Source organism: Tursiops truncatus, chromosome 1 (assembly GCF_011762595.2).
Source record: "Tursiops truncatus isolate mTurTru1 chromosome 1, mTurTru1.mat.Y, whole genome shotgun sequence".
Taxonomy (NCBI): Eukaryota; Metazoa; Chordata; class Mammalia; order Artiodactyla; family Delphinidae; genus Tursiops; species Tursiops truncatus.
In genome coordinates, this window is record NC_047034.1 from 40,738,342 (window position 1) to 40,810,430 (window position 72,089).

At 38.6% G+C, this 72,089-nt stretch overlaps 2 protein-coding genes across 7 annotated transcripts; one reads left to right on the top strand and one right to left on the bottom strand.

Annotated features, from left to right (window-relative positions):
• Window positions 1–2,559: 2,559 nt before the first annotated feature.
• Window positions 2,560–40,635, bottom strand: NSL1 (NSL1 component of MIS12 kinetochore complex). 2 transcript variants are annotated; one of them, XM_019918305.3, is made up of 6 exons: window positions 40,333–40,635; window positions 38,397–38,475; window positions 32,800–32,930; window positions 31,025–31,079; window positions 6,230–6,297; window positions 2,560–4,099 (listed from the first exon to the last, which is right to left on the bottom strand). In XM_019918305.3, exons 1-6 carry the CDS (start codon window positions 40,633–40,635, stop codon window positions 3,821–3,823), a joined length of 915 nt encoding a protein of 304 aa, XP_019773864.2. In that variant the 3' UTR covers window positions 2,560–3,820. The 2 variants fall into 2 exon arrangements, with proteins under 2 accessions (XP_019773864.2, XP_073659265.1); XM_073803164.1 differs by lacking the exon at window positions 2,560–4,099 and adding an exon at window positions 4,591–4,831.
• An 11-nt stretch (window positions 40,636–40,646) lies between these two features.
• Window positions 40,647–56,625, top strand: TATDN3 (TatD DNase domain containing 3). Of its 5 annotated transcripts, none has more exons than XM_004325118.4 (10): window positions 40,647–40,785; window positions 42,674–42,706; window positions 43,629–43,702; window positions 43,919–44,003; window positions 48,490–48,552; window positions 49,471–49,580; window positions 49,746–49,801; window positions 51,166–51,278; window positions 52,843–52,923; window positions 55,876–56,625. In XM_004325118.4, exons 1-10 carry the CDS (start codon window positions 40,720–40,722, stop codon window positions 56,017–56,019), a joined length of 825 nt encoding a protein of 274 aa, XP_004325166.1. In that variant the 5' UTR covers window positions 40,647–40,719; the 3' UTR covers window positions 56,020–56,625. The 5 variants fall into 5 exon arrangements, with proteins under 5 accessions (XP_004325166.1, XP_019773866.1, XP_004325168.1 ...); XM_019918307.3 differs by having other exon boundaries at window positions 52,846–52,923; XM_073803175.1 differs by lacking the exon at window positions 40,647–40,785 and adding an exon at window positions 40,799–41,330.
• Window positions 56,626–72,089: the final 15,464 nt, after the last annotated feature.

The window sequence follows — 72,089 nt, forward strand, 5'->3', positions numbered from 1 at the left end:
CCAGTACACAACGCTCCGTCACAACCACCTGCTTTGTTAAATTCTCTCAGGCTGCCAGGAATCTTCCTCCCTGATTATTCGCCTAAAATATTCAAGACTGTTCAAATGTCACCTCCTCCACAAAGACTTCCATGACTTCTCACCAAAGTTCCCTCCACACACATTTATATAGCAGTTGCTGCACTGCACGATCATTGTTCACATGCTTGTTCTCCTCACTAGAATATGAGATTCTTGAAGACAAGTTTTATCCTATGGGTGTTTTCACTTCCTTTGTCAAACCAAGTAATAATAATGCTTATGGAATGCTTACTATGTATACTACGCACCAAGTACTAGTCTAAGGACTTTATATTATGAACTCATTTCCTTCCCATAATAACACTATAAGGTGGGTTTTATCATCACACCCATGTTACATATGAGAACACTGCAGTGCAGAGAGGTTAAGCAACTTGTCCAATTCTATCTAATAACAGGAGAGCAGAAATCTGAATGCAGATGATCTGGCTGAGAGACTATGCTCTGAACCTCTCTGACTTTTGAACTGAGTAGTGACTAACAGGAATCTGCTGAATGGATTAATGAATGAATGAAGGTGTGTAGGGAAAAACCAAGGCTTTCAATAGAAGTCAAACAAGCTCATTCTTAGAGATAGCTACATTCTGAAGCAAATTAAAAGTCTGATGTCATTGGCTTTGTTCTCTATGCAGCCCAAGCCATAAAGACCCAGAGAAAGAGGTCTAGGAAAAGATTTCTCTTATCTAGTGTTATGGACTAAATGTTTGCCTCCCCTCAAAATCCATAGGTTGAAGCCCTAACCCTGCCCCCACCCTGCCCCCAGTGTGGCTGTATTTGGAGTTGGGGCCTCTAAGGAAGTAATTAAGGTCAAATGAGGTTATATGGGTGCAACCATGATCTAATAAGATTAACGTCCTTATAAGAAAAGACACCAACATCCCCCAACCCCCAATGCATGCACGATGGAAGAGAAACCTCACCAGAAACCGAATTTGCCTTGATCATGGACTTCAAGCCTCCAGAACTGTGAGACATTAAATTTCTGTTGTTTAGGCCACCCAGTCTGTGGTATTTTGTTATAGCAACTCAAACCAACTAATACAGTTTCTAATGTCTGAAGTTTGGAAAACACAGATATTCCTTCAGTGTTTTCAGAAACCAGCTGCTTTAACAGTGTTCTCTCTCCAGTGGAACTGGATTTAAACTTCCCGTGTTGTGTTTTTTTGTTTGTTTGGCTTTGGTTTTTGTTGAAAGGAAATTTTAAGACTCCATCCAATCCAGCCTTCTTTTTACCATAGGTAGGTCAATATTTGATTTTCTGTTCCTTCCTTGACTTTCTATTCCTTCCTTATATTCCCTGCAACTATAAACTTTCTGGACTTTTATCACCTTAGCTTAGCTTAGTTCTTGGTCTATGCAGAAACTCAATTTCTCTTCTTAAAAATGTATATTATCAATATTATTACTGATATCAGCCATCTTTATCTTAGTTAATAATGCTAATATATTTTCTTTCCTAATGGTATTTCATTTGTAACTCTGCTATAACTGTGGAGTGAAAGTTGGGGCTCTCTGAAAGATTTCAAGTTTCAGGGACTTCCCTGGCAGTCCAGTGGTTAAGACTTTGTGCTTCTAATGCAGGGGGTGTGGGTTCGATTCCCACCCCTCCCAAAAAAAAGTTTCAGCTGCCTGTCTGAGCACTTTAAAAACAACAATACTTTTTTTTAATTACAAAAATTTCCAGACCCAGGAGTAGAAAGATTAGAGCCTCACACAGATCCAACATTATCAAGATTTTTGTCACACTTGCTTAATCTATTCCTTTTCCTTTTTTTTCTTTGCTGACATATTTCAGAACAAATCTAAGACATCAAGTCATTAAACTCTATGTATCTCAATATGAATCTCTTAAAAAAGGGAGACATTTTCTTATGTAAACACATTGTAATTATCTAATCTAGGAGAATTAACAATAATTCTTTTGTCTGCATGCTTCTGAAGTGAAACTACTCATACAGAATTCTGTACTATGAAAAAGTTAGCACTGCATTTGTATAGCAATATTCTGTAGACTAAAAACAGTTTTAAAGTGAAATTTAGTATGTTCTGAAATGCAAGGTGCTGATCTACCATCTAACTAAAGCTGAGCTCAAGAAGGCCTGAGACAACTCTTAAAAACACACAGGGGCTTCCCTGGTGGCTCAGAATCTGCCTGCCAATGCAGGGGACACGGGTTTGAGCCCTGGTCGGGGAAGATCCCACATACCGTGGAGCAACTAAGCCTGTGCGGCACAACTACTGAGCCTGCGCTCTACAGCCTGCGACCCACAACTACTGAAGCCCGCGAGCCACAACTACTGAAGCCCACATGCCTAGAGCCTGTGCTCCACAAGAGAAGCCACCACAATGAGAAGCCCGCGCACCACAACGAAGAGTAGCCCTCACTCGCCGCAACTAGAGAAAGTCTGCACGCAGCAACGAAGACCCAATGCAGCCAAAAATAAATAAGTTAATTAAAAAAAAATACACAGTATAAGGTTGAAGTCTTTGTACATTATTTTAATAAAAAACACACTGCTGTGTACGAACATACAGATCTCAAGTTGTAACATTCAAATACAGAATGCGATGAAGTAGCTTTGTAAGTTTTCTTCACTGAGACAGATTTTCTGTCACATTTAGACTTTTATGATTATTAAGACATAATGAACAAGAGAAGTACGGATTTTCCAGCCTCATGATTAGTAAATTCCTCTGCAAAGGAATGAAGGTATTCAGTCATTAATAGGGAAACAGCTGGCAAATTAGATGACACTGCCTACAATGTATTAATGTAAGAGACACAATAAGAGATAAGAAACTGCAGTTAATGTTAGAAGTATAGGCAATATAGCTTTCTCAGACTTCTACCAATGATTATATACTTGATATATAAACATTCTTAAATGTAAAATAGTTCAGTATGATTGCATCTATATTTGTTCCACAATGACAATTTGTTTAATGTATTAATCTGATATATATTTTTGACCTGGAGTCATTTACAAAGAAATAATGAGAAATCCTGAAAAGAAACTTATTAGTTCCAAGTCAAATTATGTTTAAAAGTTAAGAGATCTATGGAAAACAAAAGTGTGGGTAAGAAACATTGGCTACATGCCAATTTTTATTTCTAACAGAAATTTTTACACATAATAATCATCTTCACAAAATAATCATCTTCTTTACCTTACAAAACAAAACCAAAAAATCCTAAAATTAATCCCACAAATCCAAATTAGCGGAACTTAGAGTAACAAAGTCAGAGCCAGTCTTGTCACCTGCACGCTAATTTGATAAATCAAACTGCTTTGCAGGGGTGGGGGAGGACTGCATCTGCTCCTGTGCAGAACTGATGATGACTTTCAGTCCTTAAATAATGACAACTGTCACACAGCTCTTTTTTAAAAAGAAATATGTATATCCAGGAAACCCAATGGAATATGTTACTTCTGAAATTCCATAAAAGCTATAAGGCAGCCAAGCGTTGATGGTATTCAAGGACAGTAAAAGTTTGCACTCTTAATGACCATTGACAGGCTTTGTGCCAATATTCAAACAATACGCTTTTCACTGACTATCAATGCAAAGGTGAGGAAAGAAATACAATATTACATCATACCCCAGCACAGAGCTACTATATTTGTGTAAAAGAATCACTACTTATCTGTTGTTTTAAATGAAGTCCCGTCCAGGCATTAAGCTGGAATCTAAATGTTGATAGTGCCTAATCTCAACTCCCAAGATAAACAACAAGAGTTTAGGTGTCAAGACTGATCCTCTTTGGCCGCAGTGGATACCATTTTCTCTGGGGGCAGTCTTTAGTTCGCTTTCTTCTCAGTACCAAGTCAGTGTCTTTCCTAGCAGAACTCTCTGCTGGTGTGGTTTCTATTTGTGCTATAAAGCTCTCAGGTTTAACATCTGGTTTTCTACAACAACCGGAAAACACTTCTTGGTGGACTCTCTGCAGCTGGATAACAGGCTGCATCTTTAAAACTTGGGAAAATCCATCTCCTTGTTCAATTAATGCAGGCAAGGACTTAAAAAACAAACAACAGTAATACTTAACATTAATCTCAGGTTGAAACGCAAACACACAGAGATAGACACAACACTTGAGTATTTTAACTCTTCAGATCAAGGCTTTTTCTAAAACCTAATTTTTTAGGTCATAGATATTCAACTTTACCTTAAAATACCAGTTTTAGCTGAGGAATTTTAACAAAAAGCTAAAACTAAAAAGATATGTTCTGTTCCTATAATGCCTGGTAGTAAAATAAAACTCTGGCAAAACAGGAGGTAACAGAATTTCAGAGTTTAAAATTTAGTGTCTGAAATTCCATATTTTACGATAGTAAGTATTTTAGAAATCTTAATTATCAAGAGCAGGGATCAGCACATTTTTTCTGTAAAGGGCCATACAGTAAACATTTTAGGCTCTGAGGGCCTTTACATCTCTGTCGCAATTATTCAACTTTCCTGTTGTAATGTAAAGAAGCCATAGACAATAAGTAAACGAATGTACATGGCTGTCTTCCAAAATAGTTTTATTTACAAAAACAGGTGGCAGGCTGGATTTTACCCTGTCCCACCACAGTTTGTCAACTCCTGATTAAGAACATGTTATGAGGGCTTTCCTGGTGGCGCAGTGGTTGAGAGTCCGCCTGCCGATGCAGGGGACACGGGTTCGTGCCCTGGGCCGAGAAGATCCCACATGCCACGGAGCGGCTGGGCCCGTGAGCCATGGCCGCTGGGCCTGCGCGTCCGGAGCCTGTGCTCCGCAACGGGAGAGGCCACAACAGTGAGAGGCCCGCATACCGCAAAAAAAAAAAAAAAAAAAAAAACATGTTATGAGAGAAGTGAGAAGTGTGAGTACCAGAAAATCATGGCATCAGTACAAACCACAAAAGAGTGTTACAGAAGATGATCAAAACAGAGGAGATTCTGAAGGAGTTTTAAAATAATTTTCCTGTACTAGAAATCTAAATATTTTCTGTTTGGGCAAAATAAATGTCAATAATATAAACAATTTATGATAATAATATTAAACTCCAAGTTGGATATACAGTTGATGGAAGAAATTTTCACATATTGAGGTATGGGGAAATCACTCTGGCTTATACATGATTTAGGCTGAACTTTATGCTAACTGAAACAGCCTGTCTTGTGGCCTGTCAAACATACATTGTACATCTGCTTTCATCGTTAAAGAAAAGAATTTGTTCATCATCCACTTACATAAAGGGTTAAGCTGCAACCCACTGCAGCCACCCAAGACAGTGAGCCCTCAGGGGAATTCAGGCATTCTGTGCTTTGGATGTATAGGCTTCTAGATAGTTAAGATGCATATTTAAGGATGAATTTCAACGACCCCAGATTCTTGCATCTTCCCATACACAGAAAAAATCCTAAATTCATTAACTTGAGATGTCTGTTCTTTGTGGTTAGCAGTAATCTTTTACCAAGCTGTAACCTTGACCACATTTTTTCCAGCCAAAAAAATTCATATATCTTCTCTCCTCCCCTACCCCTTCGGAGCAGTCCCAGCAGAGCTACTGAGAAGCTGTTTCCTGGGCTATAGTCCTCAGTTTGGCTCTAATAAAACTCTTCTTCTATTCTTATTGTATATTGTTTATTGATTATTTGCATCAACACAGAATAATATAGTGGCTGAGAGTACAGGCTCTGGAGCTAAACATCTAGGGTTTAAATCCTGGCACAATTACTTATTTGGGCAATCTACTTAGCCCCTCTGTGCCTTGGTTTCCTTATCTGTAAAACAGTAGCAGTACCTATCTCAGAGGGTTAGTGTAAGGATTAAATGAGGAAATATAATACATGTAAAGCAGTTAGATGGTGCCTAATCCAGACTAAATGCTGGCTAAATGTTAACTGGTATTATCATCCAAAATTGTGTGATGGATTGCTAACTCTCAGAACTCAAAAATATAACCAACCTTTAAAGAAGCCAGGTATAATACTGGCACATAGTAGGTGTCTAATAAATGGTAATTATTCTGAATGTTACCGTCAATTAATAATTCATTAAAGATCTATTTAAAAGACTACTGAGAATTCCTGTTACAACAGACTAAAACACCTAAGAATGCTAAAAGCAAACACCTAGCCACACATGTTATTCACTTATAATTTAGTATGTAGCTTTTACCTTCATGGCTTCACTGATCTCTTTAGCTATTTTTTCTCCTCTGCATTTCAAATTTTCCATACGAGGGGCTGCAAAGAAACCGTCAAACAGTATTTTAGGCTTTTTATCTAATACGAAGTCATAAAAGACATGCAGATGCTATCTGGACGACAGTCTGTTAGAATTATTCACCTTGGCTCAATCTTTCTTAGAATACTTTGTAATCTATTTAAAACAAGTGTCCTATTAAGTTTATCCAGATAAATAAAAAGACCGTGAAAATATTAGAATAGCAGAGAAAAACTTATGGTTATAAGTATAAAATGATAGACAGGGATGTGCCTGGTGGCACAGTGGTTAAGAATGTGCCTGGCACGGGTTTGAACCCTGGTCTGGGAAGATCCCACATGCCGTGGAGCAACTGAGCCCGTGCGCTACAACTACTGAGGCTGCGCTCTAGAGCCCACGAGCCACAACTACTGAACTCGGGCTCGAACCCATGTCCCCTGCATTGGCAGGCAGATTCTTAACCACTGCGCCACCAGGGAAGCCCCACTCAATGCTTTTCTGATTCCTAATACATTTTCTTTTCTTCCAATCTGTGTTACAAATGTTCATGCCTACTTCATAACAGAACTGCATATTTAATGATACCTCTGTATAAAAATCCTAATAAAACTCCAAGTGAAACTGGAGATAAGAAAAATCATTCCATTATGAAATCATCTACAAATTAGTTTTTTCTGGTTTTTTTTGTTTGTTTTTTTGTGGTACGCGGGCCTCTCACTGTTGTGGCCTCTCCCGTTGCGGAGCACAGGCTCCGGACGTGCAGGCCCAGCGGCCATGGCCCACGGGCCCAGCCGCTCCGCGGCATGTGGGATCTTCACGGACCAGGGCATGAACCCGTGTCCCCTGCATCGGCAGGCGGACTCTCAACCACTGCGCCACCAGGGAAGCCCCTACAAATTAGTTTTTAGAAGAGTAGTTCTCACTAGAAATTTCTTAAAGTCTAAGCAAGTATATAACTATGTTAGGAAGGCCACAGTTTTACTGACTTCAACAGATTGGCAAATAAGCCAAGCAAAGAATTTCTTTCATAGCTGCTCTTTTTCTTTTCTGACTTTTCTTGGCTCAAAAAAGTGAGAACACATTTAGAATAAAGAAAATGAATAGCAAAGGCAACTGAGAGATGCCGGAGAGGGTGTGGAGAAAAGGGAACCCTCTTGCACTGTTGGTGGGAATGTAAATTGATTACAGCCACTATGGAGAACAGTATGGAGGTTCCTTAAAAAAATAGAACTACCATATGACCCAGTAATCCCACTCCTAGGCATAAACCCTGAGAAAACCATAATTCAAAAAGACACATGCACCCCAATGTTCATAGCAGCACTACTGATAATAGCCAGGTCACGGAAGCAACCTAAATGTCCATCGAAAGATGAATGGATAAAGAAGACGCAGTACACATATACAATGGAATGTTACTCAGCCTTAAAAAGGAACGAAATTGGGTCATTTGTAGAGACGTGGATGGACCTAGAGGCTGTCATACAGAGTGAAGTAAGTCAGAAAGAGAAAAACAAATATCTTTTATTAACGCATATATGTGGAATCTGGTATAGATGATCTTATTTGCAAAGCAGAAACAGAGACACAGATGTAGAGAACAAACATGGATATCAAGGGGGAAGGGGCAGGGTGGGATGAACTGGGAGATTGGGACTGACATACACTATTGATACTATGTATAAAATAGATAACTAATGAGAACCTACTGTATAGCACAGGGAACTCTACTCAATGCTCTGTGGTGACCTAAATGGGAAGGAAATCCAAAAAAGAGGGAATACATGTATATGTATAGCTGATTCACTTTGCTGTACAGTAAAAACACAACATTGTAAAGGAACTATACTCCAATAAAAATTAATTAAAAAAAAAAAAGGAACTGAGAGAATGGGGCCTTAAAGGAGAAAGGCAAAGGCAAAGGCAACATCATAGCCTTAGAAAAAGGGTTCTTGACCTTTTTTAGTTCCCAGAGGTTTCTTTGGCAATTTGGAGAAGGCTATGGACCCCTTCTCAGAATATTTTTTAATGTATTTATTTTTTAAATTGAGGTATAATGTACATACAGTTAAATGCAGAACTTAAGTTTAGCATTCAACCACCTTTGACAAATGTACACCAAAGACATGGGACATTTCCATCACTCCAGGAAGTTTTCTTGTGCCCCTTTCCCAATCTTCTATACAAGAAGCAACCACTCATCTGATTTCTATCATTATACGTCAGTTTTGCTTACTCTAGAATTTCAGAACAATGTTTTAAAATATAATTTAAAAATATAATTACTTAAAAATTGTAATAGGTAATACAGGTACTTCTTTATAATGATTTAAACAAAAAGATCGAGCGGCAGGTCTAATTACCATAATAAGAAAATAATGAGTATAAACAATATTGCGAGGTGTCTGCAACAACAGAAACTGAAAATATCTGTGGCTTCCAGTAGCAAAAAAAAAAAAAATTACAGGTACTGCTAATACTACCACCATTACCTGCATTCAAAATTGAAGGAAATGCTAAATTTCAGTTTGAGGTTAATAAGAATAACACTGTAATTTTTTTCCTCTCCAAGTTCACAGCCTCCTATATTCTCAGGACCCTTGCCTTAAAATAGTATGCTGATTTAATTTCAATTCTTTTACGATTTGGGGAGATTCCCCCAAGAGCACTCAGGCAATTATTAAATTTTCCCCTGGGTATGGCAAATAAATGATCCAACCTTCAGTACTCTTGTAGCAATCTGTCTTCCAGCCAGGCCCACATTCTCTCCTCATCAAACTTGCACACCTGTGTGGAGCTGCCCATTCTTCTAACATTTATTATGTACTTTCCATGGACAAATACCAGTAGTTAGGTATTCAGAGTAAGGAAAAATGGTCTCTGCCCCTCAAGGAACTTTCAGTTTAAAAGAGACACATGGAGGGCTTCCCTGATGGCGCAGTGGTTGGGGGTCCGCCTGCCGATGCAGGGGGCGCGGGTTCGTGCCCCAGTCCGGGAGGATTCCACGTGCCGTGGAGCGGCTGGGCCCGTGAGACACAGCCAGTGGGCCTGGGCGTCTGAAGCCTGTGCTCCGCAGCGGGAGGTGCCAGAACAGTGAGGGACCCACGTGCCGCAAAAAAATAATAATAATAATTCCCTACATTAAAACATGAGAAAGTGTAAGATTAAATCCAACAGAAAACATATCTCCTACTTTGAAATTCCACCATAATTCAAATTACATTCAGTATATACATCCACTCAAAAAGAATTCAGAGATCACACTGTTGAAAGGCAGTGGGCAATAGAGAATGGATAAGACAAAAACAGAAATATGAGAAACTACAGAGAAGATATGTGGTTGACCTTTGTGGATAGATTCAGAGTAAGAGTAAAGAAAAGCAATCTAAAACTCGAATTAAAAATTTAATATTCACATAATTTCTTATCACTGTACAAAAATAGTTTTTAATATTTAATGTGGCAATAATAGGAAGTATTTAAAAATCATTTTTATAATAAAAAATGAGATTCCTATACTTCGTGTGCTTCTATTAATTCAGTAACATTTGGTTCTATTAAAAGGACTCTCAAATCTTCTATTACATATTTCCCATTAGCTTTGTTCTACACACAACGCTCTAAGTAATTCATCATCTTTTGAAAAAAGGGAGTATGAAAGTTGTAACTGGATCTAAAACATTTCATAATTAGACTGATAAAATGTAACTGGTTGCAAAGAGTTGTTTCTTTTTAGTTCAATTTACCTTTCCTGCACATGTAAACTAACAGAGATAGAAAGAATATTTGAAGAAATATGATGATGATAGCAGAGGGCGGAACACTCCCAAACTCGTTCTACGAGGCCACCATCACCCTGATACCAAAACCAGACAAAGATGTCACAAAGAAAGAAAACTACAGGCCAATATCACTGATGAACATAGATGCAAAACTCCTCAACAAAATACTAGCAAACAGAATCCAACAGCACATTAAAAGGATCATACACCATGATCAAGTGGGGTTTAACCCAGGAATGCAAGGATTTTTCAATATACGCAAATCAATCAATGTGATACACCATATTAACAAACTGAAAGATAAAAACTATATGATCACCTCAAAAGATGCAGAGAAAGCTTTTGACAAAATTCAACACCCATTTATGATAAAAACCCTCCAGAAAGTAGGCATAGAGGGAACTTGCCTCAACATAATAAAGGCCATATATGACAAACCCACAACCAACATAGTTCCCAATGGTGAAAAACTGAAACCATTTCCTCTAAGATCAGAAACAAGACAAGGCTGTCCACTCTCACCACTATTATTCAACATAGTTTTGGAAGTTTTAGCCACAGCAATCAGAGAAGAAAAAGAAACAACAGGAATCCAAATTGGAAAAGAAGAAGTAAAGCTGTCAGTGTTTGCAGATGACATGATACTATACATAGAAAATCCTAAAGATGTTACCAGAAAATTACTAGAGCTAATCAATGAATTTGGTAAAGTAGCAGGACACAAAATTAATGCACAGAAATCTCTTGCATTCCTATACACTAATGATGAAAAATGTGAAAGAGAAATTAAGGAAACACTCCCATTTACCATTGCAACAAAAAGAATAAAATACCTAGGAATAAACCTACCTAATGAGACAAAAGACCTGTATGCAGAAAACTATAAGACACTGATGAAAGAAATTAAACATGATACAAATAGATGGAGAGATATAGCATGTTCTTGGATTGGAAGAATCAACATTGTGAAAATGACTATACTACCCAAAGCAATCTACAGATTCAATGCAATCCCTATCAAACTGCCACTGGCATTTTTCACAGAACTAGAACAAAAAATTTCAGAATTTGTATGGAAACACAAAAGACCCCAAATAGCCAAAGCAATCTTGAGGGAAAAAAACAGAGTTGGAGGAATCAAGCTACCTGACTTCGAACTATACTACAAAGCTACAGTAATCAAGACAGTATGGTACTGGCACAAAAACAGAAATATAGATCAATGGAACAGGATAGAAAGCCCAGAGATAAACCCACACACATATGGTCACCTTATCTTTTATAAAGGAGGCAAGAATATAGAGTGGAGAAAAGACAGCCTCTTCAATAAGTGGTGCTGGGACAACTGGACGTGTACATGTAAAAGAATGAAATTAGAACACTCCCTAACACCATACACAAAAAGAAACTCAAAATGGATTAAAGACCTAAATGTAAGGCCAGACACTATCAAACTCTTAGAGCAAAACATAGGCAGAACACTCTATGACATAAATCACAGCAAGATCCTTTTTGACCCACCTCCTAGAGGAATGGAAATAAAAACAAAAATAAACAAATGGGACCTAATGGAACCTAAAAGCTTTTGCACAGCAAAGGAAACCATAAGTAAGACAAAAAGACCACCCTCAGAATGAGAAAAAATACTTGCAAATGAAACAACTGACAAAGGATTAATCTCCAAAATTTACAAGCAGCTCATGAAGCTCAATATCAAAAAAACAACGCAATCCAAAAATGGGCAGAAGACCTAAATAGACATTTCTCCAAAGAAGATATACAGATTGCCAACAAACACGTGAAAGAATCCTCAACATCATTAATCATTAGAGAAATGCAAATCAAAACTACAATGAGATATTATCTCACACCGGTCAGAATGGCCATCATCAAAAAATCTACAAACAATAAATGCTGGAGACGGTGTGGAGAAAACAGAACCCCCCTGCACTGCTGGTGGGAATTTAAATTGATATAGCCACTATGGAGAACAGTCTGGAGGTTCCTTAAAAAACTAAAAATAGAACTACCATACAACCCAGCAATCCCACTACTGGGCCTATACCCTGAGAAAACCATAATTCAAAAAGAGTCATGTACCACAATGTTCATTGCAGCTCTATTTACAATAGCCAGGACATGTCAGCAACCTAAGTGTCCATCAACAGATGAATGGATAAAGAAGATGTGGCACATATATACAATGGAATATTACTCAGCCATAAAAAGAAACGAAATTGAGTTATTTGTAGTGAGGTGGATGGACCTAGAGTCTGTCATAGAGTGAAGTAAGACAGAAAGAGAAAAATAAATACCATATGCTAACATATGCTAATACATATGGAATCTAAAAAAAAAAAAAAAGTCATATAGAACCTAGGGGCAAATGGGAATAAAGATGTAGACCTACTAGAGAATGGACTTGAGGATACGAGGAGGGGGAAGGGTAAGCTGGGACAAAGTGAGAGAGTGGCATGGACATATATACACTACCAAATGTAATATAGATAGCTAGTGGGAAGCAGCCGCAAAGCACAGGGAGATCAGCTCGGTGCTTTGTGACCACCTAGAGAGGTGGGATAGGGAGGGTGGGAGGGAGGGAGTCGCAAGAGGGAAGAGATATGGAGATATATGTATAACTGATTCACTTTGTTATAAAGCAGAAACTAACACACCATTGTAAAGCAATTATACTCCATAAAGATGTTAAAAAAATAAAATAAAACAATGGGTCCAAACTGCTGAAATGTATTAAATAGGATAGTTTCCTGATGTTTCCAGATTTTTTGGACACTTTGACTGAATTTATTGTACACATGAAAATATAACGGGCACATTATTTGAAAATGTAACATACTTTTTAAAAATAAGTTTATCCTATGTTTCCCAACTATGCAGACACTCTATCTAGATCCAGGTGGCAGTTGCATGTCTTAATGTGTACGTGTGTTTACCAATTCATCAAGCTGTGCACTGTATATTATAGCTCAGTATATACAAACATACACACAATAATGAACAGAATCTTTTTTTAACATTTACTCTAGAAAGTTCTTACTTTTATGTATAGAGTAAGGCAATCATTTCCTTCTTCATTGCTATTGCATGAATCTATCATCCAAGGGATTCTTAACTTTTTTTATAAACATATGCTACTTAAAAAAATGTTTCTTCTATAAACCCACAATGATGGACAGTAGCTGTTTTCCATCTGTTGCACAAGCAAAGACAACGTAAAAAGCGCCAAGTAGTTTGGGTTTGTGCGTAAAATGGAGTTTAGGTCCCAGGCTTGAATAACTATGAACAGATTTTCACACATGAATGTTTGGTGGAACATTCTAAAGTTGTGCTGCACTTATAAGACATTTAGTATTCCTGGCTCCTGACTACAAAATGCCAGCTTGTACCCTCCCATTACTGTGGTAACAGAAAACTTCCCCCCACTTTTTCAAAGGGCCGCTAGGGGGCAGTACTGCCTCCAGTGAGAACCATGGTGTTCTTTTCCACCTTTCAGAATTTCCCTGGGAACAAGAACCTCATTCTCTTAATCTTGGACGGTCTAGTGCTGAACACAGTGCCTGACATGTAGAGTAGGTGCTTAATAAGTATGACAGACCAAGGCTATGATAAAGTATTCTATGGAGGCACAAAGGGAGGTGAGGTCAATCCAACAGGGGAATTGAAAGGAGAGTAAAAACTACATAGATGTTGTAAGAGAGTTGCCTAGCCTAAGAGGACTTGGATGGCTGGGGGTGAGTGGGAATAGGAGGTGGGTGGTAGAGGATGTGCTATACCAAAACAAGGGAATAAATCAAGAAAGAAGAAAACACAGGAACCAGGAAACATGATCCAAAACAGAGAAGAAGTAAAGGAAATTCCCAGGATGATGAGGAAAGGAACAGACAGGATGAAAGCTTTGCAGCAGGCCTAGAGAGCAAACAGTCCAGATTATACTAGGAAGACAAAAGACTCCCAGAGGAATACCTCCAAGAAAAAAGGAAAGGGTTTTAAAATGGATTTGATGGATAACCATTTGATGGAAGTGTTTACTATACTGAGAGGAATTTTACAGTTCTATTGAAGTGTTTGGGAAAGAATTAGTGAAAGACACAACAGCAAACAAAGCAAACAGAAAAATAAAGCATTCTGAAGGGGGATGGGAAGATGTTCAAGAAAGAAAATATACTCATAGTATGATTACCTGGCTCATTTGAAGAACATTTAACATAACAATATCAATGCTAAATACCAGTGATTATTTCTGACAAAAATGAGAGATTACAAGTAAAGCTGATGTGTGTAGATTATTCTTTTGAGAAACCTGGCTATGAAAAGGAGGAGAGTTCAGGGAAAAGAAACACAATGGCATGAAAGCTTTCCCTACTTGATCCTACGACAGCCCATTTCTGGTATTATGGGCTGTCATACATTGCCAATCAATCTTATGTAATAACTTTAGCAACTCTGTGAGGCAAGCAGATTTCATCAGCCTCCTTTTATATATAGGGAAAAAGAAGCTGTTCAGGGCTGAGAAATGTATCTGAACTGAATGAATAACTGAATAAACATTGAATAGAATTAGAACCCACAGCACATGCTCTTCTGTATTCTATACATAACTTTCCAAAATATCACTTTGCCAGGAATTATACTATACTCAGAAGAATGATCAAAAATTAGCTCCAATATAATGAAAATCTCTTGAAATAAAAATAAATTATGCCTGGTAAAGAATTAAAAGTAGAATAAGTCTAGAGTTAAATTTGTTTCAAATGTTAACATTACAGTACCATTTTCTTTCTTTTTAGTTAAGTGAATTAAATTCCTTTCTTTGAAAACTAAGGATCATCAATAATTTTAGGAATAAAACCAAACACACAAAGATTTTTTTCTTTGGCCACACCGTGCGGTATGTGGGATCTTCATTTCCCACCCAGGGATCGAACCCACTGCCCCCACATTGGAAGCGCAGTCTTAACCACTGGACTGCCAGGGAAGTCCCAAAACACACAAAGATTAAAAAAAAAAACAAGGGGGAGGGGAACACACAATTAAATATCACTAAACATGAAATGTCTGTAAAGGTATCAGAAAAGCATTTATCAACATTAACATCTGCTTTGGAAATTTCAAAATATATAAACTTTTCAATCCCTCACTTAAGATTCCTTTTAATGAATTTTTCACTTTTTGTAACTAGTAAGAGCATACAGATACTCCTGATATACACCCATTTGACTTAAGAATGTCTCACATGCAGACAGCTAGTCCCTGCCATGCAGGAGATGGGGATGGGCTTCCTCCAGAAGCGTTCCCAATGGCTCTCTCCATAGCCTCAATGGGAACATCTTCATGGGACCACTGTTCATCCTCTCACCACAAACAAAGGTGTTTAGGAATCCCTCCTATTTAAACATCATGTAGTAGAACTAACGTGCATCTGAAATGTGATTCTCCTAATGTTTTTCATCATAAATGTGCAGTATTGATATTTCAGCTACCCTGTAGGTTACGTAGATCTTTAAAGGGTAGCCTAGAAACTAATTCATTTATAATACCATTTGTAAATTGTTTTTCAGGGGGGAAATACAATTCAAATTCCAAAGCTCAGATTAAATATGAATGTCTGAAATGTAAGTGGGTGACTACCTGTAAGTATTCTGGCAGTGGCTTAAGCAAGTCATTATTAGGAGAGAAGAGGAACAGCCTCTAAGTTCTCTGCTTGTAGGGTCACCAAAAGAACTGGAACTATCATAAAGTCTACTACAGAGAAACTTAAAATAGCTCCTTGTCATCACTACATGTTTAGAGAAGGACAGGAAATAATTAAAAGGGAGTCTCATCGATAAACTTCAAATAACTTTTAAAAAATGACGATATGGAAGCAATGATTAGTTTTACTAATAGGATCACAAAACATTATAAGTGACAAATGAAAACTCATCCTATTAGTAGATAGTTAATTAAAAGATTGCTGCAAAGATATTAAAAAGTTTGCTCTTAAAAATGTGGAAGTTATACACCCTTGAGTACACTGCCTTCCCTAGTCACTTGCTTTCTAAAACATAGGGAAATGAAAAAGTGGAAATGAAAGATTGAGTAATCAACCTTGTTTGGCTTTCAGGTCATTGCACTGACTAAACTAGGAAACATGAAATTCCAAAAGCCTGCACAAATTCAGAAATTCAGCAAAAAAGCATTAACTGAATGCTTCCTTTCTATTTCCACTGTATTTTATGAGCATGTATGAGCAAGCATGCATAACAGAGGATGTCTGGCTTGTACTAGTTTCTAAAGGGGTAACCAAAGGCATGAATAAGAACCATGAATTAAAAAGTACCATCCCTGGTGAAAATGAAACCAAAAACTAAGCAGTGACTTATGACTTTCTGGAAGATAACACTTTGCTACAATTTAAACACATCTGTTTAACACACCTGCTAGGTAGCAGGTATGTAATCCTCTGCAATCACTCCCACATGCACCTCACCAGCTCCTTCAATACTGAAGAGTTGCATCTGTCTTAAGCTACCACATACTTTCAAACTCCTAGCTTGTGTTACCTGGTCTCAGCCAAGTCTCTAACCTTATCCTGTAATGCTCTTTCCCTCTATTTCTTCCACCACAGCTTCAGTGGTCTCTTGTTCTATACTCAACCTCATTCTTAACTTACGAACCTTGTTCTAGCTCTTCTCTCTAACTGAAAAGTTCTTCCTCTTGATTGTCACAAGGTAAATTCCTTCTTGCTGCTTCCTCAGAAAAGTGTTTCCCATCACCTAAACACACCACCGTAACACTGATTTTACTTATTTATTTTACTATTTGTTGATACTTTTCTTCTCCCACTAGAACATAAGCTCCACAGAGCAAGGACCCTGTCTGTGTTGTTCACCATTACATCCTCCACAGTGAGAACAGTTCTGGCATATAGTAGACATTCAATAAATATGCTGAATGGATGGGTGAATAATAATCAGGCAGTAAGTATTTACTGAGCATGATACTATATCATGCAAACACAAAGTAAAAAGCTCATGAAGCTTTCAGTTTTGTGAGAAACCATAAAGAAACACACAAATACATATCGTAACAAATGATATTAAGGAAATAAACAAGGGTTATGATAGAGAACTGGAGAGAGGCTATTTTAGTTAGGGTAGTTAGGGAAGATCCTCTGAGGAGGTAGCCTTTAAATGCGAAAGAAAAATTGAAAAGATGTCAACCTTAGAAGCCCTGGGGAAAATAAACTTACGCACTTATGGTTAATTAATCTATGACAAAGGAGGCAAGAATGTACAATGGATAAAAGACAGTCTCTTCAACAAGTGGTGCTGGGAAAACTGGACAGCTTCATGTAAAAGAATGAAATTAGAACATTCTCTAACACCACACACAAAAGCAAACTCAAAATGGATTAAAGACCTAAATGTAAGACTGGATACTATAAAACTCCTAAAGGAAAACATAGGCAGAACACCCTTTAACAAAAATCACAGCAATGTTTTTTTTGGATTTGTCTCCTAGAGTAATGGAAATAAAAACAAAAATAAACAAATGGGACCTAATTAAACTTAAAAGGCTTTGCACATCAAAGGAAACCATCAACAAAACAAAAATACAGCCTATGGAACTGGAGGAAATACTTGCAAACTATGTGACCGACAGGGGATTAATTTCCAAAAATACACAAACACCTCATACGGCTCAATAACAAAAACAAACAAAAAAACACCCAATCAAAAAATGAGCCCAGGGACTTCCCTGGTGGGACAGTGGTTAAGAATCCGCTTGCCAATGCAGGGGACGCGGGTTCGAGCCCTGGTCCGGGAAGAGCCCACATGCTGCGGAGCAACTAAGCCCGTGCGCCGCAACTACTAAGCCTGCGCTCTAGAGCCCGTGAGCCACAACTACTGAAGCCCGCATGCCTAGAGCCCGTGCTCCGCAACAAGAGAAGCCACCGCGATGAGAAGCCCACGCACGGCAACAAAGAGGAGCCCCCGCTTGCCGCAACTAGAGAAAGGCAGGGAGCAGCAACGAAGACCCAATGCAGCCCAAAATAAATAAACGGATTAAAAAAAAAATGAGCAGAATACCTAAACAGACATTTCTCCAAAGATGGCATACAGATGGCCAACAGGCACATGAAAAGATGCTCAACATCACTATTTAAGAAATGCAAATCAAAACAATAATGAGGTATCACCTCACACCAGTCAGAATGGCCATCATCAGAAAGCCTACAAATAATAAATGCTGGAGAGGGTGTGGAGAAAAGGGAACCCTCCTACACTGCTGGTGGGAATGTAAATTGGTGAAGCCACTATGGAGAACAGTATAGAGATTTCTTAAACAACTAAAAATAGAGCTACCAGCAATTCCACTCCTGGGCATTTATTTGGAGAAAACTATAATTTGAAAAGACACATGCATCCCAATGTCCATAGCAGCACTATTTATAATAGCCAAGACATGAAAACAACCTAAGTGTCTACTGACAGATAAATGGATAAAGAAGCTGTGGTATATGTACACAATGGAATACTACTCAACCATAAAAAGAATGAAATAATGCCATTTGCAGCAACATGGATAGACCTAGAGATTATCATGCTAAGTGAAGTCAGACAGAGAAAGACAAATATCATATGATATTGCTTGTATGTGGAATTAAAAAAAATGATACAAATGAATTTATTTACAAAACAGAAATAGACTCACAGACATAGAAAACGAACTTCTGGTTACCAAAGGGGAAAGGATAGGAGGAATAAATCAGGAGTTTGGGATTAAAATATACACACTACTATATATAAAATACATAACCAATAAGGACCTACTGTATAGCACAGGGAACTCTATTCATTATCTTATAATAACCTACAATGGAAAAGAACCTAAAAAGGGATATATATATATATATATATAGAGAGAGAGAGAGAGAGAGAGAGAGAGAGAGAGAGAGAGAGACCACTTTGCTATACGCCTGAAACTAACACAACATTGTAAATCAACTATATTTCAATAACAATTTAAAAAAAAAAGAAGCATTGGGAAGAAGCATATGTGAAAGTGAGGTACTTTCAAAGAACTGAAAGATGGGGTCTAGGGCTACAGCAAAAAGTGCCTGAAATGAATTTAGAGGAGCCAGGTCATGTAAAGGAATGCTGAGAAGTTTGAAGTCTATTATATTTAAAATTGGAAGATTTTAGGATTTTAAGCAAAGGAATTAAAGTTGATTTGTGTTTTTAAGAGTATCCTAGATTTTTATTCAAGTTGGTCTTGGAAGTTCATAAACTCCCCACCTTTGTCCAAAACACCATTGGATAAATACAGAAAATTAAAAAAAACAAATCCCAAAGCATATATAAAGTAAACATTTCTTTGAACCAGAAAAACGCAGACGAGAAAAAGCTGTAAGTCAGGCTGAAGTTGCAGATCCACTGGTAGGCAGATGGTAGGTAGGCAGTAAGTAACCAGGAATTTGCTTCCCACAAGATAAAAGGGGATCAAAGTGCTCCAGAGGGGCAGGAAATGGGGAGAGTCGACCTCATAATCAAACCAAGGGCTGAAATGGAGTTTTCCTACCCTGAAAAGGAGGCTGGAAAAAAAAAACCTGACATTAACCACTGAAAGGAGCTGCAGCATACTTAAAGCTACACTAGAAGTTGATGGGAAGCAGAAAATACCTCAAAGCCCAGGCCTAGATTAAGCTGCCTGCTGACTTAGTGACTAGATCCACTATCTCCAATATTGCAGTGGAACAGGGGCCCCACAGTGTCAATTTAAGATATGGTTCTAGCCTGGGACTGTTCAAGGGCCAGACGGAAGGAAACCACAAAACTACTAGACAGGAAGAGGGGAAAGCAGCAATAAGAAAATAAGCACATGAAAAACTTAGTCAAGAAGCACTTGCTAAGCAAAATTCTTAAATACATGAAGAAATTACAACCATGAAAGACAGCCACTATAACCAATGTCAAGGAGAGGAACCTGCTGCAGATGGAATAAAAATAGAGCAATCTGAAAATGATTTTTAAAGGTTTAGGATCCTCCAATAGCTAAAGGAAATCATAACAGACATTACAGAAAAAAAATACGCTATGAAATAAAAACAAGAATACTACAAAAATAGAAAAAATGATAAAGAAGCAAAGTTAAATGATTAAGTTAAAGATTTTCTAGAAGATGGGAGTCCTCAGATTGAAAGTACACACAGAGATCTGAGTGGAAGATGAGAAGAAAAAGGAAGCAAGCAAAACAAACAAAAAATCCACCCAAACCAAAAAAATATGTGTATGATCTATTTAAATAAAATTGTGTGTATATGTACAAAAACATAAAGAAATTACCAATAAGCAGCACAGAGCTGAACTATATGTTACATAGTTGAGTGAAAAAAAATAACGGAATATAATATATTGTATAATACTTATATATAAAAAATAAATAACTCAAAACTCCCTGTGCCTATCTGCCCACATACAAATGCACTGATATAAAGATCTAAAATTAGACATATCAAACAGTTACAGTAGTTATCTATTTGAAGGTGTGTGGCATCAGATAGACTTGGGAAGACAAGTATGGTGGACTTTCATTTTCTACTATATATACACCACTGATTATTTAAAAGTTTATATTAAGCTTACACTTATTAAGAGAACAAAACAAAAACTAATTATAAAAATATAAAACAGTTTAAAATAATAATGTTAGATCTATGGCAGCTGAATTGGAGGATTCTCCCATATACTTAGGTTAGAAGAGTCAGGTGTAGATAATCTGAATACATAAATCAATTTTCTGTAAAATAAGTTATGCTCCCCAAATGTCTAGTACATATGTATTTCTATATGATTATATGAGAAGAGAAAAATGGATAAATGGATTCATACCAGATTAATGTTGGACATCTGAAGGAGCAGTAGATGAGAAAGGAGAAAGGAAGCCAAAAACAAAAAATAAAATGCTATCCTTATTTTTTAATTTAAAAAGAACATGTATAATTATGTACTTATTTCATAAATATTTCCTGAGTGTGCTATGTCAGATAATGATCTTAGAGCTACGGGATACAAAAGTGGACAAAACAAAGTCCTTGGCGGGGGGAAGGGATGAAGACAATAAAATGAACAGAAATTACATAATGTCAGTAAGGAGTGGGGGAAATAAAGCAGGTTAAAGTGATAGAGCATGACCAAGTGGGTCAGTAGGGGATTTGACACAGATTGTCAGGGAAGACCTCTCTGATGAGGTAACACTTTGAACAGACAGCTGAATGAAGTTTCAGATAGGAATGGGGGAGCAGCAAGTGTGAAAGCCACAGGGCCACTGTGTGTTTGGCACATTCTTGGTGAAACAGAAAGAATGCTAGTGTAGCTGGAGCTCAGTAAACAAAGGTGAGAGTGGTAAGAAACCGGGGTCAGAGATGGAATAAGAGGAGCACTCAGGGACCAGGTCAGAGAGACCAAGGGAAGTATGATGGGGAGCCACTGGAGACTTTTAAGCAGGGGGTGACATAATCGGATTATGCTTTAAAAAGAATCCGCTGTGTGGCAAACTGAAATGGAAGGAGACCAGTGAGGAGACTACTGTAGCAGTCCCACTAGGAGAATACAGTGACAAGGACAACAGCAGTACAGATGGATTTGGTAGGAAGTAGTTGGATTCAATTTTCAAGGTAAAGGAAGCAAGACCTTCAGGTAGATTGAAGGTGTAGCCTCAAGCAATATATTATAATACTTGGTCACTGGTTATAAACATGTTAATAGTGATTATCTCTTGAGTACATGATTTTGTGTGATTTAAATTTGTTTCTTACGCTTTTAACACTTGTGGAATGTGAATGCATTTATACATAATGAAGAAAAAGCAATAAAGTTCCTTTCAACGTTTAAAAAAAAAAAGTGCACCTCAAGCACCATGCTACGTAAATAAAAATAAACATCTAGCCACATTATGGTAAAAGTGCAGAACATTAAGAATACAAAAAGAATTCTGAAAAATCAGGAGAGAAAAAATAGATTATCTATAAAAAAATGGCAATTAGGGCTTCCCTGGTGGCGCAGTGGTTGAGAGTCTGCCTGCCGATGCAGGGGACATGGGTTCGTGCCCCGGTCCAGGAAGATCCCACGTGCCGCAGAGCGGCTGGGACCGTGAGCCATGGCCGCTGAGCCTGCGCGTCCAGAGCCTGTGCCCCGCAACGGGAGAGGCCACAGCAGTGAGAGGCCTGCGTATCACACAAAACAAAACAAAACAAAACTACAATGAGGTATCACCTCACACCGGCTGTAATGACCATCATCAAAAAATCTACAATAAATGCTGGAGAGGGTGTGGAGAAAAGGGAACCCTTTTGCACTGTTGGTGGGAATGTAAATTGATACAGCCACTATGGAGAACAGTATGGAGGTTCCTTAAAAAACTAAAAATAGAACTACCATATGACCCAGCAATCCCACTACTAGGCATATACCGAGAAAACCATAATTCAAAAGGACACATAGGGCTTCCCTGGTGGCGCAGGGTTAAGAATCTACCTGTCAATGCAGGGGACACAGGTTTGAGCCCTGGTCCAAGACATGGAACAACTAAGCCCATGCACCATAAATACTGAGCCTGCACTCTAGAGTCCCTGATCCACAACTACTGAAAACTGTGTGCCTAGAGCCCATGCTCCATAACAAGAGGCTACTGCAATGATAAGTCCACACACCGCAACGAAGAGTAGCCCCTGCTCACTGCAACTAGAGGAAGCCTGCATGCAGCAATGAAGACCCAACTTAGCCAAAAAAAAAATTTTAAAAAAAAAGGACACATGTACCCCAATGTTCATTGCAGCACTATTTACAATAGACAGGACACGGAAACAACCTAAATGTCCAACAACAGATGAATGGATAAGGAAGATGTGGTACATATGTACAATGGAATATTACTCAGCCATAAAAAGGAACAAAATTGGGTCATTTGCAGAGATGTGGACGGACCTACAATCTGTCATACAGAGTGGAATAAGCCAGAAAGAAAAAAACAAGTATCACGTATTAATGCATATATGTGGAATCTAGAAAAATGGTACAGATGAACCTATTTGTAGGGCAGGAATAGAGACACAGACGTAGAGAACAGACATGGGGACACAGCGGGGGAAGGAGAGGGTGGGACGAATTGGGAGATTAGGTTTAACATAAATACACTACCATGTGTAAATACACTACCTGCTGTATAGCACCAAGAGCTCAGCTCTGTGTTCTGTGATTACCTAGATGGCAGAGGGCCGGGGGCGGGGGGGGGGGGAAGGGGGGAGGGAGGTCCAAGAGGGTGGGGATATAGGTAGACATATAGCTGATTCACTTCACTGTACAGCAGAAACTAACATAACAATTTTACTCCAATTAAAAAAAAAAAAGACAGAAAAAAAAAGACAGAAAATAACAAGAGCTGATGAGGATGTGGAGGAACTGGAACCCTCGAACACTGCTGGTGGAAATGTGAAATGGGGCAGCCACTTTGGAAAACAGTTCAACAGTTCCTCTAAACATAGAGTTCCCATATGATCCAGCAATCCCATTCCTAGCTATATATACTCAAGAGAACTGTAAACATATGTCCACACAATAACTTGTACACAAATGTTCATAGCAGAATTATTCATAACAACCAAAAGTAGAAACAACTCAAGAATAGCTATACATTGATAAATGGATAAATAAAATGTGATATGTCCATAAAATAGAATATTTGGCAAAAAAAGAAATGAAATACTGATACATGCTACAACATGGACCTTGAAAACATGCTAATTCAAAGAAGGCATTCTTAAAGGATGACATATTACATGATTTAATTTATAAGAAATGTCTAGAATAGTCAAATCTATATAGATAGAAAGCAGATTAATGGTTGCCTAGGGCCAAGGGAGAGGGATGAGAGATTAGGGGGAGAATGTAGGGTTTCTTTTTGAAGTGATGAAAATGTTTAAAAATTAATTATAGTGATGGCTGCATAAAACCCTGTGAATATCGAGTTGCACACTTTAAATGGGTGAACAGGATAGTATATGAATTGTACCTCAATAAAGCCACTAGAAAAAAATAAGTGTCAAAGATAATGATGTAATATATTCCATATGGTACATGAAAGTAAATAAAACAAAATTCAAGAGCATGAAATAAAAACTAAGAGTCTACCGCCCACAGACTTTTACTCAAAGTACCTAAGGAACCCATCAACAGAGTAGTAAACCTAGAAGGAAGCCATGACAGAGAGTTTGGAACATTTTGCTATAAATTTAATTAATCACTGAGTGCAAAAAAGTAGCAACTATTGAAGTGTTTTTTAACAAGAGAAGAACTAAAGTTCTAGACACAAACAAGAAGGAAAATTGGGGGAGGGGTATGCTTATTCAGTGGGTAATGTGTAATAAAGTCCTTTCCTTGCCCAGGAGGGGACTTGAAATACTGTATAACTCCCGACTGTGTTAGATAATTTTAAAATTATAGTATGCTAAAATTTTACAGGTAACACTAAAGGAAAAGAAGCATAGCATATAGCTTCCAAACCAGAAAAAAGGAAAATAAGAGAATAAAGAAAAATCTATCAACATGATAGATGGCAAAAAAGAGGGAAAATAGTAAAACTCCTATATTTGGAAACAAAAAAATATTCAGAGCTGAATTGTGAAAGTTCTACATGTCATGTCTCGAGGATATGGCTAAAGCAGGACTTAGAGATAAATCTAAATGTATCCTTAAACATATTTATTAAAAAATAAGACTGAAGTAAACTTAAGTGTTTAACTCAAGAAGCTAAAAATAACAGAAAACTCAAGAAAGCAGGAAGACCACACTAAAGATAAGATCAGAACTCAAGGAACCAGAAAAGTAAAAAAACAATAGAGAAACTCAGCAAAACTAAAAGCTGACTCTCTGCAAAGACCAATAAAAACAAAGAAATCTAGAGCAAGATATCAAGAAAAAAGAGAAAGCAAAAACAAACAACATTAAGAAATAAGCATATGTGGAACAAATTTTTTTAATTACAAGCAACTACTACAGTTTCATACCAACATATTGAACACATGGATGAAACAGACTATTTTCCAAACAAATATTACCAAATTTGATTCAAGAAAAAATTAAAAACCTGAAGAAATCAATAACCATTAAGTATACTAAATCAGTTAAGTCAAACTTACCCCCATACATACCCCAGGCCCACACAGTTTTATACATGAACCTTATCAACTCTTCAAGGAACAAAAAACCTCCAACATTTAGAAACTGTTTTGTGAGGGCAGCATAACCTTGATGACAAAACTGGAAAGGGACAGTATGGTTTGTTTTTTTCATTGAAGTTCACCTGCTTTACTATTATTTTTTTCCTTATTATTGTATAATTGCTCCACAATGTTGTGCCAGCTTCCACTGTACAATGAAGTGCATCAGCCATATGCATATCTATATCCCCCCTCTTGAACCTCCCACCCACCCCACCCTCCATCCTGCCCGTCTAGGTCGTCACAGAGCACCGAGCTGAACTTCCTGTGCTTTACAGCATGCTCAGGCCAGCCATCTTTTTTACACATGGTAGTGTATACATGTCACTCCCAATCTCCCAACCTGTCCCACCCTCCCCGCCCCTCCCCACCATGTCCACACATCCATTCTCTACGTCTATGTCTCTATTCCTGCCTGTTCAGTATGTTTTAAAACACATGTTTATTTTTTGTGTGACTACAGATGCAAATATACTATAGGTTAATATACTAAATAAAATACAGGTATAGAGTATAAGTAAATTTAATTCAAGTGTATAAAAGAAAAAATATACTAATGAGTGTGGGGTTTTCTCTATGAATGCAAAGATAACCATCAGAAAAATCTGTCACTGTTAACTCACCATATTAACAGTTAGAGACAAAAAAGCATACGATCTAGGGGCATAAGGGAACTTCATGAGTGATGAAAAATTCTATATCTGAATTGTGGTCACAGTTACATAGTTGTATACATTTGTCAAAACTCAAACTGTATGCATAAAATTGATGTATTTTATTATATGTAAACTATACCTCAATAAAGTTGGTCAAACAAGTATATGATCTCAGTTGATGCAAAAGAAGTGTTCAATAAAATTAAACATTTATTCATAATTTTAAAATATCATGGCCACTGGGCTTCCCTGGTGGCGGAGTGGTTAAGAATCTGCCTGCCAATGCAGGGGACATGGGTTCGAGCCCTGGTCTGGGAAGATCCCACATGCCATGGAGCAACTAAGCCCGTGCACCACAACTACTGAGCCTGCACTCTAGAGCCTGCGAGCCACAACCACTGTGCCTGCACGCTGCAACTACTGAAGCCTGCTCACCTAGAGCCCGGGCTCCACAACAAGAGAAGCCACCGCAATGAGAAGCCCGCGCACCGTAACCAAGAGTAGCCCCTGCTCGCCACAATTAGAGAAAGCCCGCGCAGCAACGAAGACCAAACGCAGCCAAAAATAAATAAATAAAATAAATTTAAAAAATATATATATATCATGGCCACTATCATTACTAGTATTCAACATTACACTGGAGGTTTTTTTTTTTTTCAGTTTTTGGTTTTTTTTCCTTAAAAATTTTTTTGTTGAAGTATAGTTGATTTATAATGCTGTGTTAGTTTCTGGGGTACTGCAAGCTGATTCAGTTATACATATGTATATATATTCTTTTTCATATTCTTTTCCATTATGGTTTATTATAGGACGTTGAATATAGTTCCCTGTGCTATACATTAGGACCTTGTTGTTTATCTGTTTTATATGTAGTAGTTTGTATCTGCTAATCCCAAACTCCTGATTTATCCTTCCCGCACCCCCTAAATATTTATAATGGAGGCTCTAATCAATGTAATAATAAGACAAAAATAGAACATGTATAAAGTTAGGAAAAAGATAAAACCTAGCATTACTTGCAAATGATATGATTATCTACATTTTTAAAAATCTAGTTGAAATTAGATAATCCATTAGAACTAACAAGAGTTCAGCAAACAAAAATCGACGGTATTCCTAAACACCAGGAATATTCAATTACAATGTGCAATCCCAAAATATTACTATTTACAATAGCTACAAAAAGGTATCTAGGAACAAATAAAAGATGTGTAAAACCTATGTGGAGAAATTTATAAAATACTGTTTTTTCCTTAAAACCATCTTTATTACATGTCTTTAAACACTTCTCTACATGCATTACAGAATATCTTATCAGATCCAGTCCCTTAAATAACACTGTTTTCAACATAGCAAGCAGGCAGCATTCTTATAAACATCTTTATTACATGTGTTTATAAAACACTATTGGAGGACATTTTGAAAAACCCAAAATGAGATATAATATGTCCACAAATGGGAAGACATATATTGTAAACGTGGCACTTCTCTCCAAATTTATCTATAAATTAAATGCAATCCCAATCAAATCCCAATAAGATTTTTCAAGCAATTTTACAAGTTGATCCTAAAAATTCCTATGGAAGAGTAAAGGGCCAAAAACAGGCAACAAAATTTGGAAGAAATTGCAAGATATCAAGACTTCTTTTTAAGCTACAGAAACTTAAAAAGTGTGGTAATGGTGCTGAGACAGCCAAGTCAACAAATAACGTTAAAAGAGAATCCAGAGGAATTCCCTGGTGGTCCAGTGGCTAAGACTCCACATTTTCACTGGCAAGGGCCAGGGTTCAATCCCTGGTCAGGGAACTAAGATCCCACAAGACGTGGGCCCAGAAAAAAAAAAAAAAAAGAAAAAGAGAGACAGAGCCCAGAAACAGACCCCCAAATACATGGAAACTTAGTATATTAGAGAGTGACATTACAAAGCAGTGGAAAAGAGATGGACTATTCAATAAATGATGCTAAGACAACTGGCTACCAGTACAGTAGAAATTAGATCCCTTCCTTATAAAATTTTTTTAAAAATTCAGTTGCATTCAAGACCTAAATATGATAATCAAAAGTCTATAAGTAAAATAACAGAGGATCTTTATGTCATTTAGATAGACACTTAAAGGCACTGAAAGAGCATTTATAATGGAAAAACTCTGGTAAATCCGACTACATTAAAACTTATGTAAGCATATATAAAATGTCATTATAAAGTTATAAGACAAGCTAAAAATTTAGAGCAAATATTTACAGTGCTCATAAGCTAAATATCCATAATGTATGTGTGCATGTACATTCATGTGCCTGTACATTCATGTGCCTGTGTATATGACTCTTAGAAATGAATAAGGAAAATTCAAATAACCCAACCAAAAAACGGGCAAAGAATATAAATAGGGAATTCAAGGATGCTCAACCTCACTTTAAATACTATCGCACGTCCATCAAATTGGCAGAAAAAAAAAATACAGAAAGCCTGACAGTAATAATTGTTGGCAAAATGTAGAGAAGCAAGAACTTTCAAACACTGCTGGCGGGACGGTAAACTGATACGACTCTTTTGGAGGGGTAGTAAAGCTCATATGTAATAAAGCTGAACAGAGACAAGCCCTGTGGACCTAGAAATTTTGCTTTCAGAAATCTACCCCACAAAATATGTGACATATTTACACTTTACAAGGACACAGGTATAAAAATATTCATTGTAATATTGTTTATAACAGCCAAAAAAAAAAAAAAGAAACTAAGTGTCCCTCAGTAGAGGAATGGATTTACAGAGGTGTATTCATACTCAGGAATATTATTTAGAAACTAAATGAATAGAGAGATATGTGTGTATAAAATATTGAGGGGGGAAAATAAGTTGCAGAATGATATGACTGGTATGATACAATATATGTAAAATTTTAAAACAAATGCCATACATTGTTTATGGATACATTGATGAAGTATCAATAAAAGCATAAAAACATGGATAGGAACGGTCCACTAACCTTGAGGATGGTGGTTACTTCTGAAGTAAGAGGGAGTGGAATGGGATGGTGAAGGGTACAAAGAAAGTTTCAACTGTATCCATATCTTTTAATTCCTAAGAAGGTCTGACCCAAGTTTGGCAAATTTGAATAGCCCTTAAAAATAAGTGGTAAATACAAAGACGTTCATTATGTTATACTCCATGTTTTCTATATGTTTGAAATTTTCAAAGAATTTTTTAAAAAATCAACTCTGCTTGAGGTGCATGCAATGGATTGGAAGAGAATAAGAGTGAAACAGAAGACCTTCAGGAAAGCACGTCTACAAATCCTGGCTAGAGTGATGGTGACCTAGATTAGAGGTGATAATAGAGAGGTGAAGAGAAGTGGATGAATGTGAGATTATATTTCAAAGGAATAATTTGTAGGACTTATTGATGGATTGTAGATGAGGAGTTCAGGAGAGGAAAGAATCAAAGTTGACTTCTCACTAAAGCAGTACGTAGGAGAAGGTGCTGTTTACTCGGATGGAGAAAACCGGGAAAGGAATCAGTTGGAGAGCATGAAAGAATCCTGTTTTATGTTTATCTCTTATTTCTACTCAGACATAAGCTCTTTACGGGGAGAATCTTTTTTATCTCCATATCCCCCAGAGTTCCCCCTGGGAACTGAGGCTTGAAGTCAAGTGACTTGCCCAAGGACATCCAGCTAATAAAACAATAAGTTAATTTTGCTGTGCTTAAAGAGCTGCTGCTATTCTAAGCTTATAAACATTATGAAAATGTATAATGACAAAAATCTCAAAATTTATCCAAAAGATAGATTCTAATTATTTGCTTAACTGTTAAGTCAGAATCACATGACAAAGAAGATTTTTCCACTAATACTACATAACTGGAATGGTAGGAAGAAAATCACGTAGACTGTCAAAGGATCATTTAAATAAACCTGTTTTCCCTCCTAAGATAAAAAGGTTAACCAAGTTTCTTTGGAGAATTAACTATAGTTAAAAAGTAATACTTGAGTATATTGTGACAACACATTTTTCAATTATTATTTTTTTGTTGTTCAAAACCAAAACAAGTATATGTCAACCACTGCATTTTGGCAACTAATCCTTTTTAGTGAACCATGACAATTAAGTGTTAGGTCCTAGGTCAATTTTTATTATCAAATACAGTGAGTGCTGTGATTTTAACCAATTTCAGAGTATCTTTACTTCCCCCTCTCAGTTTATCCCAGTGGCTTGGGACACTTACGAAGGGCAAGGGGACATGTTAGAAAGTAAATCAAAATTCAACAAGGGTGAGGTACTCAAAGCCATATGTATAGAAATCCCATACAAATAAATGAAGGTCTTAACTGTTTCATTGATATTTCAGAAATGGTACTTTTGAGCACCAAAGGCAAATTTCAAAAGGTCTCAAGAAAACTGCTAGAAATTTTTAAATGTGAGAATACAGTCATTTAAAAATACATATGATCCACATTTTTAGCAAAGTCAGTTCTATTGCTGGATTTACAAAATTGGTATAAATTTTATTTCTTTGTGATTTAGAGGATGCACCTAAGTGGAAACAGAACTGAGTTCAAAGGCATAACAAGTGTATGTATCTCTTCTTAAGTTCAACATTATATTTTTGTTGGATTTTATTCTGTAAATAATGAGAAACCAGTGATGGTTATCACACTAAGGAGAGACACCATGAGTGCTTTAATAGTATAACTTTGGCTGTAATGCAAAGAATGGATGGTTTAATAGCATTAGAGATGGGAGGGTATTATAACAGAAGTTAGAGATTGACAAGGTGTTATAATAGTCTAGGTCAGGAGAGTGCTTAATAAAAGTCCAGATTCCTGGGTCCTAGCCCTGGAGATTCTGAGTTGGAAGGTTTAGACCAAGTTCTTATAATCCTAAGTGAAAAAAAGAGTTAAACACTGATGACTGGCAGTGAGTTAGAGCATCAAAGGGAAGATACCCTTGATGCTGAAACCTTTAAAAGAGTATCAGGAACTCCTGAAAATTACAAGCTCATGCTTAACTTTTACCATAAACACTGACTCACCTGGATCAGGGTCATGTTTTAGGTCCAGTGAATGTACAACAGGGTGGTATTGCTTCTAAACATAAAATAAATTAAAATAGATTTAATTTAACAACTTAGTGCCTCATACAAACATTTTCTTCAGTTTATATAAGCAAATATATTATTAGTCAGTAGTACCATTCTTTTGCTAAAAAAACAAAAACAAACAAAAAACCCCAAAATTAGATCCTGAAAATCTGTAGGAAAGGGAGGAGAAAAGAAAAGATCAAACTAAGACTGAATTATACCTTTTATAGTATTGCCACCTACTGCATACACTAAGATATAGCACCATAAAAAAGCATAAGAGGGAATTCCCTGGTGGTCCAGTGGTTAGGACTCCACGCTTTTGTTGCTGAGGGTCAGGGTTCAATCCCTGGTCAAGGAACTAAAGTGCAGCCAAAAAAAAAAACCCAGGAAAAACAAAAAGCATAAGAAAAGCAATCAAGCAAATTAGAGGCATAGAGATGGAATCCTGTGTTTATAAAGTACAAGGTAGTTTTCAAATTATGAATGGACTGTTTTTCAAAAGTTCATTTTAAGAAGTGTTTAGAACTCAGAACTCATAGTCCCACAGAAACTGTTTTAAAAAGTGGCCAGAAAAAAAAAAACCAAAAACGTGGCCAGGCCACTACCATATCAGCACACTAATGCCTACCTACGTATCCTGTGATACACTGGGACTGCAATAGCAGAACTATAAGAACGGGATCCAAAATTCAGGCAAAAAGAAAGAGAAGAATGTCTCTCCTTTCTCTTGCCCAAAGTAGCAGAAGCCAAAAAGTTTTTGTTACTGTTGTTGTTGTTTGTTTGTTTTTTAAAAAAGCTGTCTTTAGTATCCTTACCCCATCCATTTTGCATCAATTTTAAACTTCCACAGCAGTACCCCACCTAGGCCGGCCAACTTCCTTTCTTTTATGCAATACTGATTACTAGGTTTGGGTGGGGGAGGAAGGGTAGTAATAGAGAGGGAGATGCTGGAAAATAAATACATTTTGAATGTTTTTCCCGAGGAAACTTTAAAAGTGGATGAGGCAAAAGGGAGTGGGGTATTTCTTGGAGGACTGACTTCTATGGAAGAAAAAAATGAAAAATTTTGCTTATAATTATTTTTTTCTCACAGAATGATAACTAAAATGTTTTAGAGAAAGTACCTGTCTTCACTCTCTAAAACAATTCCTGAAAGGAAAGCAACTAGAAAATTTATATGTGAAAGTATGCTAATTTCAAAAACTAATGACAAAAAGTAAAGCACAATCGAAAGCAACATGTATGTCTCACTCCACAGGCAATGCCATTCCCAGCAAACCTACTTCCACCTCATCATGATTTTTGGAACAAAACAAATTATACACAATTCATAAAGCAAATTTTGTTGTTAAAAAACAGGTAGTCAATCTTCATCATCGATTTAACTAAAGGGTCTTCCAAAATACATAAACATATACAAATAATGTGCCAAACACAAATGACGGATAGAAGGAAAAGGCTTAAAAAATACATTTCTTTTTCCCTCCTGGTCTCAGAATTAAGTCACTGTCAGTCTTCTATCTTCAAATTCTATTTTATTTTATCATCAGCTGTATTCAAAACCTAGTGTGACTCTGAAGGAGACAAACAGTAGCAACTGAGGCAGGAAAGACAAAGAAAACAAAATGTCACTTACCTCCACTTGGATCTCATACTTTAATTTTTTTACTGTAGTAAAATAGACATTACATAAAATTTACTATTTTAAAGGTAAATCATCTCACCAGAATTTCTTGTTTTGCTTTTATGATTTTGATGACACATTCAAGGATCTTTCTGGGATACTGCTTACGTTTTGTGGCTATATCGACTATGATTTCATCAAACTGGTCTTCAAGGACTTTGATATCAGAATCTATTTCGAGGGAAAAATAATATCAAAAAATTCCTTAAACACATTTTTTAATATTCTATATGAAAATGTAACATAATAAACTAAATTTAGAAAACACAAAATTTAAGGAAAACAAATATGGCAAGTTAATGGATGCTCCACTTTGGTAACTGATTCATTTATTCATTGAACAGTCGATTACTTACTGAGCCCCTATGGGAAGCCAAGCCTAAATCAGAGAAATACAAAGATGAACAGAACATAATCCCTGTTCTCTAAGAGCTCACGGTTCACTGGAAGAAACAGACATACAACTGCAAAACAACTGAATAAATACAGTAGAGGTATGAACAAAATGATACCTGGACAAAGAACAGTGGAACACTAACTCTGCCTTGGGAATTTAAGACTTTAAAGAGAAAATAACATTTGATTTGGAACTTGAAATATAAGTGTAAATCCACTGCATAAAAAAGGTAGGGAAAAAAATAATAGGGAGATGCATTTGAGGCAGAGAAAACAGTATCTGCAAGATCAAAGAGTCTTTAGGAAACAGAAAAAGATCTAAATGGCTGCAGGTTAAAGTATAAGGAAAAAAGGATGATAATATATAGAAGAGCCACACTGTAAAGAACATTTAACATCAGGGATGCTAATAAGTTTTGACTGTGTCATGTGGTGAACCAAAGCAGTGACAATAGCAGTGAGTGGAGTAGCTAGATTTGAATCAGGTACAACTGGATAAATGGCAGGAAAACATAAAAGATATGGTGACTTTAGAGTTTCTTTGATTTGGCTAAAGCTATCTTGTCAGTTGCTTTCCTATGTTTTAAAGTACAGTTGACCCTTGCACAACGTGGAGGTTAGGGACACCAACCATCCTTGCCGTCAAAAATCCAAGCGTAACTTTATAGTTTGCCCTCTGTGGAAACTTTAGAGTTTCCACATCTGTGGATTCAACCAACTACAAATGGTGTCGTACTGTATTTGGTGAAAAAAATCCCTGTATGAGTGGACTCTTGCAGTTCAAACCTGAGCTGTTCAAGAGTCAAATGTACTGATTCTCAAACTCTGAAAGAATGAATAATCACCTGGGGAACTTGTCAGAAGTGCAGACATATTTTTTTACTTTTTAAAAAACAGCTTTATTGAGGTATATCTGTCATACAGCGAGCTGCACATATTTAAAGTATACGATTTGATAAGTTTTGACATATGTGTATACCCTTGAAACCACCACTACAGTCAAGATAATGAACACAATCATCACCCCTAAGTTTCCTAATGCTCCCTTGTAATCTCTCCCTCCTGCTCCTCCCAAACTGCTCTCTATCCCCAGGCAATCACCGATCAAATTTTTGTCACTATATTCTAGTTTTCATTTCCTAGAATTTTATATAAATGAAATCACACAGTACATACTCTTTGGTAAGGAGAAGTGCAGAAATTTTGATTCCTAGTAGAGTTCTCTGGAATGGGGCCCAGAAATTAAGCACCCCAGATGAAATGAATGCAGGGGATACATCAACTTTATTTTGAAAATCACTTTAAAAAGTAGCAAATATTAAGTAGCTAAAAATACTAAAGAGCTAGGTCCTCAGCTTAACTGGTCTTACGTCATTTGTGTTCTGCTATGTCAAAGTCTATCATAGAAATAGATCTATTTATTTTATTGAGTAGAGCTTCATTAGGGAGAAGTCTGAAACATGTTACATATTTTGAGAACATTTTGAGACACTGCTGACATACATCAGCATAAACATATATATCATAAAGATTAATGAGGTATATATCATGTATGGCCTTGCATTCGTGAAAATAATATTCACCAAGTCCAATTAAATTACTTCTTCTGAGAGTATTATAAAATATAGTCATTTCTTACTTTGAATACTCATTTAAATGAGCAGTCTTCCCTATATTTTAATTTATTTAAGAAGTTCAATCACTAGCCTGAAAGGAATATTGTAACTATTTCACAATCAGTTTAAAAAAACAAGTCTCCCAGCTAAATCTTCCATGTAGAGAAGAAAACGGTTTCTTAGCGCCACCTAATGATAAAGCTACAAAACTGAAATATATAAATTTGAGCAGGGAAGAATTTGTCATTAATCTAACAAATATGTACTGTGTGCCTAGCCAAGTATTGAAAACATAGTGATGAGAAAAAAATATATAATCCCTGCTCTCAAGAACTTATCTTTTAATTCTTAAATGTGTCAGGTCCAGCCTTCTGAATTCAATTCCTTTCAGGGTAGAGGGGCAAGGAGAAAGTTGGTTTCATTTGTACATTCATTCATTCTTTATTCATTCACTCATTTGCACAATGATCTCAATGAACAAAACAGACAAAAACCTCTGCCCTTGTGAAGCTTACTTATTGATTCTATGTATCAGATCAGACACAGATCCTATTAATTCTACCTGCTAACATCTCTTGAACCTGTCCTCTTCTCTCCTTTCTTAGGGTAAGTCTTCACCACCTTTTGGTATATTACTGCAATAACGTCCTAAGGTCTTAGAGGTTCTCCCTGGAATTTCTCCCTTCTCCAATCTGCCCCCACACAGCCAGCAGTTAGCTTTCTAAAACACAAGCCTTTTCTTGTTATAGTAGTGCACCCTTATCTGTGGTTTCATTTTCTGCAGTTTCAGTTACCCATGGTCAACCATGGTCTGAAAATATTACATGGAAAATTTATAAGTTTTAAATTGTGCGCCATTCTGAGTGGCATGATGAAATCTCGCAACATCCTGCTCTGTCCCACCCAGGACATGAATCATCCCTTTGTCCAGTGTATCCTGCCCATTAGTGACTTGGTAGCCATTGCTGCAGTATCGTGGTGCTTGTTTTCAAGTAACCCTTATTTTATTGATACTTAATAATGGGCCCAAAGCACAAGAGTAGTGATGCTGGCAATTCAAATATGGCAAAGAGAAGCTGTGCTTCCGTTAAATGAAAAGGTGAAAGTTCACAACTTAATAAAGGAAAAAAATTTTATGCTGAAGTTGCTAAGATTGACAGTAAGAATAAATCTTCTATCCATGAAATTGTGAAGAAGGAAAAAGAAATCCGTACTAGCTTTGTTGTCGTACCTCAAATTCCAAAAGTTACAGCCATATTGCATGATACGTCCTTAGTTAAGATGGAGAAGGCATTAAATTTGTACAATAAGATATTCTGAGAACGAGGGAGAGAGATCATATTCACATAACTTGCATTATAGTGTATTATTATAATTGTTCTATTTTATTATTAGTTATAGCTGTTAATCTCTTGCTGTGCCTGATTTCTAAATTAAACTCTATCATAGATATATATAGGATGGATAAACAACAAGGTCGTACTGTATAGCACTGGGAACTATATTCAATATCCTGTGACAAACCATAATGGAAAAGAATATGAAAAAGAATATACATATATGTATAACTGAGTCACTTTGCTGTACAGAAAAAATTAACACAACATTGTAAATCAACTATACTTCAATAAAATTTTTTTTAAAATAGTAGATATAGGGTTTGGTAGTATCTGAGATTTCAGGCATCCACTGGGCGTCCTGGAACCCATCCACCTCAGATAAGAAGGGACTACTGTAATTTTACTTTAAAAACCTTCACCAGCTTCCTATTACCTACAGGATAAAGTGCAGATTCCTCAGCATATCCTACAGGGTTTTTTGTGATCTGGTCCCAACTTATCTTTCTGGCCACATCTGTCATTAGCATTTCCAATTCACTGCTGACATTTTGCAAACATATCACTCCTTTGTGCCTTTGCATATGCTTTTCTCTTTGCTTCAAATGTCCTTCCTACCTCCTTTCTGTCTAGCACACGCTTACTTATTAAACGCATTTCCTTTAACAACAACCTACTCTGTTACGTCTTCTCCTACTTCCTGAAGAGTAATAGTGATTCTTTGTCTATTTCCTTCCCTTAGTGATGAGCTCCTAAATGGTAAGAACCATATCTTTTCATCTATTTCCTGGAATTTGGCAGTGTCTGGCATTTATCAAGTGCCCATGAAAGAAGGTAAAAATGTAGTATTCTCAGCTATTTCCCCACAGAGTTATAAGGGGGAAAAGGGATAGAGAATATCCACACTTCAGAGCCATCTACCCAGGCTGCCAACCTGTCAGAAAATACATGGTAATCTATAAACTGATGAATCATACTGCTGAAGGCAGTCTGGACCAATCAATAAAGCGATTCCAAAGTGAACTTCAAAGAACAAGAGTCAGCTGAACACACAGTAGAAGCTGTGTAGTTTGAAAATACTCCGAGGTGATTATGATACACTGCCCCTCCCCCACTAATTGGCAATCACTCTGATAATATTTGGAAAATCTGACGTTATTTTTTCCATTTTAATATATAAACCGGAAAGTGAACTTTGGTGACTTTGAAGAGACAACTATAATAATGCCGAGGATTAAACAGTGAAGTCTTCTGGGCAAAGAATTATCTTAATGTTGAGGAGAAAAATTATAGCCACAGAGAATTACTTGATGGGCTTGGAATAAGCTCAAGGGTATCCTGATGGGCTTGGAATAAGCTCAAGGGTATAAGTGGTTAAGCTGAACAGCTAGCAGTGATATCAATCTATGCTGGTCAAATCTCCATACGATTACTATGGGGACCAACAAGACACTCCAGTCCTCTTATCGGGGCAGCCCTTCTCCTGGACATTGCTGGAGAGTTCTGCCTCTCTTCCCACACTGATCACTCTTTTTCTACTACATTTTTTCCTTCCTACACTAACCATTTTCTTTCTATTAAAACTTTTTCTTTAGATATGTCAACATCATTAGTTAGGGTACAATCTAGTCTGCTCTACACCAGGAAAATATTGTTTTATCAAGGAGGTTTCTACAAATACTGACCTCATCCTTTCCATGGTACTTTTATAGTTTAACTTCACATTTCTAAGAGTACTTCACTATCTACTCAAAGGATCACTTGTAAAAATACAACTTGATTTATAAAGTATTAAGCATAGGGATTCTCTGGACCTGTTTCTTCATCTGGCGATAGTTCTACAGTATTTTCCAATAAGCTATTGACAAGGGTACTTCTGAAGTTTAATCAGATGAAAGTCTTGTTGGGAATGCCAGATAGTATATATATCAATATAAAGGATCACAGTAACCACTACGGTGTTTGCCTCAGCTTATGACCTCAATAGTCTTCTAGATTACTTTTCTCTTTTTTCCAGCAAAGGAACTCTTCCACTAAAGGAATTTTAAAAGAAGTGACACTGAAAATGGGGATTAAGAATTAGCACTCAAAATAAAACTAGAGGGAATTCCCTGGGGGTCCAGTGGTTAGGACTCCGCACAGGTTTGATCCCTGGTTGGGGAACTAAGACCCTGCAAGCCTCGCAGCACGACCAAAAATAAAATAAAATTAAATTAAATTAATAAATAAAACTAGCCACAAAAATAACTCAGAAATGAATGACAGAGGAACAAAGTGAAATCACATACCCATAAAGTAATTGTCTGAAGCTTCCTGCCATGCTTGCCCATTAATGCTGACATTCTCTTGCACAGCTGATTCAAAAGTCTGCAATAAAGTCACAATAGTCAAGTCACTGAAAGTAACTTTAAATACTGAATTCAAACATTTTGGCAAAATAACAATTTCAGATTTGTGATAGAGAATATTAGAAAAAGTAGCAGGGGCTTCCCTGGTGGCGCAGTGGTTAAGAATCCACCTGCCAATGCAGGGGACAAGGGTTCAAGCCCTGGTTCAGGAAGATCCCACATGCCTCGGAGCAACTAAGCCCCCGCGCCACAACTGCTGAGCCTGCACTCTAGAGTCCGCGTGCCGCAACTACTGAAGCCTGCTCACCTAGAGCCCGTGCTCTGCAACAAGAGAAGCCACCGCAACGAAAAGCCTGCACACTGCAACGAAGAGCAGCCCCCGCTCGCCACAACTAGAGAAAACCCGCACGCAGCAACAAAGACCCAACACAGTCAAAAATAAATAAATAAAATTTTTTTAAAAAAAGAATGCATATATAACTGAACCACTGCTGTACAGTAGAAATTAACACATTGTAAATCAACTATACTTCAATAAAATAAATTTTAAAATAACTATCACAAAAAAGACTGTGATAATACTATATTATGTGGTTTTAGATAAAGAGATGTCAACATAATTAAAGCCTCTGCCTTTTATCTGTTCTCTTAATTAAAGTAAAACACAAGTTAATTCCCTTGGTAGTTTAAGTCTTCACACCTTTTATCTTCTAATCCACTTTCTCATCCATTAAATAAGGTATAATAGGTTAAGCCAAGTTCCTTTTTTTTGTAAGATAATTAAATGTTCTAAGCAGCTTAGCACTTCCTAGAAAGGGGTAAACTCTAAGATCATTACACAACAGAACAGTCTTCTTCCAAGAAACTACTAAAAATGTCCTCAGGTATGTCTCTATTCTTCCCTTGCTTGCGAGGAGAGAATGATGTAAGAGCCAGTGTACACAACACTGGAATACAGAATCACAACCCAGGGAGCGTTCCTTCATCCTTCATCCATTTACCCTTTATTTTGGTTGCACTGTGGTCATTCACACTCAAAACTGTACTGCATTATAAACATTTTAACTTTTTTTCCTGAATATAAATAGATTGTGTGCTTCCTTTTGACAGGCACAAATCCCTCAATTTGTTGTGTCTTTCCCCAAAAAACTATCTTCTTCAGGGCTTTGCAAAATATTTAAGAAAGGAAGGGGAAATGTATTATAAGGGCCAGTGTGTGATCTTACTGAAGTTTATAAAAGCAAGACTTTAGACTTGTAGGGAAAAAGTTCTCGCTCTCTTTACAAGATGTTCTAAAACAAACAAAAGGAAAGACCAAAAGCTAGCCTGGTGACTGACTGACTGACTTCCAGGATTACCCTCTCCTGGAGAATTTCTCATAGTCTCTGTCTGCATCGCCCTATAGGGGAGCAACTAGCCACTTTATGGCTGCTGAGGCCTTAAAATGTGGCTAGTAGGAAAGGAGATGAGCTGTAAGTTTAAGACAGATTTGAAAAGCTTAGTATGAACAAAAGAATGTAAACTATCTCGTTCATTTAACTATCTCGTTCATTTTTTAATTATTACAAGTTAAAACGATATCTTAGACATGGTTAAATAAATGTTATTAAAATTAATTTCACCTATTTTTTCTTACTTTTAATTTCAAGTTACATACATGGCTCGCCTTGTATTTTTCTGTCGGACAGCATTGGTATAGGTAATTAACAATACCCAGCTGCCTCTAGCATCTACTTCGTTCCCTCCCGTGTCCCGAGCTGCTTCTAACCAAGCGTGGGGCACCGTTAACTCTGCCGAAGCCTGGCGTGCGCTCTTTCTGACCACTGAGACCTGGGGTGTGGAGAGAGGGGGTGATAAAACAAGACTGGGCCCGTACCCACTGCGCATCTCGCAGCACGGGCTCCCGAATCTCCTCTGGCAGCGCGTCCCCCAGCTTTTGCACGAAGCGGCCGCACAGTTCTAGCATTTCCGTCACGGCCCGCTTCGAGGTGCAACGCACCCGGAAGTCTTTTCGGGAAGTGGCAAGAACCGGGGCCCCATCGTCTGTCCCGGCCACTCTCTCCACGTCCCGCGGAGCAGAAAGGGCCACCGACGCAAGGGCCCCCTCCATTTTCCCAACTTGAATTGTGGGCGGGAACTCTGGGAGCGGAAGAGCGGGTTCCCCTGGAGGAAAGAGCATACGTCCGGCCGGAAACTCGGCCTGCAGCAGCAGCGTTCCGCCTGAGGCTCCGTGGGCAAGTCGAGGGATTCAGTGGCTGCGGCGATGGGGGCGGTGGGCGTAGGGCTGGTGGACTGTCACTGCCACCTCTCCGCCCCGGACTTTGACCGCGTATGTGAGGGCGAGGTCGGGCCCGTGGGAGCAGGGAGGCCCCCATTCTTTCCCTTCAGGCTATCCTTGTTCTCCTCCCTTAGGGCGGAGCCCCAAATCCTCCCGGGCCCCCGTCTGTGGTCCTGTGCGACTTGCTCCTTACTCCTTATTAATCTCACTCACACTGATTTTTCTTTCTCATTCCGAATATCCATATCCTCTATCTCCACTTGGCTTTTATTTGCTGTTACTGGCTACTGGAGTCCTTCCCCCTACTCCGCCTTGGCCCGGCTATCCTACCAGCCTCTCAGCCCCGGGCAGAGAATCCACTTTCCCCAGGACGCCGTCCGCGAAACTCGGGCTCACTCCCGCACGCCGCGTGCTCCAGTTCTACAGGGGAGCGAAGCAAACAAAAACTACCGCGCGCACACACACACACGTAATTTCAAAGTGTTTTATCCGCTACATTGGAAACTAGAGGCTAATAAAAAAGAAGAGCGGGGTCTATTTTAGGGGAAAAACCTCTCAAGAGGTGAAGCTTAAATTGGTGCTGGAAAGACAAATAGGTGAGTGCATGGTGGTGAGGAAAGCAAGCGGGTTGCAGGCCTCCAGGCAAGACAGAATTTGGACGTTCGAGCTACCGGAAGGCTGGGTGGAGCCTGATGAGCTAAAAAGACGCGTAAAACAAGACCGAAGAGGTTTGCCGAGGTTTAGTGAGTCAGGAGTTCGCATTTCATTAGAAGCACAATGGGGATCCAGTAAAGGGCTTTGCTTTTTAAGGAGAGAGACAAGATCTGATAATCCATTTAAAAACCATTTTGCTGATGTGTGGCTAATGGACAGAGAACAAGAATGGAAGCTAGAAGACCAGCTTAGAAGCTTTTGTAGTATTTAGACTAAAGATAGTGGTTGAGTTTGAGAGAAGCAGATGGATTCAAGGTATATTTTAGAGATAGAATCTGTAGTACATGCTGAGAGGAATTGAGGAAAGAGAGGGAAAGGGAGAACTTGAGGATGCTGTAGAGAGGTGGTGGCGCTGAGATGAGGGAAAACAGGCTGGAGAGGGCAGGCAGAAAGAATAGGTTTGTTGAGAAATGGTTATGTTCCGCACATGTTGAAACCTAATATCCATCCAAGTGGAGATGTCATATGGTCATTTAAAAATGTGAATCTTGGGGCTACTCTGGTGGCGCAGTGGTTGAGAGTCCGCCTGCCGATGCAGCGGACGCAGGTTCGTGCCCTGGTCCGGGAAGATCCCACATGCCGCGGAGCGGCTGGGCCCATGAGCCATGGCCGCTGAGCCTGCACGTCCAGAGCCTGTGCTCCGCGACGGGAGAGGCCACAACAGTGAGAGGCCCGCGTACCACTAAAATAAATAAATAAATAAAATAAAATGTGAATCTTGGGTTCAGGAGAGAGTTATAGGCTGGAGATAAAAACTGGGGACTCATTAGCATAATGAGCATAGTAATAAGAGTACTTAAGGTGAGTCAGAGAGAGAAGCATAGGGTTCTGAAATCAGAGAAGAGAGAGCCAGTCAAGGAGACTGAAAAGTAGCAGCCAGCTAGAGAGGAGTATTTGCAGAAGCCAAGAGTGGAAAATATCTCAGAAAGGAAGGAGTGGACAAGTGAGGCGTTTCTAATGCTGCTGAGGGGTAGCGTAGGAGGACAGAGAAGTGTCCTTTATATTTGACAATACAAGCTTCTGTTTTAGTAGAGTGGGAACAGAAGCCACATTTTACTGAGAGAGTAGATGGGAGGTAGGGTCAGCATAGGCTCTTCACATTCCACCACCTTGTTCCTTGCCATCATTGTCATTCTTTATGGTGCCTCAATTACATTGATATACACAGCCAAAGGACACTTACTTATCCATCTAAAATGATTGTGATTACTTATGTTTATTTTAGGATCTGGATGATGTGTTGGAGAAAGCCAAGAAAGTAAGCCAATACCTATAATTGCCCTTTTTTTGGTTGTTTTTATTTTCCTCCTAATTTTGATCTAAAACAGCTTGAAATTTAGTTATACTACGTTGTTGTTACTTCAATAATAATAAGTTAATAATAAACAGCATTTATTGTTTACTGTGTGCCAGACACTGAGCTAAGCCCATCCTGTACATTATCTCATTTAATGTTTCACAGCAAGCTTCTGAGGAAGCTACTATTTTATAGCCAACCATTACCATTTTATAGATGAGGAAACTAAGGCCTAGAGATTAACTTGTCCAAAGACACACCACTAGTGAGTGATGTAGACGAGATAGTCTGAATCCAAAACACATTCCCACAGCCACCATGCTTACCAGCAATATGGAACAAATTGGTCCATCTTTCAGTTCTTGAATTAACATTATTCTGGAGATCTTGGAGAAATTATAAAAGTTTTCTGAAACAGTTTGATTTGTGTGGGAAAAAAATTATTAATCTTTGGAAGTGTTTATGAAGCTAGCATTTTGTGATCTTCCCCAAAATTGATAGTCAGAAATGGTTGCCATTTTTACATACAGCCATCTTTCACTGTGGCAGCTTAATTAGGAGTATGGAGTTTGGAGTTACACAGGGCTAGTGATGTTGGGCAAGTTATTTGACTCCATCCAAAACTCTGTCTCTTGATCCATACAGTGGATTACAGCAATGCCTATGTCATAGGAGTATGTAGATTAAATGGGGGGTAATATTTATATTCACCGAACATAATACCTGAAGCATAGTAACTACTCAGTGATAGCTATTATGATTATATTGATGGAGTGTGAGTGAGCAAGGATAACTAAAAGCACAGAAAACTTTAAATTTTTATTTAATTATATTGGATGTATATTGTTTGAGACTCTAACTATTCTCTTCATTTTTGTTGCAGGCCAATGTTATGGCTCTTGTTGTGGTTGCTGAACATTCAGGAGAATTTGAAAAGATTATGCAGCTTTCAGAAAGGTGTTACTTCTCATTAAGATTTAGAAAGAGTTGTTAATAAGGATGCAGTTATGATTTCATATTTATAATATCAAAGATCATCAATTTTTAAAGAGAATGAGAAGAAAAACAATCACATTAACATAGCCCTAAAAAAATTCTTTCCTACTTGTTCTTCAGAGTAACTTTGTCTCCTAGTCTAATATTCTGCTTTCTTAATTCGTTCTACATTTTTAGGTATAATGGATTTGTTCTGCCATGCTTGGGTGTTCACCCAGTTCAGGGAGTTTCACCAAAAGACCAAAGAAGTGTCACGTTAAAGGTAACAAACAGTCTTATAAAACAAGAACCATAAAAAAATCATAACATCTTTTGACTCAGTGCTCCTCCTCTTTCAAATTAATATTATAAGGCAATAATCCAAAAGAAATAAATTCTATCTTCTTTCACAAAGATGTTTGTTACAGCAGTTACTTGAAATAGAGAAAAAGTGGAAAGAGCCTAGAGGTTAGGAGATAAATAACTAGTTAACTTATACAATGTTAAATATAACTATAGAAAGTGTGGACTATAAGGTTTATGTAGCAACATGGAAAATGTTTACAGTATAGTGTAGGGAGACAAGCAGGATACCAAATGGCTTATTCATTGTGACATCCATGTAAAAATATATTCTATAAGGAAAAGACTAGAGGGAAAAGTACAGAAATTATACTCGTTGTGATGGTCTGGTAGAGTTATAAGCACCTTGTTTTCATATTTTTTATCATGTTATCATATTGCTTTGGCAATAAAAGTGATAAGATATCCAGAAAAAGAAAGATACAAATTCATAGATGCGGTACTGTAAGGGAACAGATGAGTTCAAGTACATAGTGTCTTCTTTGAACATTGAACTATCCCTATAGGAGTGCTCTTGATCTGTTAAACTGCATTACTTTTATACCCGCTCTAAAAAAATTCCTACCCACAAGATCTCACTGACTCACAGTAGTCAATATGTCTTATGTTTCAGACTTTTCTCCTGACTCAGCATCAGGGAGATGCACAGTGTCCTGAGTGCTTTATTACATAATGAGATTGAAAGCCCCATGTTGAAGAAGTAAAGACTTTTTGTTATCTATGAATAAATTAAGATATGAAGACTATCATTTTTTATAATAATAAATCTGTATTCCTACATTGGGGTACCCGAGGTAGTTTTACTTATTTTGAAACAAAATTACTTTTAATTCACTTCAGGTAAAAATAAATACTTATCCTGTAGATTTCCTGAGTTGTTGATATGATAAAATTAGCTAAATTGCCAGAGAGTTGCAATTCCCAAGATGTTGGGGATGATAGCAGGACAGTATTTCTTTCACTTATGTAGAGATTTATACTAATAGTCCTTCATTTCAGTAGTCAGTCAACAAGTGTTTAGTGAGCATGTACTATATTTCAAACACTGTTCTAAGCACTATAGAGTAAAATCCCTCTCACAGAAGCCAGATTCTGGATTGGGGAAGACAGTCAACAATTAGATACGTGAACTAAGTGCTTTAAAGGCAATGAAACAAGATTATGTGATGGGGATTGTGGATGCTGGTTTTTAGATTGTGTAGTCAGGGAAGGCCTCTCTGAGGAGGTGATGTTTGAACTGCAACCTGAATGCAGTTGGCCATGCAAAGAGAGGGGTGAGAGTGTTGAAGGCAAAGGAAACAATGAAGCACAAAGGTCCTAAGGTAGTTACAAGTTTGATGTGGTCAAGAAATAGAAAGACGACTGATGTGACTAGATGGAAGAGGAAGGAATAGTGAGGTCAGAGGGATCGGGCAGGGATCCCCACTCACCTCATACAGGGCCTTGTTGGATTGTAGTTTACATCAGTGGGGGATTTAAAGTAAGGAGTGACAAGATGTGATTTCTGTTTTGAAAAGATACCCTTGGCAATGGTGTGAAGAATCAATTTTGAAGAGGGCAAAAAAGGAAGAAGGGAGAATAGTTAAAAGACTGTTGGCAATAGTCCATGTGAGAAACGATGGTGGATTGGACCAGAGTGGTAGCAGTGGAGATGAAGAGAAGTGAGTGGATTTGACATGTTTTTGGCATGAATGTAGAACTGATGGGACTATTTAACTTACAAAACTAAATAAAATACCAACAATATACAGGTAAGTCTAGATTCTCAAAACAGACAGGAACTCAGCAAATCTCAAGATAGCCCGCTGGAAAAGACCAGAGTTAAGCAGTTTTGTTCCTAACGTGCTTGTAGTCCCCACAATAGTTTAGTTTTCCCATTGTGGTTAGATTACAAGCTCCTACCATGTGGTACAAAGGTAGGTATGTACAATATGTAAGTATTCATTAAATTACCTTGGTTTATAAAATGAAAATTGCCTAGCATCACACAAATCTTTCAGCATATTCAATAAATATTATTACCAGGCAGAATTTAAGCCCCTGGGATACCCTGGGGAATCACAATTCACTGTCTACAAGCTACTGCCCCCTCCAGGCAGGGCACGTGCTGTCCATTTGGCTCCTGTCCCTACTTAACCCACTTCACTCATTTCGGTTACACGCCTGACCCCTGTTCTAAAGGTTCTGAAGACTAAACATTTTCTTTAATAAAAAAATCAATTCTAATTATTTTAAATCATTCAGAATAAAGCTCTCCTCCCTCCCCTTGCCCTTCTTTCTTCCATCCTTTCCTTCTCTCTCCTTTCTTCTCTCAACAGCATAGTGGAAACAGCATGGGCTTTGAAGTCAGAGAGACTTGGCCTACTGGCTTCTGTGATCTGTGGCACTTAACTTTGCCAAGTCTCAATTTCCTCATTTGTAAATCGTGAATAATTATTTAGTTGTAGTATGCCCAGTCATAGGGTATAGAGGTATAGGATATTTTAAAGCCCTACAATAGAACCATTAGCTGTTAAAGAACTTGAGACTTCATGGAGGAAGTGGGACTAGAACTGAAGTCAGTTTTAGACCTATGAATGTCCTTATAAATATTTTTACATCTATTAAAATGATAAAGACCACACATACATTTATACATATTGAATCTGTGATATGAATTATATTAATTTCTATTTACTATACCTGACTTGCCAGAAACTTCCAAAATATTTCATGAGGAATGGGAACAGTCTCATTGTAAATGTATTTTGCTTCTTTTTATAGATAATACATATTCCAAGAAGCATATTTTCCCTGTATCTCGTCTTCATCCAAATGTGTAATTTCTTTCTGACTGAAGACTTTCTAAGTGTCAAACATTTCCTGAGTAATCTCTCCAACTTCTCCAGTCCCTTTGAGGTCCCACAGACACACAGTAGTTTGGATGTTTGATATGGAAAATCTTTGCCTGACACTTTGACCTACTCAGCTATTGCCAGACATCTTCTCTGGTATTTAGGGTTATATACTCTTAGCTCCACATGACAATATTAATTCTTCTTCATTGAGTCTACTGGAATGTCTGAGGCCTTGATTTACCCTTCCTCATCTTCTTTTCTCTCTCTTGAGGTATAATTATAAAATCTCCTCTTCTTCCTCTACCATATGGTTTACCTCCCTTTTCTTACGATACGTGGGCCTCTCACTGTTGTGGCCTTTCCCCCTGCGGAGCACAGGCTCCGGACGCACAGGTTCAGCGGCCATGGCTCACGGACCCAGCCGCTCCGCGGCATGTGGGATCCTCCCAGACCGGGGCACGAACCCGTGTCCCCTGCATCGGCAGGCGGACTCTCAACCACTGCGCCACCAGGGAAGCCCTACCTCCCTTTTCTTAATTTTCCCTTGTTCTGATTATCCTCACTAGAAGTACCTTGAATTTACATATTCTGAGACTAAAATCCTCAAAGTAGTTTAAAATATCTAGAAGCAAATTTTCCATGTATTTGTCTTTCCCTTGTCTTAAAGGGATCCCTCACAGGGGGAATTCTCTTTAAGTGGAAATAGTAATATCATGGAAACTAACAGTACACAGTTACTTCAATAGTTGGCAAACAACATATTTGTGGTATTTAATATGTATATTGTTGAACCTTTAGGACAAAAATAGGCTACACAGGACTATAAAGACAAAAGAAATTAGTGAAAATAGTGCAAAGGATGTATGGGATTATCACTATTAAAAATTCACAAGGCATCAGTACCCTAAGAGGAGAACATAGCAGTGCACTCCCCAAAACTCACAAAGGTGACCACTTGGTGGCTTTCTTCTCTCTTGCTCAGCTATTCCAGGAAATCCAGTTCACTCCTCCTAAATGCCAGGAAATGCCTCCTGAACAGAAGGAAGGGTTTAAGTGGGAATCTTCGTAAGAAGTTATGTTCTTGGGACTTCCCTAGTGGTCCAGTGGCTAAGACTCTGCGCTCCCAATACAGGGGGCCCGGGTTCAATCCCTGGTCAAGGAACTAGGTCCCACGTGCCACAACTAAGAGTTCCCCTGCCGCAACTAAAGATTCTGCATGCCACAACTAAAAGATCCTGCATGCCCCAATGAAGATCCCGCACACAGCAGCGAAGATCCTGTATGCCGCAACTATGACCCGGCACAGCCAAATAATAAATAAATACTTTTTTAAAAAGGAAGTCATGTTCTTGTAACATAAATGGATGTGGGATGTTTGTACTCAAATTTCCGGACAGAAGTACTCACCATTATAGAAGGATTACATTCTTAGTTCCTCAACTGGTTAAAAGGTATTGACTATGTAAAGGACCCAGTATAGCATAGTGCCTGGCATATAGTGGGTGTTTATACAAAACCTATAAAAGTCCCTTCTCCTATTTTAATAAATTTACTTTTTTTTCATCCCAGGATTTGGATGTAGCTTTGCCCATTATCGAGAATTATAAGGATCGATTGTTGGCAATTGGAGAGGTAAATACCCACTAGCTGATCAAGTGATTTCTAATCCAGACTTTCATGTGATAGATGAAAATAGTCCTTAATTCAGTATTAGTGATTATAACAGACTTGGATAATTATGTTCACCCTGTTCAGCTGAATAATACTTTGTCAGTACTTCCTCAATAATCAAAAGTGCTTAGGGATAAAACAATAGAAGTCTCCCCATGGGCTTATGTTAATGAAAGAAAACTATTACCATTTCAATGTACTTTCCTCTTTTTTTCCTTTTGCTTACATAGGGTTATCTCTCTGGTTAGTTAAAATAGTATATACAAGCATACTTTAAATAGGTTAGAGTTTATAATTAAAGAACATTTTTATTAAATAATTTACAGCTGTGAAACATCGTATCACTTGGTAATTCCACTTATAATTAAAGATAAAAAATAAGAATAGCACTTACATTCAGAATCTAGGTTATCACGATGCATGCCAGAATAGAATCAAGGGAAGCAGTCATTTATAATCTTCACTGTCCAGTGTGGTTACCACATGCAGCTGTTGAGCACTTGAAATGTGACTGGCCCAAACTGAGATGTGCTATCAGGATAAAATGCACTGAGGATTTCAAAGTCTCAATACCTCAAAAAAAGGAATGTAAAATAACTCAATAATTTTTTTTTATTGATTATGTGTTGACATAATAATATGACTATATGATAATATTGATAATGTTTTAGATATAGTGGATTAAATATATCATTAAAATTAATTTCACCTGTTTCTTGTTAGTGTTTTTAATGTAGCTACTGGAAACTGTAAGGTTGTGTATGTGGCTTATGTGTGTGGCTCCCATTATATTTCTCTTGGACTGTACTGCACCATAATATGTCTTCGGGGATTCATTAAACCATAAACATGTAATTCTGTTTTATTTGTCCATTATAGGTTGGACTAGATTTCTCCCCCAGAATTGCTGGCACTGATGAACAGAAGGAAGAGCAAAGACAAGTCCTAATCAGACAGGTCCAATTAGCCAAAAGACTAAATTTGCCTTTGTAGGTTAATTATCATCTTTCTATATTAATAGTTACAGAGCAAATTAAGTAATGATTCTCCTGAAATTGAGCTCTACTTTTCTTTTTCTCTGAATTGCTTTAATATAACAAAAATAATAATTTCATATTAAGTACTGAAAAGGAATTTTTTTGTTTGTTTACCAGAAATGTTCACTCACGTTCAGCTGGAAGACCCACCATCAGCCTCTTAAATGAGCAAGGTATTTAGGTTCCTGAGAAAAATGTGCCTAATGTTTAAGTTTGACAATTCCAGTCCATATTCCCAGTAGAACAAGCCATGCTTTACTTGATTTCTTAAAGGGAAGGGAATGGGTCAAGAGTAGAGATGGAAATCAACTAAGATGGTTTTGCAAGTCAGCCTACTATTTACAAGGTTTTCAGTGTGATTGTGATGTTTATCGGGCCAGGATAAAGCAAATGAAAAATTGGATCAAGTAATTTTAATGCCTTAATTTGAAAATTAGCAGCTCCAACATTTTAGTCAGCCTATGTGAGAGAGGAAAAAACAAAGCAAAGAAGGGTGATCACATTGAGTTACTGTTTTGCATGTTTTATGGCTGCTGCTTTAGAAAATGGTATTATACAGATTGTGGCCATCTTATATAAAATGCACTGTCATCTTCACCAGTTGTTCCTAAAGAAAAAATACTTCTCATAGGATTACTTTTCAAAATTTTAAAGTGCTGTCCACGGTAAGAAATATACTTTATTTTGAAACTCGATATATACACATACATACTGTTTTTGGCACTGACTTTATTTCGAAACTCAGTATATACATATACAGAAAACTGACAAAAGTTCAAGAAGCAGTACATCTATATGTATGTGTGTATAGATATGTGTGTGTGCGTGTGTTTATGCACACAAATATATAAGCACACACTGGTCAGTTGTGACCCACTAATTTGATTTCATAATTCACAGTAGTAACTCACTAAATGTCACACCTACCAACAGTATCAAATAGTGAAGTAAACATAATTGCCTACAACTAGAAAGCACTGTATTTCTCAGTGATGAGTACTGAGTCCCCCTGGATTCACCAAGAACATGATTTTTGTGCAGGCTGAGCAGCCATCCTTTAAGAACTGGAGATGGTTTTTGTGAAACTAACTCTGAGTGTTGAATTTGTGAGTCATTTATTTCCTCATTTCTTCTTTCACTAGCATCCTTCTTAAGGACAATTTGCTTAAAAACCTATTAGGAACAATAATTTGACAGTTCAGAAACTTTTGGAGAAGGTTTGTTGGTATAGGAAGTTTAAATAATTGCTTAAATTATATTTATTAATTTTATTCTGAAGATTTGGAGAAGGTTTGATGGTATAGGAAGTTTAAATAATTGCTTAAATTATATTTATTAATTTTATTCTGAAGATTAAGAATTTGCTATATTTTTATTCTACTGGTTGAACACTATATGTTTATCTACTCTTTAGAAATCATAGAACCTTATAGTGACCGACATTTACTTAAAATCTGTGTTGTTCAGTTTGATTAGTGGTAAAATCTCTCATTAAGGAAATAAAATGGAACTGTGATTTATCTTTAATTTTTGAGAGGTGCTGACAAAGTGTTGCTGCATGCATTTGATGGTCGGCCATCTGTAGCCATGGAAGGAGTAAAAGCTGGGTACTTCTTCTCAATTCCTCCTTCTATCATAAGAAGTGGACAGGTAAATTCTTCCATTAAACCTCATTTTATACTTTGTGAAATATACTCTGAAATATGAACTTTTATTATATACTTGTGATACTATTCTGGTTTCATTGCAAAAATTAATCTTAGGTCCCTACCTCATATAAAGAGTAACTCAAAAGTGGATCAGAGACCTAAGTATAAGAGCTAAAATTATAAAACTCTTAGAAGAAAACAGATCTAAATCATTGTGACCTTGGATCAGGCAGTGGTTTCTTAGCTATGACACCAAAGGCACAAGCAACCAAAGAAAAAATAGATAAATTGGATATCATCAAAATAAACTTCCACTCACAAAAAAAATAAACTTCCACTAACAAAAAATTGGGCAGCTCATACTCAAAAGACCTGAACTTCTGATAGCTTTCAGAAAAAGGATATTAAAGGCAGTGTGAGGGAGGAGGCTGCAGGGTATGTGAGCAGCTTGTGCTCAGTTCTTGAATTGATTGGCGTCAAGGTGAAGTTTTGAGCATCATCAATCTTCTGGTTTCAGCTGGTCTGGGGTCTACATGCTTGAGGTCAGCAGTTTCCATCTGGTTGGGGTCTGCTTCCTGTAAGAACAGCTTAGGAGTGTGTGTCAGGCCTCTATCTATAACTTTCAGGGAACTGGGAATTTGGTGACTCTGCTATGTGGCGAATTCATAGTCTAAGTTGTTACCAGTTTTCCGACCCAACAGCTATTCATTGCTCCTACATCTTCACATTTCCTAATCACTAATTCTTGAACCAGCCTTTTGAGGCCCAGGGGAGGCCTGGGAGACTTGAAGCAAAAGCATTTACTTCAAAATACAGGGACACTGGGCCTCATATACGGTTTCAGGTGGAAAGTTCTAGAAATGTCAATTAGGTCATGTTAATTGATAGTCCATGATTACTTTTATTTTTCCTACTTTTATCATTTGTGGAGAAATTTCTTATTTATTTATTTAATTTATTTATCTTTGGGTGTTGGGTCTTCGTTGCTGTGTGTGGGCTTTCTCCAGTTGAGAGGAGCAGGGGCTACTCTTCATTGTGGTGCATAGACTTCTCATTGGGTGGCTTCTCTTGTTGCAGAGTACGAGCTCTAGGTACGCGGGCTTCAGTAGTTGTGGCAGGTGGGCTCAGTAGTTGTGGCTCATGGGCTTAGTTGCTCCATGGCATGTGGGATCTTCCCAGCCCAGGGCTCGAACCCGTGTCCCCTGCATTGGCAAGTGGATTCTTAACCACTATGCCACCAGGGAAGTCACTCTTCCTTGGATCTTTCAGTAGGCATATGATATCAGATGTTTTGGTTCTTGTTGGATGTTACCTCATTTTTCGTTCTTGGTTACTACTCTTTGGGTTCCTAGAGGCTTTGGATAATTTTTGGCAAAGAATATTTCTTCTTAAATCTAACCATTAATGTAGAATGATGAGAACATAGTGAACATTTATTAATTGAATATTAAAGTATGAATTTTAGATTCTTGCAGAGTAGTATGCATTGACATGTGGGTTTAATGCTACTTATTTAATCTTTACTTCTCATGTTTTAAACTTACTAGCTTTCTCTTTTCTCTAAGAAGCAGAAACTTGTTAAACAGTTGCCTTTAACTTCGATTTGCTTGGAAACAGATTCACCTGCGCTAGGGCCAGAAAAAAAGGTAAATGATTTTCTAATTTCTACATTATTTAGATTGTGTCTTTTATTTGAACTATTTTCAGTTTAGCTGTGTTTCTCATTCCAGTGTAAATATAATGGGATCCTACTTTAATGCTAGGTTGAAAGGTTATATTGACTTAATTTCAAGTCTTTTGTAAATATGGCTGTTGTGCTACACAGAATATTATTTGATATGGGTCATGTCCTAATTTACGTAATATTGAAATCCAGACCAGTATAGTAAAAAGCTTAGTGTCTAGAGGCAGAAAGGGCTGGATTCAAATCCTGTCTCTGATACCCACTAGCTATATAACTTTGGGCAAGTTCCTTAATCTCTCTGAAACTGTTTCTACATTTATAAAATGTGGGTAAAATAATAGTAAAATATTTTGAAGTATTACAGTGGGGATTAAATGAAGTAATGTATATGAAAGTGCCTAGGGCTTCCCTGGTGGCACAGTGGTTGAGAGTCCACCTGCCAATGCAGGGGACACGGGTTCGTGCCCCGGTCCGGGAAGATCCCACATGCCGCGGAGCGGCTGGGTCCGTGAGCCATGGCCGCTGAGCCTGCACGTCCGGAGCCTGTGCTCCGCAACGGAAGAGGCCACAACAGTGAGAGGCCCGCGTACCGCAAAAAAAAAAGAAAAGAATATAGAAGAGGAATGAGAAAATAGAGGATTATAACCACATTTATTTTCTTGTTTGACTGTAGGACAGAATGGTACAAAATTGCCTTCCTGGTTAGTGTGAAATAGGATGAAAATGACCTAGCTTTTTCACCCTAAACAGAAATGAATTTCAAATGCTCTTATAACTCAGTTTTATGTTTGTATTTAGATAATTTGATAAAAATTGTGGGTTTCTGGCATAGTGCCTTGCACATAGTACCTTGCACATAGTGCCTTGCACATAGTAGGTACTCAAAAACCATTTATTGAATAAATGAATTTTAAAACTGAGGAATTCCCTGGTGGTCCAGTGATTAGAAATCTGCACTTCCACTGCAGGGGGCACGGGTTCAATCCCTGGTCCGGGAACTAAGATCCTGCATGCCGCACAGCGCAGCCAAAAAATAAAAATAAAAAAAATAAAACTGAATATGCTTTTTGTTAAGTAAAATGTGTTTGTTCTAGAAAAATAGAAAACAGAAAATCATAAGAAAATAGAACCATCTACCACTGAAAGGTTACCACTATAGTATAGTGGTTAAAAGCATAAACTCTGATGTCAGCTTGCACAGGTTTAAACCTCAACTGGGCTACTTACTCGCTGTTTAGGATCCCTTCTTATCTGTAAAAAAGGGATGCTAATAATAATAGTACCTATCTCACAGAGTTATTTTGAGGATTAAATGAGAAATTCCATGAAAACCTTAGAACAAAACCTTGCCTACAACAAGCACTAAATAAATGAAGGTTCTTATGTCCTTCCACACTTCTTTATGTCCATATATGTATACATAATATTTTTTTCATAAAAATAGGATTAGCCTCAACACATCATTTCATAACTTGCATTTTTTTTTTTTTTTTTTTTTTTTTTTTTTTTTGCGGTACGTGGGCCTCTCACTGTTGTGGCCTCTCCCGTTGCGGAGCACAGGCTCTGGACGCGCAGGCTCAGCGGCCATGGCTCACGGGCCCAGCCGCTCCGCGGCATGTGGGATCCTCCTGGACCGGGGCACGAACCCGTGTCCCCTGCGTCGGCAGGCGGACTCTCAACCACTGCGCCACCAGGGAAGCCCCCATAACTTGCTTTTATGTGGTGAACACATGTAAATATCAATAAATATACTTTTCCTCATCATGTTTAATAAGTATATAAATTTTAGTGTGTGAATGTGCCACAATATATTTAACTTGATACTGTCATTTAGGTTATTGGTTTCCAACACAGTACAGTTGACCCTTGAACAAGAAGTGCTTAGGGGTACCAACACCCTCCCCAACCCCCCAGCCCCGCCCCATACCATGGAAAATACATGTCTGTCCACCCGCCACGTCTGCAGTTTTGCATCTGCGGATTCAGCCCTCATTTTCGTGGTTCTGCATTCACAGATTCAACCACGCTTGGATTGTGTAGTACTGTAGCATTTATTGAAAAAAAAAATCCATGTATAAGTGGACCCACACAGTTCAAAACCATGTTTTTCAGGGGTCAACTGTATTATAAACAATATGATGAATGTCCTTGAACCTAAATCTTGGTGTGCATTTTTCATTGTTTTCTTAGGCTACGTTATCAAGGTTATTTTTTAACCTTGTTATCTTATTCCTCTGAACATTATCATCCTGAGTCGATAACTTAATAGTAACAACAATAATATATTTCATCAAATCTAAATGCCACTGATTGTAGATGTACCACTGTTTTGTGACCATTAAGGAAAAAAACAGTACAATTATACTTTCACATGCCACTGAATGTCATTAAAATAAAATATATGTCAATTTCAGAGATGTTAAGATAGGGGAGAAATGCATCTTAGAATCAGTGAAATATGACTACATAATCTGTGTAGTCTTCCAGACACCATGGCATTACTGAGTCAAACTGTAACGTAGCCTGTGAGTTGAAATGGCCAAGCTACAGAGCTTGACCTTTGCAAGCACTCACTTGAGGAACAAACCAAAGCACAGTTAATTCATCAGTCAGGCAGGTCACCAAGTGTCCACTTTGTGCAGACTGCTTCATATGCTAGGTGCTGGGACCTCGACTGGTAATACCCCAGGGCTCTTTTCAGGAGCAGGATAGACTTACAGTTAATGTTGTAACCTTAGCTTTCAAGCTGAAGTTCAGGGCCTTTTCCTCAGCTTCGCCTCACCCCCATTACAAAAAAAAGAAAGAGCTCATCAGTTGTTTTTACCAACTCATTTTCATCTCTTTAATCTACAGTCTTCAAGGATTGCTTTCCTTGAGTGTCATGTTTGATTAATGTCTGCTTTGTCTGTCTCAGGTACGGAATGAGCCCCAAAACATTTCCATTTCAGCAGAATATATTGCCCAGGTGAAAGGGATCTCAGTGGAGGAAGTTATAGAAGTGACAACACAGAACGCATTGAAACTGTTTCCCAAACTTCAGTACCTGCTCCCGAAATAGCTTCAAAACAAAATCAAGTGCAGAGGGCACTGTTTGAGAAAAATAAATGTTCTCATGAAGAGTCTGAACTGAAGAAGCCATTGTATCGGGATTATAATTTTAGAGAAATATTTTTCTTAGAAGTAAAACTGGGCTTAGATCCTAAAACCCTGGGTTCTAATTCTACCTTGCACTGCTTTTCAATTAACGGAGTCCTAGCAGGAGATTGGGAAATACCACTGCTTCGTACTTTGCCCTGTTAAATAGAACCACCAAATGAACTGAAACCATTTCTTCTGGCAAGGGTGGCTCCCACAGGTAAGAAATAAGTGCTACTGTGATGGCGTGGAATAGGCTAAAGTTTGATCCTTTACCACCTGTTTGACTTCCCACAGGATTTATCCAGTGAAAGGAGAGTGTCTAGTTTTTTGTACTATCAGAAATCTTATCTTTTCTGGGTTTACAAAATTGAACTTTTAGTACTTTGAATTATCGCTCATTTTAAGAGAAAAATGTACAAGGTTTTTATATAGATCTTAGATTTTGACTTATAAAGCCCATGGTTCGTGCAATCACCGTTAAATACCAAGCACCACAGTTTAATTAATAAATTGGTTTTAAGTTCCAGTCTGAATTTTGTCACATGTTTAAAATGTACATAGCTCTATTAAAAATGTATCTGACTTTTTTGCATGCAATAATATTTTATATTTTTCAGTTTTAAAAATCTGTGGTATGAAAAGAGTCCAGTGGATGGTGGTGATAGTAGCACAACAATACGAATGTGCTTGAAGCCACTAAACTATACCCTTAAAAATTCTTGAGATGGTAAATTTTATGTTATGTGTACTTTACCACAATTTTTTAGAAAAACATCTTAGGTGTCGGTTACAAGGTATTGAGATCCATACCAAAACATGAGTATTTAACTTTGTTAAATTACATAAGCAGCAAATACTGGAAAAAGTACCTGTCAGAGAAATAAGTTAACTTCCTAAAAAGCCAAGTGATTTTACATAATCTTCAATACTCTGAAATGAATTCATTTATAGAAGAATCAAAACTAGTTCTAGGGCAGATTGTCCAAATCAAACTAGACTATCTAAGAAGCAGAATAGAACGCTTTATGAGATACTTAACCACTTATCAGCATCATGACAGGTGAAATGCCCACATTTAATGGGAGGTTATATTAAAACTAGACTTCTGATCTCTCTTTCAACTCTATATTTCTTTTGCCTGTTTTCTACCTCCTTAAGCTCCCATTCCCTTTCTCAGACTCTCACCTTTAAATCCTTTAAGATCCAACTTAAATGACTTCACCCTATGCGATCACCCCAGCCAGACATGATCCTTGCCCTCTAAATTGCATAGCCATTTTCTTCACTTATTCATCAGTTTCTTTCATTTTACACAAATAGTTATTGCTCCTCCTCTAGGTTACCCATTAATCTAGGTCTGTAGACTACAGAGAGGAATAAGATATGGTTCTTGCCTTCAGTTCATACTTTACTAAAGAAGATAGACAAGTGGACAAATTTCAAAACAATGTGAGAAGTACTATAATAAAGGAAGAATGAAGTACTATAAAACCAGTCTTATGACATTATAACACATAACTCCTTTTTACTAGGGTTACTTTATGTTTTTCACCTCCAGAGATTGCAAACCTTTTGAGGACAAATACTTTTTTTGTTTTTGCATCGTAGAAAAAGACATCTTCTACATGTCTTGCAACAAGGTTTGCAATATCATATACTCTCATGTATCTTTTACATAATGGAGAAGGTCTCTGAGGAGGGGCCAGGATGGCAGAGTAGGAAGACCCTGAGCTCACCTCCTCTCATGGGCACACAAAATTACAACTATTTACAGAGTAACTGTTGATGAGAAAGACCAGAAGACAAGCAGAAAAGAACTTCTGCAACTAAAGAAGGAACAGCAATGAGACAGGTAGGAAGGGCGGAGACATGGTATAGTCAAGACCCATATGCCCAGGTAGGTGACTCATGAATGAAAGGATGATTACAACTGCAGAGGCTTTTCTCAAGGAGTAAGGAGCCTGAGCCCCACATCAAGCTCCCCAGGTCCGGGTGTCCTACACCAAGAATATGAGCCCCCAGAATGTTTGGTTTTGAAGACCACGGGGGCTTACTTTCTGGAGACCCAGAGGACTGCGGGAAATAGAGACTCCACCCTTAAAGGGCGCACACAAAATCTCACACGTGCCAGGACCCAGGGCAGAAGCAGTGATTTGAAAGGAACCTGGGTCAGACACACCTGCTGATCTTGGAGAGCCTCCCCAAGAGGCAGGAGGCACCTGGAGCTCACTCTGGGGACATAAATAATTGCAGCAGAAAATTTTGTGGAGCTGCTTCTACCACATGGACACTGGTACTGGCAAGTGCCATTTTGGAATCCTTCTTCAAGTTTATTAGCGCCGGGACCTGGCCCTGCCCACAAGCCTGTCAGCACCAGTACTGGACACCTCAGCCCAAACCAGCTGGGGGAAGATGCTGCCCCATCCACCAGCTGGCCTGCTGTCTTCAGACACATTGAGCCCACAGTCACCCTGGGACATGGCCCTGCCCACCAGTGCTAGACCCTGGACCAGCCTCATCCACCAGTGGACATACATCAGACCCATGATCACCTGGGCTGCAGCCTGGGCCCCGTCCACCAGCAGACCATCTTACCAACCCTGGGACCCCCAGGGCGTGCAGCCAGACATCCTGGGACACAGCTCTGCCCAGCAGCAGGCCAGCACTAGCCCCAAGACCCGGCTTCCCCCTCAAGCATGCAGACACCAAGCCCAGGACCACTGCAGCCCCTTAGCCCAACCTATGTCAGGACCCAGCCCACCTACCAGCAGGCCAACACCAGCTCTGTGACACCTTGGGCCCCTCATCCAGCAGCCCCAGGATCCAGCTTACCCACCAGCAGGCTGACACCAGCTCAGAGAAACCTTGGACTCCTCAGCCAACTGCTCTAGGATCTAGCCCAACTCACCAGCAAGTCAGCACCAGCTTTGGGACACCCCAGAACCCACAACCAGCCATGTCAAGAACGAGCCCACCCACCGGGAGGCTGACACTAGATCTGGGAACCTCAGCCCCACAACCACCAGTCCCAGAACCTAGCTCCACCCACCAGTGGGCCAGCACTAGCCCTGTGATGCCTGGGACTCGACAGCAAGCACTTCATGACCTGGCCCTGCTAACCAGCACCTGGCAACCAACCAGACCGGGGGCCAGCCACACTACCAGACCTCCCACAGTACTCAGCCTGCCACAACAGGAGGACCCACACAGCCCACATAGGGGGCACTCCTAGAGCATATAGCTCTGGTGACCAGAGGGGAGTGTGCTGCTGAGATGCATAGGATGTCTCCTATGAAAGGCCAACTCTCCAAAGTCAGGAAATGTAACCAATCGACCACATACACAGAAATAAAAACAGCAAGTTAGGCAAGATGAGGTAACACAGGAATATGTTCCAAACAAAGCAGCAAAATAAAACCCCAGAAGAGCTAAGTGAAGTGGAGATAGGCAATATATCTGATAAAACGTTCAAGTTAATGATCGTAAAGATGTTCAAAGAACTCAGGAGGAGATTGTATGAACAGAATGAGAAGTTAGAAGTTTTTAACACAGAGTTAGAAAATATAAAGAAGAACCAAACAGAGATGAAGGATACAGTAACTAAAATGAAAAGTGCACTAGAAGGAATCAACAGAAGATTAAATGATATGGAGGAATGAGTCAGCAAACTGGAAAACAGAGTGGAAATCACTGATGCTGAACAGAAAAAAGAATAAAAAGAAATGAGGACAGTTTAAAGAGACCTCTGGGACAACATCAGGCATACTAACATTCACATTATAGGGGTCCCAGAAGGAGAAGGGAGAACAAGAGCAAAGATCATATTTGAAGACAGAATAGCTAAAAAATTCCCTAACTTGAGAAAGGAAACAGACATCCAGGTCCAGGAAGCAGAGAGTCTCAAACAGGATCAACCCAAAGAGAACCACACTAAGACACATTGTAATTAAAATGACAAAAATTAAAGATAAAAAGAGAATATTAAAAACATCTAGGGAGGGACTTCCCTGGCAGTCCAGTGCTTAAGACTCCATGCTTCCACTGCAGGGGGCATGGGTTCAATCCCTGGTCAGGGATCTGATCCCTCATGCCGTGTGACGCATCTAAAAAAATAGCAGGGAGGGAGGGAAGGAGGAAGGAAGGAGTCTGTTTAAAAAAAAAAAAAAAGCATCGACGGAAAATCTACAAGTTACATACCACAAGGGAACTCCCATAAAGCTATCAGCTGACTTTTCAGCAGAAACTCTGCAGACCAGAACAGAATGGCATGATGTATTCAAAACAATGAAAGGGAAAAACCTATAACCAAAAATATTCTACCTGGCAAGGCTTTCATTCAGATTTGATAGATCAAGTTTTGCAGACAAGCAAAAGCTGAAAGAGTTCAGCACCACCAAACCAGCTTTACAAGAAATGCTACAGGGACTTCTCTAAATGAAAAAGAAAAGGCCACAGCTAGAAACATGAAAATTACAAAAGGAAAAAGCTCATTGGTAAAGGCAAATATACAGTAAAGGTAGTCAAGCATGTATGAAAGGAGATTAAAAGACAAAAGTAGTAAACTCATCTATATCCTCAATATTTAAGGGGTATACAAAACAAAAAAATACATGTCAAAAATAGTAAACATTGGGAGGGAGTGGAGTAAAAATGAAGAGTTGTTAAAATGCAGTTGAACTTAAGAAATCAGCAACTTAAAACAGTCACATGTAGAGTCACATGTACATAAACCTCATGGTATCCACAAACCAAAAATCTATAATATACAAACAAAAAAGAGAAAGGAATCCAAACATAACACTAAAGATAGTCATCAAGTCACAAAGGAAGACAAGTACTGTATGATTTCACTTATATGTGGAATCTTAAAAAAAATGAACAAACATAAAAGAGAAACAATTATAGATACAGAGAACAAACAAGTGTTAGCCTGAGGGGAGGGGGTTGGGGGAGGAAAAAAATAAGTTAGGGGGACTAAGAGGTGAAAACTTCCAATTGCAGAATAAATGAGTCGCAGGTATGAGTTGAACAGTGTGGGGAATATAGTCAGTAACTATGTAGTATCTTTGTTTTGTGGCATATCATAACTAGACACCGTGGTGATCAGTTTGAAATGTATAGACATCACTGTGATGTGTAACATAACAGGAACTAACATAGTGGTGTAGGTCAATTATACTTCAAAAACAAACTCATAAAAAAAGGAACGGTATTTGTGGTTGCAAGAGCTGGGTGTGTGAGGAGGGGGAAGTGGATGAAGGCAGTCAAACAGTAAAAACTTCCAATTATAAGGTAAATAAGTACTGGAGATGTGATGTACAACATGATAAATATAATGAACACTGTTGTATGTTATACATGTTAGTTTTTTTTTGTTTTAACATCTTTATTGGAGTATAATTGCTTTGCAATGATGTGTTAGTTTCTGCTTGAATTGAATCAGCTATATGCATACATATATCCCCATATCTCCTCCCTCTTGCGTCTCCCTCCCACCCTCCCTATCCCACCCCTTTAGGTGGTCACAAAGCACTGAGCTGATCTCCTCCCTGTGCAATGCAGTTGCTTCCCACTAGCTATCTATATTACATTTGGTAGTGTATATATATCAATGCTACTCTCTCACTTCATCCCAGTTTACCCTTCCCCCTCCCCGTGTCCTCAAGTCCATTCTCTACGTCTGCGTCTTTATTCCTGTCCTGCCCCTAGGTTCACCAGAACCATTTTTTTTTTTAGATTCCATATATATGTGTTAGCATACAGTATTTGTTTTTCTCTTTCTGACTTACTTCACTCTGTATGACAGAATCTAGGTCCATCCACCTCACTACAAATAACTCAATATCGTTTCTTTTTATGGTTGAGTAATATTCCATCGTATATATGTGCCACATCTTCTTTACCCATTGATCTGTAGATGGACACTGAGGTTGCTTCTATGTACTGGCTATTGTAAATAGAGCTGCAGTGAACATTGTGGTACATGATTCTTTTTGAATTATGGTTTTCTCAGGGTATATGCCCAGTAGTGGGATTACTAGGTCGTATAGTACTTCTATTTTTAGTTTTTTAAGGAACCTCCATGCTGTTCTCCATAGTGGCTGTATCAATTTACATTCCCACCAACAGTGCAAGAGGGTTTCCTTTTCTCCACACCCTCTCCAGCATTTATTGTTTGTAGATTTTTTGATGATGGTCATTCTGACCTGCATGAGGTGATACCTCATTGTAGTTCTGATTTGCATTTCTCTAATGATTAGTGGTGTTGAGCGTCCTTTCATGTGTTTGTTGGCAAACTGTATATCTTCTTTGGAGAAATGTCTATTTAGGTCTTCTGCCCATTTTTTGGATTAGGTTTTTTTTTTTTTTTTTTGGTGGTATGCGGGTCTCTCACTGTTCTGGCTCTCCCGTTGCGGAGCACAGGCTCCGGACGCGCAGGCTCAGCGGCCATGGCTCACGGGCCCAGCCGCTCCACAGCATGTGGGATCTTCCCGGACTGGGGCACAAACCCGTGTCCCCTGCATCGGCAGGCAGACTCTCAACCACTGCGCCACCAGAGAAGCCCAGGTTTTTTGATATTGAGCTGCATGAGCTGCTTGTATATTTTGGAGATTAATCCTTTGTCAATTGCTTCGTTTGCAAATACTTTCTCCCATTCTGAGGGTTGTCTTTTCTTCTTGTTTATGGTTTCCCTTAGGTCCCATTTGTTTATTTTTGTTTTTATTTCCATTTCTCTAGAAGTGGGTCAAAAACGATCTTGCTGTGATTTAGGTCATAGAGTGTTCTGCCTGTGTTTCACTCTAAGAGTTTTACACTGTCTGGCTTTACATTTAGGTCTTTAATCCATTTTGACTTTATTTTTGTGTATGGTGTTAGAAAGTGTTCTAATTTCATTCTTCTACATGTAGCTGTCCAGTTTTCCCAACACGAGTTAATGAAGAGGCTGTCTCTTCTCCATTGTATACTCTTGCCTCCTTTGTCAAAGATAAGGTGACCATATGTGCATGGGTTTATCTCTGGGCTTTCTATCCTGTTCCCTTCACCTATATTTCTGTTTTTGTGCCAGTACCATATTGTCTTGATTACTGTAGCTTTCTAATATAGTCTGAAGTCAGGGAGCCTGATTCCTCCAGCTCCATTTTACTTTCTCAAGATTGCTTTGGCTACAAGTTGTGAAATATTTTCTTCTAGTTCTGTGGAAAATGCCATTGGTAGTTTGATAGGGATTGCACTGAATCTGTAGATTGCTTTGTGTAGTATAGTCATTTCACAGTGTTGATTCCTCCAATCCAAGAACATGATATATCTCTCCATCTGATTGTGTCATCTTTGATTTCTTTCATCAGTGTCTTATAGTTTTCTGCTTACAGGTTTTTTGTCTCCTTAGATAGGTTTATTCCTAGGTATTTTATTCTTTTTGTTGCAATGGTAAATGGGAGTGTTTCCTTAATTTCTCTTTCACATTTTTCATCATTAGTGTATAGGAATACAAGAGATTTCTGTACACTAATTTTGTATCCTGCTAATCTACCAAATCCATTGATTAGCTCTAGTAGTTTTCTGGTAGCATCTTTAGGATTCTCTATGTATAGTACCATGTCATCTACAAACAGTGGCAGTTTTACTTCTTCTTTTCTGATTTGGATTCCTTTTATTTGTTTTTCTTCTCTGATTGCTGTGGCTAAAACTTCCAAAACTATGTTGAATAATAGTGGTGAGAGTGGGCAACCTTGTCTTGTACCTGATCTTAGAGGAAGTCGTTTCATTTCTTCACCATTGAGAACGATGTTGGCTGTGGCTTTGTTGTACATGACCTTTATTATGTTCAGGTAGGTTCCCTCTATGCCTACTTTCTGGAGAGTTTTTATCATAAGTAGGTGTTGAATTTTGTCAAAAACTTTTTCTGCATCTATTGAGATGATCATATGGTTTTTATCCTTCAAATTGTTAATATGGTGTATCACATTGATTGATTTGCATATATTGAAGAATCCTTGCATCCCTGGGATAAACCCCACTTGATCATGATATATGATCCTTTTAATGTGCTGTTGGATTCTGTTTGCTAGTGTCTGGTTGAGGATTTTTGCATCTGTGTTCATCAGTGATACTGGCTTGTAGTTTTCTTTTTTGTGACACCTTTGTCTGGTTTTGGTATCAGGGTGATGGTGGCCTCGTAGAATGAGTTTGGGGTTGTTCCTCCCTCTGCTATATTTTGGAAGAGTTTGAGAAGGATAGGTGTTAGCTCTTCTCTAAATGTTTGATAGAATTCACCTGTGAAGCCATCTGGTCATGGGGTTTTGTTGGAAGATTTTTAATCACAGTTTCAACTTCAGTGCTTGTGACTGGCCTGTTTATATTTTCTATCTCTTTCAAGTTCAGTCTCAGAAGGTTGTACTTTTCTAGGAATTTGTCCATTTCTTCCAGGTTGTCCATTTTACTGGCATAGAGTTGCTTGTAGTAATCTCTCATGATCCTTTGTATTTCTGCAGTGTCAGTTGTTACTTTTCCTTTTTCATTTCTAATTCTGTTGACTTGAGTCTTCTCCCTTTTTTTCTTGATGAGTCTGGCTAATGGGCTATCAATTTTGTTTATCTTCTCAAAGAGCCAGCTTTAAGTTTTATTGATCTTTGATATTGTTTCCTTCATTTCTTTTTCATTTATTTCTCATCTGATCTTTATGATTTCTTTCCTTCTGCTAACTTTGGGGGTTTTTTGTTCTTCTTTCTCTAATTGCTTTAGGTGTAAGGTTAGCTTGTTTATTTGAGATGTTTCTTGTTTCTTAAGGTAGGTTTGTATTGCTATAAACTTCCCTCTTAGAACTGCTTTTGCTGCATCCCATAAGTTTTGGGTCGTCGTGCTTTCATTGTTATTTGTTTCTAGGTATTTTTTTATTTCCTCTTTGATTTCTTCAGTGATCTCTTGGTTATTTAGTAGTGTATTGTTTAGCCTCCATGTGTTTGTATTTTTACAGTTTTTCCTGTAATTGATATCTAGTCTTATAGTGTTGTGGTCGGAAAAGATACTTGATATGATTTCAATTTTCTCAGATTTACCAAGGCTTGATTTGTGACCCAAGATTTGGTCTAGCCTGGAGAATGTTCCATGAGCACTAGAGAAGAAAGTGTATTCTGTTGTGTTTGAATGGAATGTCCTATAAATATCAATTAAGTCCCTCTTGTCTAATGTGTCTTTTAAAGCTTGTGTTTCCTTATTTATTTTTATTTTGAATGATCTGTTCATTGGTGAAAGTGTGGTGTTAAAGTTCCCTACTATGATTGTGTTACTGTGATTTCCCCTTTTATGGCTGTTAGCATTTGCCTTATGTATTGGGGTGCTCCTATGTTGGGTGTATAAATATTTACAATTGTTATATCTTCTTCTTGGATTGACTCCTTGATCATTATGTAGTGTCCTTCTTTGTCTCTTGTAATAGTCTTTATTTTAAAGTCATTTTGTCTTATATGAGAATTGCTACTCCAGCTTTCTTTTGATTTCCATTTGCATGGAATGTCTTTTTCCATCCCCTCACTTTTAGTCTGTATGTGTCCCTAGGTCTGAAGTGGGTCTCTTATAGATAGCATATATATGGGTCTTGTTTTTGTGTCCATTCAGCCAGTCTGTCTTTTGGTAGGAGCATTTAATCCATTTACATTTAAGGTAATTGTCGATATGTATGTACCTATTACCATTTTCTTAATTGTTTTGGGTTTGTTATTGTAGGTCTTTTCCTTCTCTTGTGTTTCTTGCCTAGAGAAGTTCCTTTAGCATTTGCTGTAAAGCTGCTTTGGTGGTGCTGAATTCTCTTAACTTTTGCTTCTCTGTAAAGGTTTTAATTTCTCCGCTGAATCTGAATGAGATCCTTGCTGGGTAGACTAATCTTGGTTGTAGGTTTTTCCCTTTCATCAGTTTAAATATGTCCTGCCACTCCCTTCTGGCTTGCAGAGTTTCTGCTGAAAGATCAGCTGTTAACCTTATGGGGATTCCCTTGTATGTTATTTGTTGCTTTTCCCTTGCTGCTTTTAATATTTTTTCTTTGTATTTAATTTTTGGTAGTTTGATTAATATGTGTCTCAGCGTGTTTCTCTTTGAGTTTATCCTGTATGAGTCTCTCTTCACTTCCTGGACTTGATTCACTATTTCCTTTCCCATGTTAGGGAAGTTTTGCACTATCATCTCTTCTAATATTTTCTCAGACCCTTTCTTTTTCTCTTCTTCTTCTGGGACCCCTACAGTTCGAATGTTGGTGCATTTAATGTTGTCCCAGAGTTCTCTTGAGACTATCCTCACTTCTTTTCATTCTTTTTTCTTTATTCTGCTCACTGACAGTTATTTCCACCATTTTATATTCCAGCTCACTTATCCGTTCTTCTGCCTCAGTTATTCTGCTATTGATTTCTTCTTGAGTATTTTTAATTTCAGTTATTGTGTTGTTCATCACTGTTTGTTTGCTCTTTATTTCTTCTAGATCCTTGTTAAATGTTTCTTGTATTTTCTCCATTCTGTTTCCAAAATTTTGGATCATCTTTACTATCATTGCTCTGAATCCTTTTTCAGGTAGTTTGCCTATTTCGTCTTCATTTATTTGGTCTTGTAGGTTTTTACCTTGTTCCTTTGTCTGTGACATATTTTTTTGTCGTTTTTTTTTTGTTTGTTTGTTTTGATGGCTGGGGCTCTATTCCTATCTTACTGGTTGTTTGGCCTGAGGCCTCCAGCACTGGAGTTTGCAGCCACTTGGATAGAGCCGGGTCTTGGTGCTGAGATGAGGACCTCTGGGAGGCCTCGCTCTGATTAATATTCCCTGGCGTCTGAGGTTCTCTGTTAGTCCAGCAGTTTGGACTCGGAGCTCCCACTGCAGGAGCTCAGGTCTGACCTCCAGCCTGGGAACCAAGATCCTGCAACCTGCGTGGAGCGGCAGAAAAAAAGAAAAAAAGGAGTAGTACAATATCAAAGAATTAAAAAACAAAATAAAATTGGAAAGATCAAAAATATATTAGGAGGGCTTCCCTGGTGGCGCAGTGGTTGGGAGTCCGCCTGCCGATGCAGGGGACACGGGTTCGTGCCCCGGTCCCGGAAGAGCCCACATGCCGCGGAGCGGCTGGGCCCGTGAGCCATGGCCACTGAGCCTGCGCGTCTGGAGCCTGTGCTCCACAACGGGAGAGGCCACAACAGTGAGAGGCCCGCGTACCGCAAAAAAAAAAAAAAAAAAAAAAAAAAAAAAAAAAAATATATATATATATATATATATGGAAAAATAAAAATATAATTGAAACAACTACAACAAGGTAAAATAAAACCACAACAGATAAAAGAAAAAAAGGGGGGAGGGGGGGACGGGGGAACAAGCCAAAAGGAGAGAACAATAACAAAGTGTAAAGAATAAAATAAAATTAGAAAAATAAAAGATTTATTAGGAAAAATAAAAATATAAATGAATCAACAACAATGAATCAACAAGGTAAACAGAACCCCAATCTAAAAGAGGAAAAAAAGAAAAACCCTTGGATTTGGGGGTGGAGTTTAGGGGTGGGGGTGGAACTTAGGCAGGGGCAAGGTTTAGGGTTGGGTGGAACCCAGGCGAGTGGGGGGGGGTGACGTTTGAGTGTGGGGCGGGACCTAGGTTCAGGACCCACGCGGCAGGAAAAGACCTTGGGGGCGGGGCCTGGGCAGGGCCTAGGCAGTGCCTCTGCTTAGCACCTGGGCTGAGGGAGAGAGGCAGCACGTCCAAAGGAGGGGCCTCTGGAGTGTGGAGTTCCGGAGTTTGGATGTAGGGCCCTGGGTGAGGGTGTGTGGGTGTGTTTTAGGCCCAGTGCAGTTGGAGGGGGTCTCAGAGGGGGTCTCCGAGTGTAGAGGTAGGGCCCTGGGTGCGGGTGTAGGGGCGGGGCTCGGGCTCTGGGCGACAGGAGGGAGGCTCCGAGGACAGAGAATTAGGCCCGGGAGCCCAACAGACTCCCTGGTGCCTAAGTGGACAGCGAAAGCGTTGGCCGCGTTCCCTTCCATTCCTCCGTGCCCCCCCACCATGGTCTCCCCCAGCGTCTCCCCCGTCCCCTTTGGACCCCTAACTGTGGGTGGATCCTGCTGGGTGTGAGAACACCTCCCCTTCCCCAGCCACCCCTCAGGGGTGCTGGTCCTGGAGGTCCGGCCTTTACTTTTGCTCCCCCTTCCCTCCCTCCCACTCCCTCAGGACCCGCATGGCTGGAGGGGGCCTAGGTGGGCAGAGGATCAGGCCAGGGATATCAGCAGGTTCCTGGGAGCCCAAGTGGGCACGGGAAACTTGTCCGTGCTCCCATTTGATCCTCTGCCCTCCCAACGGTTCTCCAATTTCCCCCTTCGGGCGTGGGATCCCTTCCCCTCCCCCAGCCACCTCTCAGGGACGCCAGTCCCGTCCTGCCTCCACTTCTCCTCCACCTTCACTCCCCACCATGCCCCACATTCTACCCAGTCGCTGGGGGTCCCTCCCATCCCCTTAGGTGTCCATGGTCCCTCTCCGGTGCCTGGTAGGTGCCCTAGTTGTGCAGAGACCCAAATTCCACGTCCTCCTAGTCCGCCATCTTGACTCCGCCCCTACATGTTAGTTTTTAAGAGTAAATCCTAAAAGTTCTCATCAGAAGAAGAAATTTTTTTCTATTTAATTTTGTATCTGTATGAGACGATAGACGTTCACTAAACTTACTGTGATAATCACTTCATGATGTATGTAAGTCAAATCATTATGCTGTACACCTTAAACGTTTTCAGTGCTGTATGTCAATGATATCTCAACAAAACTGGAAGAAAAATTCGTGAATAAATAAATAAGGGAATGGAGACAGTAAGTCCAACTGATTGCAGTTGAGAAGTCCAGTATTTTATCTTTCAAACTACTCTTTGAAATGGATATTGGATAATATGTATGTCTTCACTGGGTTTATTATTTGTTTTTAGATACATATTTTTCTCCTCTAACCTATAAACGTATTAAATACTACTCAAGTATTTTCTAACATTAAACCTTTTGAAAAATAGGAATAAACTCACCTGGTCTGGAAAAGCAACTCTTTTTGCATTCTCTAGGAGCTGTTCCCCAGCTGAAAGGCAAAAAGAGCTTCTCCCCTCTATGCATATGGTGACCTGCCATACTAAAGGAAACAATTTTTTTTAAAGCTTTTTTAAACCGTTTTTTTCTTAATTTCTATATTTTTTCTTGTTTTCTTTTAATTTGTATTAATTTATTTGTTTTTGTGATTTGGCTGTCCTGCGCGGCATGCAGGATGGTTCCCCGACCAGGGATCGAACCCAGGCCTCCGCACTGATAGTACCAAATCCCAACCACTAGGCAACCAGGGAACTCCCTAAAGAAAACATTTCTTATTCCAGCTCTCATCTTTTTTTTATTATAGTAAGAATCAGATAGGATAGCATCCTTCCTTTTTTTTTTTTTTTTTGGCTGTGTTGGGTCTTTGTTGCTGCAGGCAGGCTTTCTCTAGTTATGGCGAGCAGGGGCTACTCTTCGTTGTGGTGCACGGGCTTCCCATAGCGGTGGCTTCTCTTGTTGCGGAGCACAGGCTCTAGGCTCACAGGCTCAGTAGTTGTGGCGCATGGGCTTTGTTGCTTCGTGGCATATGGGATCTTCCTGGACCAGGAACCGAACCTGTGTCCCCTGCATCAGCAGGAGGATTCTTAACCACTGCACCACCAGGGAAGTCCCAACTACATTTTCTTTAATTTTCTTTTTTTTATATCAGAAAAAAAGAGAGAGAGAGAAGATTTCCAACTAAGCTGGATATCAAGAGTTCTATGTTTTAGAACTTTAGGGTTCAATTTATCATGCTTTCAAAAGTTTGCGCAAGGCATACAACAGAGGCCCTCTTTCTGGATGGGTCTAGCCATTTACCCTAGGGGCAAAAAAAGAAAAAAAATAATACCCTCCATTATTGCTTATATTAGCCCCTGAATATTAGCCCCCAGTTTTTATTTTATACTGTGTGGGCTCAGGTAACCCTATTGGTTTCCTTTAGTATGTTTAATTAATATTGCCTGAGCAGCAGATTTATGTGCCTGTCTTATACCAGGCAGAGGAAGCATTCCCTAGTGAGACATAATGCCTTTCCTGATAGGGATAGAATAGGATAGTTATACAGGTAGTTGTAGAAGTCCCAATAGGGGACTATACATAGAGAGGGAAACCTAGGAAAACTTTGGGAGACCACTGTAAGTTAATGATCACTCAAGAAAGCTATTGGAACTTGTGGAACGAAGCAGCCTAGCTTAACTATAAAGCCATAAATAAAAACACCAAATCCCAACCACTAGGCAACCAGGGAACTCCCTAAAGAAAACATTTCTGGAGATATGCCCCAGGCCATTAGGTGGAAGAAAAATGTTACCACCTTTCTACTGATAATCCTAGTTTGCTCTCATAGGGTCAGACACTCTCCACCCTGATACGAAGGAGGAACTAGTGATGTAAGCCTCATGTCTACTCGAAGAAGGGGATCTTTTCCCCTTTCATGTCGGAGTCCAGCTCCAACGAGTCCAGGGAAACCTGAGGGATGGACGGCGTCGGCGAAGGAAATGAGACCTGACACCCTTGTAGATGTCAGCACATTAAGCTAAATTTATTTTTTAGAGCAGGTATTTATATGTAGGCAGGTTTCATCATCATGTACAAAATTTAAAAATCTTAACATGTTCTAACCTCAAAATGTTTTTATCAGTGTTTTGAAAATGTCCCCAGTTTTTAGATGTACTAACAAGATAATTTTCTAAGTTTTCATTAGTTGCAGGTTATTTTCTAGTAGTTAAGCCAAGCTATTACGTAAGTTTTTATTACAGAAGTGCAATCTTCGTGTTCTTTCTGCATGGGCAAGTTTTTTGAATAGTGCCTTGAAAATATTTACAATTTATCCTACAGTTCCTGTGTACCTGACTCCACTAGTAGCACTTACAATACCTCCTACGCTCCTGTTTATCGCCTGGCAATTGTTGCCAGAGTATTAACCTTTCTTTATAGTGGACCCCTATGAAAGCAAAATCATCAACAACCCCTTCGTAGGGCCACTGTTGTTCTATTGGGGGTGTTTTCCATAGGAACATCCCTATATTTCCAGATTGTGTATTGCGTTCCCAGTTTCCTGAGGCTAGAATAGGTACTTTCCATTTTCTGGTAATAATAGTAGGGGGGGGTAGTAGTTTTTCTCATTTTCCTAACCCTGGGCACAAATCCCCCTTGTGCTGTTTCCTTAACACAAGCAGACTTAACATCAATAGAGATGTAGTCCACCGACCTGGCACAGTGCTGCTTTGCAGTCCTGCCTTTGATTGCATCATGACTTTGTCACAGCGCAGGGACTCCAGGATGGCTTCCAACACTTTCCCTTTCCTTTTACTATAAAATTGTAGCCCACTTAATCCTCAGGGCAGAGCTCCCTCGCATGCCCGCTTGCATCTCTTACAAGTGTCCTATATTAATAAATCTACTTCTTGCCTATCGCTTTGCCTCTTGCTGAATTCCTTCTGTGCTGAGACACAAAGAACCTGAGCTTCAGTAAGTCCAGACACTAGGTGAGTGATTCTAATTAAAAGACCATGGGTCCAAGTCCCAATCAGGGTTTTGGCTGGGTTCGAGTCCCGACACGGGTTCAAGTCCCAACCTGAGGTGCACAGTTTCAATCCCACAATCTAATTAGGCAAAAGAGATCTAACCATCTTGTATAAAGTCCATTCAAATATACCAATTTTTATAAACTGTCACCTCAATTCTATCAACTCTTATACCTTTAATTTTAGCCTTGATTAGGATCCCATCAACAAATCTTCTGAAACAAGAAGTCTCAGAAACGTACGTTTTATCTCCAGCCATTTTACCCATTTTTGTATAAAAGGCTCTGAGATCCCCATTGAGGGACTGAGCCAAGGGACTCAGGCCCTTTTGTCAGTATTTAACTTGATTTATTATCCTAACTGTCCCCAAGCAATTACTGGTCAGGTATCTCAGTGTAATTTTCTTGC

Excerpts from the sequence above, each read along its gene's own strand:
- NSL1 (XM_019918305.3), bottom strand. The coding sequence starts at position 40,635 with ATGCTCTTTCCTCCAGGGGAACCCGCTCTTCCGCTCCCAGAGTTCCCG. Across the intron at positions 38,476-40,332 it reads TGCTGCGAGATGCGCAGTGG|ACTTTTGAATCAGCTGTGCA; the intron begins GTACGGGCCCAG and ends ACTTTATTGCAG. Across the intron at positions 6,298-31,024 it reads AAAACATGACCCTGATCCAG|CCCCTCGTATGGAAAATTTG; the intron begins GTGAGTCAGTGT and ends GTTTCTTTGCAG.
- TATDN3 (XM_004325118.4), top strand. The coding sequence starts at position 40,720 with ATGGGGGCGGTGGGCGTAGGGCTGGTGGACTGTCACTGCCACCTCTCC. Across the intron at positions 51,279-52,842 it reads CTATCATAAGAAGTGGACAG|AAGCAGAAACTTGTTAAACA; the intron begins GTAAATTCTTCC and ends CTTTTCTCTAAG. Across the intron at positions 52,924-55,875 it reads CGCTAGGGCCAGAAAAAAAG|GTACGGAATGAGCCCCAAAA; the intron begins GTAAATGATTTT and ends TGTCTGTCTCAG.